This window comes from Pteropus medius, unplaced genomic scaffold (assembly GCF_902729225.1).
Source record: "Pteropus medius unplaced genomic scaffold, Ma_sr-lr_union100, whole genome shotgun sequence".
NCBI lineage: Eukaryota > Metazoa > Chordata > Mammalia > Chiroptera > Pteropodidae > Pteropus > Pteropus medius.
Genome location: NW_024349801.1, coordinates 4053931 through 4125000, shown reverse-complemented (window position 1 = coordinate 4125000; position 71070 = coordinate 4053931). Strand labels below are relative to the sequence as shown.

At 50.1% G+C, this 71070-nt stretch overlaps 1 protein-coding gene and 1 long non-coding RNA gene across 3 annotated transcripts; one reads left to right on the top strand and one right to left on the bottom strand.

Moving 5' to 3' along the window:
* Nucleotides 1-30935: 30935 nt before the first annotated feature.
* LOC120622925 (uncharacterized) lies at nt 30936-63113 on the bottom strand. Of its 2 annotated transcripts, XR_005658596.1 has the most exons (5): nt 62788-63113; nt 44625-44836; nt 39184-40831; nt 37010-37206; nt 30936-36302 (listed from the first exon to the last, which is right to left on the bottom strand). It is a non-coding gene; the product is annotated as an uncharacterized LOC120622925 (long non-coding RNA). The 2 variants fall into 2 exon arrangements; XR_005658595.1 differs by lacking the exon at nt 44625-44836.
* A 1017-nt stretch (nt 63114-64130) lies between these two features.
* Nucleotides 64131-68764, top strand: FOXF1 (forkhead box F1). Its single transcript, XM_039888734.1, has 2 exons — nt 64131-65719; nt 67197-68764. Exons 1-2 carry the CDS (start codon nt 64585-64587, stop codon nt 67355-67357), a joined length of 1296 nt encoding a protein of 431 aa, XP_039744668.1. The 5' UTR covers nt 64131-64584; the 3' UTR covers nt 67358-68764.
* The last annotated feature ends 2306 nt before the right edge of the window (nt 68765-71070 follow it).

The window sequence follows — 71070 nt, the reverse complement described above, 5'->3', positions numbered from 1 at the left end:
CCCATCTCTAATAAGGTCACGTTCTGAGTTACTAGGGGTTAGGACTCCAATGTATCTTTTTTGGGAATACACAGTTCAAACAATAGTATCTTTCATGGGTTCTGTGGTAAGGATCTCTGGAACGGCTCAACTGATGGTTCTGGCTCTTTCATGTGGTTGCAGGCAGATGGTGGGGCAAAGGGGTGTAGCTGGCACAGCTGGCAGCTGGCTGGCCTCCTCTCTTCATGTAATCTCAAGTCCTATGGTGTGGTCTCTCCACCTGAGCGGGTTTGGGCTTCCTCATAGCATGGCCGCCTGGAGCATCAAGAGTGAGCACCTCACTCAGCAACGGGGAAACCACCCTGCCTTCTATGAGCTAGTTTTGGAAGTCTCATAGTGTCACTTGTGCCATCCTCTGGTGGCCAAAACAGTCACCGACACTTGTTGAGCTTCAAGGGATGAGGATATGGACCCCATTTGTTAGTGGGAAGAGTGTCGAAGTCCCATGTGGAATGGGAATTTTGTTGAAGCATCTTTGGAAGGTGCAATTGACCACGGGGATGATGGAACAATGGAAACATGATGTAGCAAGGTAGTGACTGCTATTTTCCAGAAAAGCGTGGGCTGCCGTGGAAACATAGGAATTAGGTACCCAGAACTGTGTGAGGAGTCAGTAGGGCTTCCACAGGAGGCTAAGCTGAGAACTAAAAGGGGGTGAGCAGCAGTTAGCCAGACCAGGGTGGGGTGGGGTGGTCTTAGCAGAAGGACCCATCTATGCCAAGGCCAAGAGGTAGGAGGAAGCATACACATTCTGCAAGAAGTTGGAATTCCACTGGGCAAGAGAGCTCTCCCAGCTCCTCCAACAAGTCCTCAAGGTCCCAATTCCCTGTGAAGGTCCCAACCTCTGCTTCCTCTTCCACAAAATACTCTAGTTTTAGTAGGCGATGCTGTCTCTGTACAACTACAGTAAGTCCCCACTTAACGTCCTTGATAGGTTCTAGAACTGAAAGCGAAACGACAATAATGAAAACAAATTTGCCGTAAGCTAAAAGATGTAAACGAGAGTTCAGTTCCTAAAGAATCTCACTAACATTATGATGAAAACATAGAATAACAATAGATTCTATTTTACACATTTAATCCAGACTAATAAGTGACTACCATGCCACAGTCAGGATCCCTGGTCTGTTCACGTGATTCTATGGCAGTCGTCATTTTGAAATTGACTCTAGATCAGGGGTCAGCAAACTTTTTCCATAAAGGGCCAGATAGTAATATTTTAGCCTTTGTGGAACACATGATTACTGTCACGAAAACTATTCACGTCAGCTGGTATAGCCCAAAAGCAGCCCTAGATGATATGTAAATGACTGGGCACAGCTGTGTTCCAATAAAACTTTATTTACAAAAAAACAGGTGGAGGGCTGGATTGGACCATGCCCCATTGCTTGCTGACCTGTAATCTAGACTAAAGTTTTTCTGGTCAGAATTTGAGTTCTAGCTTCCAGCACTTACTGTGCGTGACTCTGAACACGTCATTCAACTTCTGTGAGGCCGTTTCCTTTTCCATAAAATGTTTCAGTAGATGATACTGTTTCTGTCATCACTACAGTAAGTCCTCACTTAACATCCTTGACAGATTCTGTGACTTAAAGTGAAACGATGATCACAAAACCAAATTTACCATAGGCCAAATGATATAAACAAGAGTTAAGTTCCTATAGCATCTCATCGGCGTTACAATGAAACAACATTAAACAAAATAACACTCAAGGGCCTTGCTGTACTCAATCCTGCCACTCAGAATAGGAGAAAAGGAGACAAAGAGTGTAAATGCACCTGGAAGGTTAGGCAGCATTAGGGCCAGAGACTTGGATGTTGCTATAGCAACCCTTGTATGCACTTCCTAGTTGTGACCTTGAGCTGCCCTGAACCACAGGATCCTCACATGTAAAATAGGAATAAATATGGACCACACTGTGGTAAGGCGAGGACTAAATGAGATTCCCTAAACCCTCACACTTGGGGTAAGAGCAGACATCCCATTTCGGGGAGCCAGCTAAGCAATGGTGATCCCATATTTGCACAGGGACGTCACTCTCAAGGTGACTTCAAGTATGGCCAGTTGGCTGAGGATGGATGCCCCCTAGGCCCATCTCAGCTTCCCCACTCCTGTGGTTGGCTGAAGTCGGGGAGCAGGGACAGATGCTCGCCTTGAAGGGCCTTCACCCCAGACACCCGCTTCCTCCTTGGGGAGGGCGCTTCCTCATTCTCAGCACAGAGACATGCCCCTCCCACGCTAAGGAAAACACGGTGCCAGCCCCCGTGTGGAGAATGTGACATTCCTTTAAAACAAGCCAGTTGTTTTACAGCCCTGCTTTGGAAGACTTCAAAAACATAAAGGCTCTAAAATCAAAGGCTTCCTGTTATAAATTCATTTCTACACCTCAGGTACTTGGAGGCAGGGGGAGGGAAAACACTAAGATTCAATGAAAAGTGCCTGAAAATACTCTAAAAATACTCCGCTTGTGGGAGGAGAACGAACTGCATGGTCTTCAAGGGCGGGTGGAGAACCGCTTCAGGTTTGCCTAGCATTTTAATATTTTCGTCGTTTGTAAATCTTCAGTGCTTTAAAAAAATTTGTTTTTTAATTTCGAGGCTTGTTGAGAACTAAGTGGATAAAAAGAAATTTAAAATGCGGATGGATCTTTGAAATCTGACCTTATCTTAAAGAGGAGAAAACCCAGCTCTGAGACTCTGAGGGATTGGGCGTGGTCACCAGCTGGTAACAGACAAAACAAAGAGAGAACTCAGGCTCGTGGGCACCAAAGCACAGCCTTTCTTATTCTTTAAAAAAAAAAAAAATCCTGACTACAGAAGCAATATGTGTTTATTTGAGAAAATTCAGAAAATTCCTAAATTCCCAAAAAGGAAGCTTGAAATCACCTGCGACTGTAATACCCTCAGACAACCCCTTTGGGGTTGGGCCTCCGCTCTCCTTTCCAGGCCTTGATTATCTACCCGACGATACAGATCTGTAGAAGATACCATGGATGCCCCCCACCGCTGGGTTCACCTGCAGCTGGGGTGCCTGATCTCCACCCAGCTCAGGCCCCAGGCCTCTCTCTTGTCACCTGCAGGCCCTCTGCTGCCCTCGTAGGTATGAGGGAGGCTGGGAGAAAGAATCAGCCTTTCCAGCCTCGATAGCAGAAGCAGGCACAGAAGATAGGGCTTGGGAATGAGTAATAGCTGGGCAGCCAACAGCAAACGCTAGATGCTTTTTAAAAGGGTGGCGATGAGATTAGATCTGGGTTTTCGAAAGACCCGTGGACAGTGAGGATGGAGTCAAGATCTCTGCCTCCCAGGCCTGGCTGAGCCCCACCCCCCATTCATGTTTGGCTGACACCTTCAGGTCTCACTCCAGTCAGGCTCCTTTGGGAACCCCCACCCCCCGCCCCGCAACTCTTGAGTCTGGCACAGTCGCCTTCTTTGCCTTTCCCAACCTGAGTGCCACCTCCCCAATGGCACACTTCGCCCTGCACTAGAATCGTCCTCCGCTCCCCACAAATTGCCGACGGTTGGTATGCGTGTCGACATTTTAAGTTTTAGCCACTCTGGTGAGGGAGCAGCACTGCGTCATTGTGGTTTGAATTTGCACTGCCCAGCACCAGGTAAGCGCTCCATCTTGGTGCACCCCTTATTTAACTCCAGTGACAGACACGAGGAGAACGTTGGGTGGTGCTCTTATTTACAGCACCGTTATTTTAAATCGCTTTCTTGGTTCCCATACTCTTGTGCTCAGCAGAGCATATAGTGCTCTGATGCCCGTGGCTTGAGTAGAGTCCACAGAAGTGCAAGGACCATTACATCAATGAGAATCTCATCATTACACCTAGAAGGTTATGAGGCTATGTTTACCTGATGTCAAATCCAGATTAAACCCGATCATTCCCCTTAACCTTCCCATTTCCAAAGGGCCAGATGTTTGGTGTCAGCTCATCAAAACATCTGCTGGCTGAGCTGAACTTTTTGGTTATCCTTCTCGGATTTCATGTCGAGGAGACATGATCTCCACGGGTGGACACATCACACGTCACATGTCACACAGGGGAGAGCCATCCCCTGAGGAGCAGGGGTCTTACTGAATCAGCAGATGTGTGGAGCCCAGAAGGCATAGCAGGAAGAAACAAGCTTGGTGTGCAAGCATTTCCAGTCACAGCAAACAGCCTTCCGCATATCTTTTAGGGATTTTTTAATAATTAGGGTATTAAACTAAAAGTCCGATATTTGATCAAAATACATAACACTCAATCGGAGCCCATCCACGGCCAGACAAGCAGGCAGCACATACATATGGTTTCAAAATACAGTTGGAGCTGCAGCGAATAAATGGAATTTTGGAATGATTTGCTTTACAGTTCCCTTAAGTAACATTATCTTGTTAAAGACATTAACCTCGGGCCTTTGCTGTTATATATTTGCTTTTATTGTTTTCATCCTGGGAGCAACCTGTAGGAGAGACACTCGTCAGCGAAAGAGGGGTCAAGGGTCGTGAAAACATTGATTTTCAAGGTGGCTGAATGGCCGTCTGGGGAACACTCGCCAATTATGGAAAACAGACATTGCCTTTCAGAACCTCCTTTATAATTTGAAAAAAAATTTATGAACTCCCAAACATTAATAACCATTTCATAGTTTTGCCCAACATGAGATGGCCTCGAGGAAATGCCTCCTCTGATGTTGCTTTTCTTGGAAGAAAACTCTGCAGTTAGGCGTTTTCTCCCAGTCAGGCTGCGGCTGCCCCACGGCCACCTGGGGGGCTCATTCTGCAGTGGAGCAGCTCTCCCACCTGTTCCCCAGGCAAGGCTGCAGCCCCCACTGTCAAAGTTATTGAGAAATGAACCTCCACTTTCTAACATGGGTTTCTGGGGTGGTCTCCCCAGACAGAGCATGGCTGTGGGCTTTCCGATCGCTGTTTAGAACTCTCAGGTCCCCGTTTTCTCTTCTGTAAAACGGGGGATCAGTGAGATTGCTGGGAAGATTCTAGACAATGGGGTAAAGAGCCCCTCACCATAGAAGTCATTTTTACCTGCAGGTGATATTTTGGCTGCTCCAATTGGGGAATCTCTGGACCTCATTCATTTCTTTCTTGATTTTGGATAAAAAAAAAATGGCACAGGTACCATTTCTGAGCATTGTGGTCTGTGTACCAGGCACTGAGAGATCGATTACCTGTCATGCTAACAGCTCTTCAGTATAGGAGTCGTGTTCCCCATAAGGAAGCTGGGAGGTGAGGTGACCCACCTAGGGTTGCAGAGTGGAGTTTCACCCCAAGTTCTTCCCACCCCAAATCTGGGATCTTCCCACCGCAACACACTGTCTTCCACCTGCTCATTCCAACAAGCTGCCAGCTTTTTGGAAATCCTCTTTATTTGGGATCCAAGTCATCAGTAAGCCTCTGGGGGGCCATGTGTGAAAAGTCCAGGGAAGTGTGGCTCATCATGGAACCCTAGGCCCCGCAGAGCCACCAGATCATAGCCAAAAGGCGGACATCCTAATCAACTCCCTCTCCTGCCCTGCTCTGGTTCCATGAGGATATTCCACAAACTCACATCCAGCCATTTCTACACTCCTTGAAATCATCTCCAAAGCTCAAGGCAGATTTTGCAATGTTCTGAGATAGAATTCATTCCCAACCATGCCAGGGCACATTCTTTCCCTTCCCTATAAAGGCCAGCCTCATGCAGGAATAATTTGGAAGACAAAGTAGGCAGCAAAGTAACCCTTGGAAAGGGCCTTTTTCAAGGAGTCTGTGCAGGTTTTAGCTCCCTTGCCCCACTTCCCCTCTCCGTCCTTCCTTTTCAGGCATCAGAGATGGCTGGCCCGACTTCCTAGGTAATTGGAATGGTCCGTCTTGGGACATCATCGGGGTCTTAGTGACTAAGAAAGATTTTTGAAAACCTTGTTGATCCCGCTAAGATATAACTCTTCAAAGTATAAATTGGCTCAGCTTTTCTGTAAGGCGATTCAGCAATATCTACCGAAATTACAAGTGTGAATAAACAGTGACTGGAATTCCGTGCTGCAGAGAGATTTAACTCTGAGATGTTCACTGCGCTGATGTTTCCCTAGCTACGCAGCCCCCTCAAGGGATTCAGTAAAGAGATGGAGACCAAAACGCAGAGGGAATTCTATCCAGTGAAGTCGACATACGTTCCTGCTCTATCACGGCATGAACAATTACCAAAGGTACTTTCAGTTCATCTCTTTATCAGTGTGTGTGTGTGTGTGTGTGTGTGTGTGTACGCAAAAGAGAGATTTGTGTGTCTCTATGGTAAGAATACAGATTCTGCCGTCAGGCTAGCTGAGTTCACATCACAGTTCTATCACTTGCTACCTATGTGACGTTGAGCAGGTTATTCCACTTTAGTTCAGTAAAAGGGGGATGATAATAATGCAAACCTGGAAGACTTGTGTAAGGACAAATGAGATAATTATGTAAAGCTCTAAGGAGAACAAATGCTAAATAAATGCAGCACAGCATGTTTTAAAAACACATCAAAGGCAGGACCAAAGGACATTTAAATATTAAAAATAGTTATCTCTGAATGGTGGAATTATCTGCAATCTTTTATCTTCTCCCTTCTCTGATTTTTCTGCTGTGAACATGTAACATAGATGTGTAGGAATGTGAAAACTTTTATCCTTAAGTACCAGAAAGAATAAACACTCATATCCCTCGGGCACGTCCAGCTCCGTGAGCAGAGCTGGGCTCAACCAGCCAGGATGAGAAGGTAGCTGTCAGCACAGGAGATAAAAATGACAGGTGTAAAGGGCAGGCCAGTAGTGTCTTGAATATGTCACAGTGAAGTCACCTGCTAAAGGCCCCACACTGGGAGGATGGCAATCTGGGGCAGGAAGCCATTAAGTCTGCACACGAGTCAGGCCCAGCAGTGTGACTTCTTACCCTCCATCCTAGCCACTAGGCTGCACTGCCAGCTAACAAAGCACAGGGCTCGGAGCATGGTCTGAGGACTCCAATCTGTCTGAGTTTGGGTCAGGCTCTGCCGCTTCTTAAGCTATGTGATGTTGGGCAAATGTCTTGACTTTTCTGAGCTTTGGTTTAATTATCTGAAAATGGGGGAAATAGTAACAGCAATTTCATGGAGTTGATGAGAAGATTAAATAATCAGGCGCAGCTAAGCAACAGGGAACAAAGTGGGAAGTCCCCACCCTCACGGAGCCCCGACATTAGCAGCAAGGCCAATGGTAATCACAGGATCACTTACATTGATGTAAGATTCAAGGGCTTGTCTGTTTAACAAATAGTAATGAGTGTCTGTCTGTTCCATGCCAGGTATTACTCCTGGCATCAAGCGTACAGCTCTAAATAAGAAGATTAAAAGTCCCTGCCTTATGCTGATGGCTCGTGAAGTTTTCTTTCTGTAGGTTATGCATCAGTTAACGTCTTACTTTAAAGAAATCCCTGCCTTTTAAAATGTTAACAATTTGTGAATTTATATAGAGCACGTGAGAGTTCATTGCTCTAGTCTTTGAACTGAGGGTCTGAAAATTTTCAAGATATACCATAGGGGAAGGTGTGAGATCCCTGCCTTAATTCTAGGGGTGGAAGGGCAGACAATAAAATAAATTAGAAAAATAAACAGGGTGCCAGTTAGTGGTAAGTGGTGTGGAGTAAAATTAAGCCAGGAAGGGAGATGGAGAGAGCCAGAGAGGTGGTTTAATTTTAAACAAAGCAGCCAGTGATGACCCCATGGAGAAGAGTGTGTTTGGGCAAAGGCCTTTGTGTTCTCTCTTGCTCCCCCAGCCCAGTGCTCTGGGACTGGCTGGTGGACTATATCACCCAGGCCCCCTGCCCTCTGGCTTCCTGTTGGGTTCAGCCAACAAGAGGCAGCAGGAGGGGATCAGAAGCAGGGGAGAGAGAGGTCAGTGTGTTTCTTCCCTGCCTCAGCAACGTGTCTCTGCAGGTGGCTATGTCCCCAGCGATGAGAGTCTGTGGCTCTAGTTCTCAGAGACACGGTCTCTTCCCCTTTCTCCACCAGCCTCAGGAGTGGAAATACCTCTCTGCTCTCATCCCAGAGAATCTCACTACCCCTTACCCTCTTCTACCTCTTTCATTCAAACTTCGTGAGTGAATCCCATCTCTTGCTGGGACCCTGAATGGCAGAGACCCGAAGCAAGTGAGGGAGCAGACACAAAAGACATCGGGGAGAATGCATTCCAGGCACATGGCAGCTAGTGCAAAGGCCCTGGGTGGGTACGTGCCTGGCACATTCGAAGAACAGCGGGGAGGCAGGTTCAGGGGGAGTGAGGTACATGGAACTCTGAGTGGGTAATACACAGCTATCGAGTGCAAGTGGTCACGGAAGGCTTCGTAGAAGACAGAAGTCTGAGAAAGAGAGAGACAGGAGGCAGGCAACGCAAGGGAAACCGTGCCAGCCTCATCCAGCTGTCTGAGGATTAAATCAGGTGGGGTGCACGTGCTGAGCGCTCATTAGCAGAGCTGGCATAGTTAGGTAGCAAGGCAGAAAAGGCGGTGGCGTAGGGCCAGGTGAGGGAGGCCTGGGAGGCCAGGCGGAGTGTTCCAAACTGACTGTCACAGAGCAGTGACGTGTGGAAGCGGGGTTAGAGACGAATGGCGGTCTGGGGCAGGGAGCTATCATGAGCAATTAAGCCCGCTCACGGCTGTTGGCCAAACCCAGCTGTGAGGCGATGAAGTCAGGGAAACAGAAGGGAAGGGCCTGACTCGAGACACTTTTTCTCAAGGAAAGAATATGATGACCGAGTGCGTGAGCCTGGGGAGGGTTGGGAGAAGTAGACTGTGTCGTGAGTCAGCAGGGTACCCGGGTTCCAGGTAGACAGACTGGGTTCGAATCCTGGCTCTGCCTGTTTCTAGTTGTGTGACTTCCCGGGGTCTCCCAGGGCTGCCCTAATGAAGTACCAAGTGTGGGGGGTGGGGGAGGGCCTTAAACAAGTTGTAGAGGCCAGAAGTCCAAAGTCAAGGTGTCAGCAGGGCTGGTTCTTTCTGGAGGCAAAGAGGGAAAATCTGCTCATGCCTCTGTCCCAGCTTCTGGTGCTGGCCGGCGATCCTCGGCGTTCCTTGGCTTGTAGCCTCATCCCTCCCATCTCTGCCTCCATCGGCTCCCTCTGTGTCTCTTTGTGGTTGTGAAGATTAGGTGAACTCAGGCCTGGAAGAGGCTTAGCACAGTGCCCAGCTTACAGAATGCCGTCAATAAATGGCATCCCTGGAGGGTATTAGACTTCCTGTGCTCCATGTTTTCTAAATGGGTGTGTGCCAGCATTACCTTCTGTTGGCATTTTCCTCAACTTTAGACAGGTCAACACTGAGACCCGAACCCGCACCCAGCTCAGCGCCTCCTCTGCACAGCTCAGGAATCCTTCTTGCCTTTACCTCCATGGCTGGGGAAAGCAGAGGGGAGGAGAGGAGGCCCACCGTACTGTCAGAGGGTGGGGAGGAGGCAGCCCCCGAGCCGCAGGTGTGGAGGGTGCAGCAGGCTGGGAGGAGAACACTGCAGACATAAAGTCCTTTCCAGCTTCAGGTTTTCCATTCTGGACTCCGAAGGCCTTTTCCTTAGGACACAGAGGAAAGCCAGGTAAACCCTGCTTCTGTGGGCTGGCAGGGAACCTTGGTACCATGTGTGACAGAGCATGGATGGAAAAAGGCTCCCTGCATTCAAACACGCCGCTTCGAATGAATGTCTGGATGAGGCATGATGGGAAGCAGGCTCGGGCGGCCCGGCTCCAGCCTAGTGGACAAAGGACCACAGTTTGGAGCTGAATTGGGCATCAGGACCCGTGGAGCCGAGCCTGCAGTTGGTGGGTGGGGAGACTCAGATCCTGAGAGGAAGGAAGGTGCCCAGAGGCAGGGTAGCACGGATGCCCTTTGACCCCTGCCCGCACAGCCTCTATCGCTCAGCAACTCCTCTGTAACCAGAGACTAGTAACCATCCTTATTGGCAGTCATGAGGTTGAGGGTGAGGGCTTTCTAAAACAGCACTTGACATGTAGAAAGTTCTCCTTAAACATGAGTTATGATTATTTTCCCTAGGTTACTGGAAAAGCTGGAACGGGAACCCGGGTCTCTAGATTCACCTCCCTCTTGTCCCCCACAGTGCTCTTCCAGGGACCTAAGATGCCAGGCCAGTTAATTCACTGCAGCCAGAGGTAGTGGTGAGCTAAGGTTCCTGGACTTTGCCACTCCTCCTTCATAAGCATTTAGAACACAGGTCCGCTTTGTCCTGTGCATCTTGTAAGAGGCTGGGGACACAGCCTAAGGCCTCAATGGCTTCACTGTTTGGCAATAAGGATGCTGGGATAGGGCCCTGCCGAGGGTATGCACAGCCAAAGCACAGTGGAGCAAGTCAGGAGGGCTTCCTGGAGGAAGAGACATCTAAAGCAAATCCCTTAAGGTGCCTGGGAGTCAGCCAGGCGCAGTGTAGGTGTGTGGGGCCTCACAATGCCAAAAGAACAAAGAGTAACCCCAGGACACTCGCTCTGAGACATTTTCTCCATCGTGTTGAAATATACTCTGGTGGGAGGAGAACATTCCAGCCAAAGGACCTCCCCTCATGCCCTGAGTCAAGGTTGCCCACAGCTGGCGCTGGGCAATGATTCATCACCCTCAGTAACAGCTCCAGGGAGGTGATGTCAAGGGCATTACCCCAAATGACAAAAAGTTAGTGGTATTACAAGCCAGGCTAGCAAGGTACAGGGGGTGGGGACAGGGTGACACAGAATTCTAAGCAACAGTGACAGGGAGAAATGCAATGGGGGTCAGAAGACACACTGAGTTCAGGTCTTACTTCCTAGCTGTGCAGCCTCAGGCAAGTGACTTAATATCTCTGAGCTTCAGATTCCACCTCTTTAAAATGAAGACAAATTAGGTACCATGATGATTATGAAAAAGACATTATATTAGTTGAGATAGTGCGTATGATAGAAAAACCCGAAATACTCATGGCGATTCCTCTCTCACACAGTGACCTGAGATAGGTGTCCAGCCCTAGCTTAAATGAGATCGTGCCAAGCTCGCGTCACTCTGACAGGCGGTTATGGAGTGTGCCCTGAATGGCGGCCAGTGCTATTTTTACACCTTCACTGGAAACACCTGTATTGTGTATAACAAACCACCCCAAAACTTTGTGGCTTAAAACAACAAACATGTATTTAGGTCACAGATCAGATTTTTATGCAGAGCTCCACAAGAAGGCTTATCTCTGCTCCACTAGGCATCAACTGGGAAGACTGGACTGGATGCCAAAGGGTTTGATTCCAAGATGGCTCAGCCCAAGGCCGGCTGGGTGGTGCTGGCTGTTAGCTGGGAGTCTAGCCCAGCCGAAGACTGCTGGCCTTGGTTCCTCTCCACATGGAACTCTTAATATGGGCCCCTCGGGCTTCCCCACATCATGGTATCTGAGCTCCAAGAACGAAGGTCTCAACAGGACCACACAGAGCTGGATCTCCAATTTGGGCCTACTCCAGGAAGTCACATAGCTTTACTTCTGCCGTAGTCACAGGCACATCGGGGTCCAAGAGGAGGGGAACAGAGACCCCCACCTAGGGGTAGGACGTTGTAAGAAGAGTGTGTGAGATGGGAGGTTTTGTTGCAGCCATATGGGAAAAATACAATCTATCAAATGCCTAATAGAGAATCTGAAAATGAGAGGGGGATGTCTGGATGCAGCCTAAGACACCATCCTTCCTTCTTCCTGAAATGGCGTGGCCTTAGCTGGAGGTCAAGATCACTCTCAATCCCAAGTCTATGCCCCGATTGGGGAAATAGTGAGGACAGAATGACCCCAGGTGCGGTCGAGCCAGACTTACCAGCCTAGAACTTCTACAAATAATCTCACAGAACATCTAGACATCCAGAGACAAGGGTTGCTGACCTTCTGTTTCTAGAATGGCTTGTCTTATTCAACACAATACACCAAAACCCACAAATGGAAGACTGGACCAGCCTCTGTAAATAAGGCTCCAGTTGTCCACTAAAACTGGCTCCAGTTGTCCACTAAAAGTCACCAAGGATGGTGTAAAGCAGAAAGATAAAAACTGACCAAGGGGTGAGTCCCTCTTGAATTTTTCTTTTTCCCTGCATGGATTTCCTGCTTTCCTACTCACTATAATCAGAATATATACAGGCTCATTTTTAAAGAGAGAAGACACCCAGGATAATTTTGAAATATAAGCCAAGGACAGGCAGCTACCTCAGAGTCCAAGGCTTTTGCTCATCCTAACTTGTGAGGGGTTCAGGGGATGAGGTGTCCCTCAAGTATGGCCTGGTCTGCTAAGCCCCCAGAAGCACCCTCTGCTCTTCCCATCAACCTACCAGTGTGAAGAAGCCTATGTCATCTTGAACTTGGTCATGAGTCAACCTAGGGCTTCATTTTTCCTGATCTCCCTCCATTTGGCCCCCTGGAGCAGGTGTTCTCCGAGCTCAAGGTCTCTCTGCTTACATAACCCTTGTTCCATTTGGAAGGATGAAAAATCTCCCTGGGGTTTCTTGTAAACAGGCTTATGTTCACCCAAACACAGAGAGGAAAGGTCATGGATTATTCATGAGCCTCTCTTCCCCTGCTTGGCTCTCTCCACCCCCCACCAACTGCAGACACATCCCCGCACCCCGATATCTTCGCAGTGGCCTGGACCTGAGCCCAACCTCTCACCAGGCCATCAGGACACAGAACCCAGTGACGGGGGCCGGGGCCCATTTGGCAGCCCTGATGCTTTGGTGGAACCGGTTTTGGGAACCATTTCCACTGGGCCTCAGAGAGGAGGAGAGAGGGAGTGGGGGCAGGGAGCGGGGGAATTTCTTGACAGGCCGCCATGAGTAGAGGCTTGCTCACGGAAAGACAATCTTTTATGATGACAGAAACCAAGCCAGGAACTCATGGTGAGGGGCCAGAATGTTTCATGCAGCAGAAGGAGGTCCTGTTTGCTCAACAGGCCACTGTAATGCCGGCAACATCCAGGCCCTAACTCTACTGCGTATGGTGTTTGGGTGGCATTTTACACAGAACTTCCTTTGAGATAGCATTATCAGGCCCATTTCACGTGTGAGAAGCTGAGGATGGGGCTCAACAAGGAAGACTAACTAGTCTGAGCTCCACTGGGCCTCAGCTGGGGCAGCGTGAGGACCCACTTCCAAGATGGCGTATTGGTGCTGACAGTTGGCCGAGGGCTCAGCCTAGGTGAAGGTCCTCAACCAGGGTGCCCCATTTGGAAATCGTTTCATTTGTCGCAATGATTGGGGTCCCCAGTTAGATATGCTATGTGCCTATAGACAGAATTCTGTGATCCAAATGTCATTAAGGAAGACTGGCAGGCAAATACCTGGCTCTGGCTCCCAGACCTACAGCAACAGCATCACCAGGGAACTTGTTAGGAAATCAAAATCTCAGGCACTACCCAGACCTCATGAAACTCCAAGGGTGAGAGGTGGGGGTCGGGCAGACGCAGCAGCTGTGTTTCAAAGCACTGCTGATGCTGCCGATGTTCCCGATGGAGTTTGAGATGCCCTGCCCGAGGCCAAGGCCTGCCCGCCTCTTCTCTGCAGACACAGTGCAGCAGCTTGAGGGAGGCTTCGGTGGGTTTTTTCCATCAAGTGGCTCCTAATTCAACTGAAGAGAAGAGCCAGATGGATGAGCTCACCCTCTAATCCCCATCCTTGTCCTGTGGGTCTTTGGAATTTAGTGTCCATCCTGCCCAGACACACAGAGGGGTCAGGGCATGCTCTGAGGCTTCCCTCAGGCTAAACCAGAAGGACGTGCTATGGGGCTCAGGATGCCCATGTGTGTACCCTGAAGGCACCTGGCAGACCCCGTGCTAAAGCTTGAAAGCTGGCCCTGGTGGGAGCTGGCCACCATGGGTGGGAGGGTCCAGACAGCTTAGGGGGAGGGTAGGAGTCCAGACCATGAGGATGGCTTGGAGGGTGTGGGAGAGCATAGAGGCAGAATCTGAAGAGAGCTGCAAACTCTCTCCTCACCGCTAGTAGCTCTGAGCAAGTTAGCCAACATCCCTAAGCCACAGTGTCCCCATCATCTATGAAATGGGCGAGCCAGCCCTTCCTTATTGGGCATATGAAGTAATTTATCCGGAGGACATTTTCAATGAACACTTCCGTTGTGCATTATTTACCTTTATTTCTTTGCCTTTTAGTGTGAAGATGCCCTGACTTGCCTCTGGCTTTAAAGGGAAGCACAGAGCAAGGAAGTAACATACCTGGGGGTCTCCAGCATGGTCCAGGCATCACCTTGGTTACCACGGAGACTGGGCCTGGGGAATCCCTACAGCGGGGAGGCCTCAGTGAAGGCAGGGTGGAGGAGGCAGCTAGTTCCTAGGCATCCTGCATCCTCCTGTCCAACCCACATCATTATCACACACACATTGCCCCAGGTAGGGCCTGACCCCAACCAGCACCCTGCTGTGGGCACTCTTCCGGGTCCCTGTGATGCCATGATCTAGGGCCCCAGAGGTCCCTGGCACACCCCAGCCTGGGTGGACACAGCTCACAGGAGGTGGGAGAAGAGAGGTGCTGTCCATGAACTTGGCTAAAGAGGGTACGGGCAGTTGCTTGATTCCATGTTTTATTTTATTTGTTCTTTTGGGAAGATGAAAGGTGCAGAAAGGTTCATCCACATGGATGAACAAGCCCTACTCCTTGTCACCTACTCAGATGGGAGCTGGGTGGGCTGCTTATTCTCCCCAGCCTCAGATTCTCCATCTGTTAATGGGATTTATGAACTTTCATCTGTTAAGCCCTAGCATGTTACCTAACAGGCTAGGTGTCTGCATTCAGATAGCCTCTGGTTGCTGTCCCGGATCCACACCTCACTCCGGCTGCTGCCAAGTGACTAAGGAAAAGTTACTCAGCTCTGCAAGCCTCAGTTTCCCTGTCCGTGCAGGGGTGACGATAGTAACCCCTGTCTCAGAGAGGAACCGTGCCAAGTGCCAGACCTTAGAAGTGACTCACACGACAGTAGCAGCTGCCGTTGTTTCTACTGTAATGATCCCTCGCTCTCGCTACAGAATGCCCAGGCTCTGCGGACTGGACTCCCGCCGGACTCAGCCGTGTCCCAGAGTGAGCTCTCCCCTCCCCTCCCTAAAGGACTGGAGGGTGGCCGCGCTCTTTACCCATCCTCTATCATCTCATTGTCACACAGCCCCCGCGCCCTCCACTCCCACCCTGACTTACTTCCTGGGGTGGCTAGTCTTCTCGGAATGTGCCTGGGCTGGGGTCACCTGAGTCTTTGCTCATCCTCCATAACGGCTTCCATAAACACAGGAAATGCGGTTTTATTCCCCAGACACGACTGCACGAGACTCTGCTGGATGAGACATACTCCTTCCAGGAAAAGGCCCCTGAATCTACTCTCAAAGCTGACTCCCACCTCTCCCCCGAGCAAGGCCAAAACCTGGCTTCCCAGGAGGGAACTCTCCAGTTTGTGGGGTTCTCTAAAAATGTAGGGGGCAATGATGTCATGCTGAGGTCACACTTTGAGGATCGCAGTCCTCTATTCTTGACCGTTTGGAACTGCCAGGTCCCTATGCGGGGAGGACCCAGACAGCCCTAGGCACTGGTATGGAAAGGTCCACAGGCCTGGAGTCAGAAGCTTTGTGACCTTGGACAAGTCACTGTGCCTCAGTTTCCTCATATGTCCTAAAAAGGTAATAATAGTACCTGTCTGGGAGAGTTGTCATGGGGATTAAATGAGGGGCATATGATGACTAGTGATGATGGTCTGGGTAAATGCTTTTTGCCTGGATGGATGAATGGATGAATGGATGAGTGAATGGAGGAATAGATAGACAAATGGTAGATGGATAGATGGTGGAAATAAATACATAGTGAGTGGGTAGATGGATGGATGGATGGATTAGGTGAGTGGATAGATGAATAGATGGATGGGTAGATGGATGGATGGGTGGGAGTGGATAGATGAAGAAATAGATGGATGGGTAGATGGATGGATGGGTGGGGGGGTGGGTGGGCAGATGGGTGAACGCATGGCTAGGCATATGGGTGGATTCATGGTGTCATGAAGGAGAAGAAGAAACGTGCTCAGAAATTTTTAATTTTTGTTTTATTTTTATACTCGAGGAAATGCAGTTTTAATTCTTGGATGAAAGAAGGAGATGGAGATAGAAGCACTGGCAATACCTGGCAGAGCCACTGCCCCGAGTGACTGCCCCACCACCCATGTGTGCATGTGTTTGTGGAAGAGTTGAAACAAGAAGAGCAAGTTGCATTTCTGTAGGGGCTCCACCTTATTAAAACCTTAAACAGAGACATCTTGATAAACTAAGTTGGCCTCAGAGGCAAAGTAATCTGATACCAACATAAAAAATTGAAATAAATTAAAAGTTGATGTATGAGTGGTAGACAGAGGGATGAACAGATGGACAGGTACCAACCAGATCAAGCAAGAACAGTAAGGTATAAACTGAAGAATCTAGGTGAGGGTGGGTATATGGGCTGTTGCTATACACTCCTTTCAACTTTTCTCTATGTCTGAACATTTTCATAATAGAACTGGGGAACACAACGCCCTCCCCCGCCCCCAGGCTGGCTCTTTCACAAAGGCCTTTTGGGCCCAGATTAGTGGAGCCGCTTCTCTACCCTCCACAGCAGCACCCAGGAAGGTACCAAGAACAGCGCACAGAGGAGAGCCTTGCACCTGCCCAGCTGTGGAGCTCTGACAAGCCGGCTTTGTGCCAAACCCTGTGGAGGAGATGGTGGGTGAGGGGCATTCGGCCTCTGCCCTCAACAAGTCCACCCTTTTGTAGGGGCACCTATGCTCCTGCAGCAGCCTCTCCCCAGAGAGGTCCATGGTCCCTCCTTCTCCTTTTTATCTGCCCAGATATTTCTAGATTCTGATTCTGCCGATCAGGTTACCAAGGACCAGTTGCATTTCTGTAGGGGATGCACATGTACATTGTTAAAAATCTTAAACAGAGGCATTTGGGTTATATAATTGGACCCCAGAGGTGAAGTCTGATGTCTGTAAAAAAAATTTTTTTAATTAAAAAAAAAAGAACTATGAACTGAAGCAGTGACAGAGGGATGAATAGATGGACAAATACCTGATAAATTAACTTCTTGAGCACTTACTGTTGCAAGACTGCTCTATGTGGCTTACTAATGTATTTTATATTTAAAGAAGCCTATGTGGCTTTCTGATTATGATTCCCGTTGAACATATGGGGAAACTGAGGCACATTAAGAGTAATGTCCAAGGATTCCCAGCGGATCTGTGTCAGAGCTTGAATTTGAGCCTAGGCAGCTTGCTGTATACTTGATGTGTCTAGTTTCACCCAATATTCAAGGTTAACTCAACTTCTTCCTCCTCAGGCTTGTAGCTGAGCTGAGAGCACAGCCTGGCCCAAGGACCTGCCCGGGTCCAGCCAGAAGCAGTGCCCTGAGTGACTTGAGACTCTCTAGAGCTCCATTACCCCACCCTCCCAGCCAGATCTGAGCAAAGCTCACCGGTGAAGCCAACGCCATGCACCCTACACCAAAGGTCAAGACCCCAGAGGACGATGACAGGTCAGCCCTCCAAGTGGCCTGGGCCCAGGGACCGTGGCCCTGATCCAGCCCATGGGCTCCAACCACCCTGACGAATCTTAGTGGCAACACAGACGTCAGAGAGGTTTTCTTCTCGGGCAGTGAGGGGAATGCTCAAATGTGGGAGGTGAGTCACCATAAAAACCCATAATAATAATAACGCCAGGCATGGACTCTCTTCTCTGCCAAGCAAAACATATGGCGGGGGCTGTTATTTCAATTTATAGATCTCTCAGGCCGTTTATGAGGCTGGTGGTCTGTATCCTAAGTGGGCAGTATGGTCAATTCTATTATATCTGGGCTCATTCCAGGCCTCAGTGGTTTCAAAGAAAAACCAGCCCTACAGAATAACATTGCCATGCCCGATGTCCCCAGATACAATTTTCTTCGATGACTCTAAATCTACCCGCTGTTTAGAGGGCCATTGGCCCAAAGGCAGTTCTTCAGCTACAGCCCGGCCATCCTTCCCTTAGGTAGTCCTGCGTAAGCTCAATTCAGCAGTTCATTTCTCTTAAAGGTGCTGGCGAGGTGTTGGGTGGGGGCCTCTGCTCAGGGAAAACCTTCTAGCTCAAACTTTCTCTTTCCTGGCTGTACATTAGAATCTTCCAGGGAATTTTACGACCTAGAGATGCCTAAGGTTACTCTCAAATTTTTGGATTCAGATGGTCCAAGGTTGGTTGCAGGAAGTGGTATTTACAAATAATCCTCTCCCAAGTATTGAAAAGGGGGCGGGGAGTGAGGAGAATCCTGGCTGGTTCTAACTCTTGGGCACAGAGTCACCTGGGAAAGGGTCAAAGATGAACATCCTCACTCTCTGGCCAACATCTGACTCAGTAGGTCTGGGGCGGGGCCCGGGAATCCATATTTTTAAAAAGCAGCTTCTTATGCAGGTAGCAGGAAGCAATATTCAGGAAACAATGTTTGACTGGGGTGCCCCTCCCTGGCCTTGGAAGTGTTCCCTGCAAAGGAGGGGGACATAGGCTGGTACCAGTTTCCCTGCTCTCATCCTAGCCATCTCTCCTCCAAGTCCCTCTCCTTAATCATCCTTAAGAGAGTGTTTCCAAGTGAGGTCCTTGACTACAGCACTAGTATCACCTTAGAACTCATTAGAAAGGCAAATTCTTGGGCCCTGCCCCAGACCCACCAAATCAGAAACTTTGGGGTGGGAAGCAGCAATCTGTTTTAACAAGCCCTGTGGCATATCCTGAGGCAGGCTGCAATCGGGGAACCCCTAAAGGAGAAGGAGGTGAAGACCAAGACCCAGGACTTTCTGAAGACCCACCCCCCACTCACTAGCTGTGTGATCTTTGATAAGATGCTTACTGTTTCTGACCCCATTTCTGTGAGAGTACATTGATTCTTGATCTATGTATAGCCCTTTAGAACTGGGGTACCTTCACCAATTTGACTTCAGATTTTTAAGAAGCTCAAATCAAGGGACCTAGGCAGGGCAAGTTTTGTTATCACCCCCTGAGTTCGGATGAGGAAACTGAGGATCAAGGAGCAGTAATGGGGCCTGTCCAGATCCACAGAGCTGATGATGAGTGGCCTTGGTCTGCTGCCCAACAGGTCTGAGACACCCTCGCCCACCTTGTGGGGTCAACCCAGGTCATTCTCAAGTCCATTGCTTGCTTTCTAGGATCCTGCCAGTGGCACAACATGACTCCCAAGGCTGAGGACTGTGAGTGGAAATGTTGAAGGTCCCCTAAAGCCAGCAGCTAAAGGACAGATTGCTTGGAGCCCCCAAGCTGCACCTGGGATAGGGTGGGGTTGTAGGGGCATTGCCTTCAATGGTTTTCACTCTAAAATGATGGCGGTGAATCAGACACGGGGCAGGGGAGTGAGTAGAGGGGGTTGGATGGGTGGGGGTTAATCTTTGGGATGGGACCCCAGGTTCTCCTGGAGAGTGCACGTGTCCTTTGGTGTTGTAGCACATGCTTTGTGCTCACTCGTGGGGACCCAAGAGGCACAAAATTTAAATGGATTCCCAAAACCTCAAAATTAATATAAAAAAAATCACCAATGAACAAAATTTCAAAGTACAGACAGATTCTGATCCTGAACTTGCATAATCCCGCCTCACTTGCCACACCTTAACCTTGGCCCTGGTTCCAATAAAACTTTATTTACAATACAGGCCAAGCAGCAGATAGTAGTTTCCCAGTTTGTTTTTTAATATTATACTAAAATATTAACTTATCTTGATTACCAAGAATTTTGGAGCACCCTTAAATTTTGCATCCAGTCCTGTCACTGCCCTGCCAGACGAAAGCCATGAGGAGCTTGGTGTCCCAGTAGCTCCTACGGGTCCTTCTGTCCGAGGTGGCTCCCCATCCTTTCTTCACTCAGGAAGACTGTATATTTGCAGTGAACATTCCCGAGCACATTGCTGCTGACGGGGCAAAGCCTTTGCCAGGAGTATTCGCATCAAAGTCTTTTCAACTTTAATGGTGTATGACATTTTTGAGACAAAATATGGTTCAGCTAATCATATTTTAATGGCTCTACCTTTATAAGTGGCCTGACTTGGAGTATATACAGTAATATTTTAATTTCTTAGCTCTGATGAGCATCATTCTAACAAGGTATTCAGTTTCTCCATTTATAAATTTTGCTCCCAGATGTTGGATGCCAGGGAACTCTACAGAACAACTATACAAATATAATATTTAATATTGGATGTCAGTTTGGGTGTTCCACTCAATTTCCTGGAAAGAGCTCGAAACTCCTCTTATTTGGGGCAGAATATCCAATCAGTTCCATACTCTGAGGCCCAGCCCGGATGGCCATGTAATACCACATAACTAAGTTCTCTAATTTCTGAAATGCAAATTTGGAGCAGATGTAGGAAAAGTGTGTCATTTATTTCCAAATGCAGCAGTTATCAAACTGAGTAACCAGGAGGGATAGTTAGCAAGGGGCCAAGTTCACAAGCCAGCCCTCCCCAAACAGGAGACTTGCTGGGCGACGCACCCTGTCCCTTGCCGTAGGGCAAGGGCTGTGTGCTTGGTGCCTCGTATCAGCTGCTGTTGAAAGCAGGGCGGGGAAGGCTAAACCAGACTTGCTGACCTGGGACGTCTTTTGCATTTGACTTTGAACTTAAAAAAAAAAAATAATGAGATGCCATGGCAGGAAGGTGGACAGCAGACAATCCCACCCCTATTTTAAACATAAGTCCTTCAAAGCACAGAGAGTGTCTCTAGTTACCCAGTCACCCACCCTGCCTAGAACCCAGGCTCATTAATTTCCTCAGTCCAGCTCACTCTCAATTTTGCGACAAATTGTCTCTGTGCGACTCAAAGGAGTTTCTCTTATTGGAGATGCTTTCTTAGTGACTTTGATGTAGGCAGTCAGCTGAGAAGCATCCCTTGGGGTGCAGAAGCCGCCATGCAAAATCGGTGCTGGAGGAAGCTTTGGGACCTGCACGAGCCTTAGTGTCATGGCCAAGGGAAGGACATCCCTGAGTTAGAGGGCATCTTTCCAGGAATATCACTCATCATCTCATCTGTCCTTTGGTTTCCACATCCACAGAAGGGATGCATGTTACCAGGAGGACTCCCTCTAATGATGCAAACGGGGTAGAGGGACTTACGAAATCAGGTACTTTGAGGGAAATGAGGGTAAATTCCTGACATCCGGTACTACACGCTGTTCTTGGTCCAGGGATAATTGAAGCAAGATGACAAGTGGAGCAAAGCAGGCTCTTCTGAGGGACCTAATAAGGACACCAGTGACTAGGAAGACAGGAGGTCTTGGGTCCAGTCCCAACTCTCGTGGGACCTTGGGTGACCCATGCCCCTCTCTGAGCCTCAACTGGACGCTATAGCTGCAAAGTACCTTCCAACTCTAAGGAAATTTCTCTCTCGCCTAACCTGGATGAGCATAGAGGATGCAGACAAAAGCCCCTGATCTTTTTCTCACCAGGAGAGAAAAGAACGTGAGTTCTGTGCGTGTTTGGCCCCAAGTAGAGCTTAAGGAGTCACAGCTGTGATGCGATAGGGGGGAAGTGTGTGGGTGGTTCTGGCTTTTCCTGCCTCTTTCATTCTTGGTCAAGCCAAGTTCAGGAGCATCCTCCCTCTCCCCTTGCCAGAGTATTGAGTCACCTCCCTCCTTTCCCTCCCATCCCTTTGTCCCCTTCTTTCCAGACACCAAGAAGACTAACCTCTGCTGCAGGGTGCCTCACTATGGGAAGCGAACCCCTCAAGTCTCCTTTTGTCTGGGGGAGTCGGCTGTTAATTGGATTGTAAAAGATGATCCCGCTGCACAGCTGTCTGCGAAGCTGGGCCCCAGTTACACAGGATAAATGAAATGCAGACAGTGGGGCAAGGTTACCTGCTGAAACTCTGCGCAAGGCCCAGAGCCCAGAAGTCAGAGAGGAGCAGAGAGGCAGTAAGGGACCTTACCCGAAGTCAGTCCCCCAGTCGGCTGATGAGACCGTTCCTCCCCCGCAGGTCTCCTCACTCCCATCATGCCCAGGGCGTCTATGAAATCAAAGCTGCCAGAGCCTCTTTCCCACTCTCTCTAGTTAGAACACTTCTATGCTCCCTGGGGCCTCTCAGCAGCTGAGCCAAGGGCACCCTGCACCTTTGATCCCATAAGGCCCTGCCAGATTTGAGCCTTATGTTCCAATCCTGTTTCCAGCCATTGGTTTATTCACTTAGTTACTCATCTGAGCATTGCTTATGTACTGAGGATCTCCGACAATCTTGGCTCTAATCTGAGCACTAGGAATAAACAGGTGGTGTGGACAAGACAGCAGCTCTCTCCCACGTTTGCCATTCCCCTTCATGATGATAGAACCCTGTGTTTAGTTGGGAGCTTAACCAGAATTAAAGTTACATTTCCCTGCCTCCCTTGCAGCTAGATGCATCCATGTGATTACATCCTGGCCAATCAGATTAAGCAGAGTGTGGCAGATTTCCAAAGTCACTCACCCAAGCCCCTTGCCTTTTTCTCTCAGAGGTCTTCTTTCCTGCTGCCTTGAATGCAGATGCGATGGCTGGAGCTGAAGTGGCCATATTTTTGAGCAAAGGTGACTTTGGGCAGAGAGACCCCACTGGTTGATTAATAAGACAGAAAATGTTGTGTCCTTGAGGACATTACTGAGTATAGGTGCCACACCAGCACTGGGCTGCCTTCCTCCAGACTTTGGTATGAAAGAAAAATAAAATGCCTTCTTTAAGCAACTGTTACTTTGGGTTTCTATTGTTTCTAGCTGAAGATAATCAAAACCTGTAATATAATAATAATATTATATACCAGGTAATGGTGTATACCATAATATACACTAGGTAGTGACAAACTCATCAGGGGTATGCAGCATTGGCTACTCAGAGGAGCCCTCTGGCCCAGTCTTGGGGACCAGAGGAAGCTTTTCTGAGGAAGTTGTACATGGCTGCGACTTCCAGGGTGTCTTGGCCTGGGGAAGGCAGGTGCCAGGGCATTTCAGGGAGAAGGGAGGCTAGAGGAAGCTCAGTATGGGTCCTTCAGGGATGTGGGGACCCCCTGCTCTGAATCTATGAAATGCAAGTGCAGCCTTAAATATGTTATTGATTTAAAGGGAGTGGCTCATTACTTACAACAAAATGCAAGGTCATTTTGCTGTCAGGGTTGAAATGATACCTCTGATTATAAGTCTAGTAAAAACCTGATAATAGGCTCATGCAAAAATTCGTAACTGTTGATCTTAGCCTCAGGAATAGCTTCTCAGGTCAGTTCAGACCTTGATGACCTTCATTCTGTCTCCTTAGCCTTGGGCTCCACATGTTCCTCAGCCAAACGGTCAGCACCCTCCTCTCCTTATGTTCAGACGGTCCCCTTCTCTCCTGAATGCCAATAAGTCCCCAGTGCACTAGTGAAGAGAGGAGCCAGAATAAAGCCACCCCACTGCCAGGCTCAGTGAGACTGATGGAGTCCTTGGCCCTCGGAGAAGTGACACCTGATATGCCGATAGGCCAGCTATGGAACAAAAGCAGGCTTTCTAAATCTTGTGGTCATCCCTGTGTCCAGCTCTGTCTTGGGACACTCCAAGGCATTCTGGGAAAAGAGAGCCCAAAACAGCCTGGAATGAGGGCACAGGAAAGAAACTCGAGAGGAGAGGCAGAGGTCAGATGGATAGTAACACTGACTTTCCGAGCTATGAGCACTCTCCAAGAAGTAGCCTGTATTGTTCCATGTCAGCCGCTGTGGTCCATTCATTTGAGCAAGTTTCCTCTCCTTCTAAGTCTGTGCTGTGCGGTCAACATGAAAAACCTGAGCTGGGTGCTGCCACCGCTGGGGGCAGAGGCAGGCACTATTCATCGTTTTACAGATGAGTAACTGTCCCACATCTACTGAGCATCAGAGCTGGATGCAGCCCACACTGACTCTAAAGCCCATGCTGCTGCCCACTGTGCCAGAGTTCTGCATAGCTCTGTGCATTTGAAAATGAAAATGAGAATGGCCAGTGCGTATTGAGAACTCAGTATGTGTTCAACCACTGACCCTCAGGACCAGTGAGGATGCGCACCTGGGGCCTCTCCAACAGGTCTGTGGAATGCATCAGACATAATGACAAGTCAGCTGCTATACTAGAAGTGGCAGCAAATGAGTATCTGGCAGAAACTTTCAGTCTAGGTTGGCTATGTGATACTGCCCAGAATCTGGGTACCAGTCCATCCAGTGGCATCATCAGCTGCTGGCATGCTTTTAGTCACTCAGACGGAATAGAAGTTTGCTAGTATTGTCCACTCTCCCATCCCTTGTTCTGGCTGGCTATTGCCAGGTAAAGTTCACTATGTGTGGGACCATTATAGACAATCACTCATCTGAAGAGATTTAAAGAAGCACCAAGGAGTCAACATGATCACCCCATCCTGCTGCCCCCCGAGGGTCATGCAGTGCAGCAGAGGGTGGCCAAGTGCACACTGAGCCTCGCCAAACTGGGGATTGCAAGAGGACTCAAGATGACAACTGCCCTCAAAACTTCTCAGGCCAGAGGGCAGCCAGCCACGTCCAAAGTCGCACTCAGTGCCACGTGGTACGAGCTGTCTGCAGGACCTCCAAGGGCCACCACCTGATGCTCTTCGCACAGATAGGTTCAACACTGTCGAGAAGCAAGCATGCATGGCCGGGCTCAGCCACCTCAAATGAGTTTTCCTCTTGTGAGTTATTACATTACCTGCGGATTTAACCAAAAACGATGATCTCCTCACTGGTTTCGGAGGATGTATTTAAAGGAGGTATTTCCATTCTGTTGTCATTTAAAACTAAAAATCAAGCCATCATTTTTGATGTTCAGGTTGTTTCTTCTGCAGAAATACACACTGGTGTATTACAATCATTTTTCCACCATTTGTAGGTATGTTTATTTGGTTTTTGAGTGTGCTTTTCGCTTAAAAATCAGGATCACATGTCTAATCTCAAAGGGTAGGCTAATCCCAGCTGGGATGCGAATTTGGCAAACATTCCGATTGGTTTCACATCAACAAATGGCTTCCACGGCGGGAGGGAGGGTGATTTGCAATTTTATACATTACAAAAGATAGCTTTATGTTGCATCCCCCATATTGTTAGGAACAAACTATTTTCTTATTTAAAAAAAAAGAAAAGAAAAAAACGACAACCCTGCCCTTTCATGGGAAAACGAGTTGGGCTCTGTGCATATTATTCCACATGAAAGCAGTTTTGCCTTCATTTGTGGCTGCCTGATTACAAAGACAAGATCTTTAATTAAAATTGGTTTGGTTATGTGTATTTCTTTCAAAGAAAACCATCAAAATAGCATTTGTGACTCATTACCTTCTTAACAGGGATGTTATCCTATTTGTCTCCTTATTTCGCCCATTTCGATGGAGACATTGACCTTGAATAACAGGAATGATGTGCCAACAAAGAGACTTGTCTGCACCCTGATGATGGCTTTCTGGCTCTATGACTTTGACCTGGGGAGTGGGTTTTGGTCTGACGCTATTTTGAGGGTATGCAAACCTCCAGGTCTTCACTGAGTTCAGCAGGGCAGAGCTGAGGCTCTTGCAGACCAGCCGTCGTCTTTTGGGTGGGCCCTGGACTGAATGAAGCGAGAGGGAATGCCTCCACTCAGCTTGGCTGGAAGGCGAAGGAAAGCAGGGGCTGATTTTCTCATTAGCCCCCACATGCCCAGGGTGGATTTGGGATCACATGGCTTTCGGGAACTGTTTCCAGCCGAGGAACAAGATTGCCTAGATCCGAAAGGCTGTCTGACATGTTAGCAAAATTAGTGCTTAGCAATATTTTTGAGAATTCTGTGGTTTGGGTGTTTTGTGTTTTTTCCCCTGCCAAAACAAGCTTGCTAACTTCTTTGCTTCTCTGTTTGTTGCAAAGAAAAGCAAAGGGACTCCAAATGATTTGCACATTTCCTGCTGACAGCGTCCTGCACTAGCACGATCCTGGAGACACATGGACAGGAGGTGAAGCTCCAAGTTGTCTTTTAGTAACATGGTGACTCTGGCTCACCTAATCCCCGGTGCTTCCCACCTGATCCCAGTGGCAGCTGCTCCCCCACGCCTCCTCTCCCATGGCCAAGTGCATTTAAAAATTGTATGGGGTGACTTTGAATCTGTGCATGGTATCTTCCAGTCCTCTCTCCTTTCCACCTAAGGGATACTAGCCATATTCCAATTCCTCGGGCAAGTAATGATGACAAAAGCTAATATCCAATGAGCATATACTATGTACCAGGTCCTTGTCGAAATGCTTTGTGTTCACTGATGTGTTTAACCCTCACGACAACCTGGAGCCATATTGCTGGAATCGAATTCTAGCCCTGCTGAGCTGTGTGACCTTGAGCAAGTTACTTAACCTCTCCATGCCTCAGAAAGACTTGACCTTATGATGTGACTGGCCTTATAATGTTGTCAAGTAAATGGGATTAAACATGTAATACTCTTAAAGGGAGCAATAAATACATAATAAGCACCACTCTGACATGTTAGTAATTACTATCCCAAGTGTCCTAAAGCAGAGTAATAGCCCAAAGGCACACAGTAAATTAGTAGCAGAGCTGGGAGCCCAGGCTTTTGATCATGACTGTAGTGCTGTATATAGAAATGGTAGCTGAAAAATACCATTACTGTTTTCAAGGTATTTGCATAAAACGACTCCTTACACAAACATTGTTCATTGGCTGCTAGGAAAGAGCTGTGTGCAAGGCTAGCAAATACTAAGTGTCCTGGAGGGCAAGACCCATGTCTACCTGTGAGAGGAGGCAAATATTAACCAAGGAGTGTTTACCTGCCCTACCTTCTAAAAGAGAAGCTTTATTTGCCTGGCTAGTTCCTGAGCTGGTGTGTGAAGAGTGGGCAAGGGAAGAAAGAAAAACTAGCTGGACAGAAAAAGGCAGCATTGTGTGACAGCCAATGGATATAACCAGCCAAATGTCCCTCGGTTGGGGGTGGTGACATAAACTGGAATACTATGCAACTCTCAAAAGGAAGCCTGTCATGTCCTGACATGAAAAGAGTGCCAAGATGTATTGTTATGGGAAAAAGTCAAATTGCAAAAGAGTAACTTTTATGAAGGGGGAATAATATCACATATATTTGCATTTTCTTTTATGTACATGAAGAAACTCTGGAAAAATAAAAATGGTTACCTATGAAGGGGGTGGGGACATAAGGTGCTAAAAACTGGACAGATGGGGCACAGAGTTGGGAATGAGTCATATATACATACCATCTAAATATACATTTACGGTGAAAATATTTGTATATACAGTGTATATATGTTATATGTGTGTATATTATATATTGTATGTATTATAATGAATAACTACATGTATTTAACTATATATAGGCAAATGTGTATATACCTAATAATAGAGCTTCAAAATATCATGAAGCAAATTTTATAGTTAAAAAAAGGAGAAACAAAACACTCCACAGTCATAATTGGAGATTTAGAATCCTACTCCCAATAACTGATAAAATGAGTAGACAAAAGAAATCGGTAAAAATATAAAAGATTTGAACAACACTGTCAGACACATAGGCCTAATTGAATTTACAGAATACTCACTCAACAACTGAAGAATGCTGACTCTTTTTGAGTGCACGTGAAATATTCACCAAGACAAGACTACATGCTGGATCATGAAAAAAGTCTCAATACATCATAAAAGACTGAACATGCAAAATATCTTCTCTGACCATGATGGAATTAAATTAGAAATAAACAACAATAAGATAACTGGGAAAATCTCAAAATACTTGGAAATTAGGGAATGCTCTTCTAAATAACCCATGGGTCACAGAAGAAATCATAAAATATTTTATAATGAATGACGATGAAAGCAAAGCATATTAAAATTTGCAGTATGCAGCCAAAGTGATCTTTAGAGATTTATAGTTTTGATGCTTATGTTTGTGGGTAAAGAAGAAAAGTTTGAAGTTAACGATCCAAACGTTTATGTTAGATAGCTGGAAAAATAAGAATAAGTTAAGCACAAAGTAGAAGAATGAACTAATAAAGATAGGGGCAGAAATTAAGGAAATAAAAAAACAAGTCACAGGAAAAATTAAAACCCAAAAGTGTTTCTTTGAAAAGATTAATACAACTGATAAGCCTCTAACTCAAATGATCAAGCAAAAAATAAAGAAAACACAAGTTATCTGTATCAATTGAATAACAATATTATTATTAATTCAGGGAGGGGGGAAGGATCATGTTTTAAACCAATGCTGCCTGAACAACTGGATAGCCTTAGGGAGAAAACAATGAAACCTGACACCTATCTGACATCGTACACAAAAATTATTGGAGATGGATTACATATCTAAATGTAGGCAAGATGTGTATACAAGTCATGATTTCTTAGAGAAGACACGAAAAGCACTAACAATTAAATTAAAATTGCTAAATTGTAGTTCATCACAATTAAAAACGTTTACTCTTCAAGAGATACAATTAAGAAAACGAAAAGGCAAACTACAGTTTGTGAGAAAATATTTGCAAAACGTGTATCTAACAAAGCGCTCAGATCCAGAATACAGAAACTCCTAAAATAATAATAATAAAAAGACAACTCGATTTTTAAATTGGGTAAGCTATTTATACAGACCCTTTATAAAAGATAGACAAATAGCCATTTATCACATGGAACGGTGCTCAACATAATTGGTCATCAGAAACGCAAATTAATACCATAATGAAATAGCACTACACACATTAGAATAGCTAAAGTTAAAATGACTGACAACATAAAGTACAACCACTTTGGAAACCAGTCTCATCAAGTCAAACGTATGCCTACCCTCCAACCCAGCAACTCCACTCCCGGGCATTTACCCAAAGAACTGAAAACAGATGTCTCTAAAAAGGCTAGTACAAGAATGTGCATAGCAGCTTTATCCAAGCGGCCAAAGGACAAGCCAACTGTCCTCAACAGGTGAATGGACATGCACATTATATTTAAATAATGGAATGAGAGTCAATTTAAAAAAAAAAAAAAGACTTCTGATGCAAACTGACGCTCAAAAGCATGTTGGCCCAAAGTAGCCAGACACAGAGTACATGCTCTGTGATTCCACTACATGGAGTTCAAGGACAGATAAAACTAAACCACGGTGATAGGAATCAGAACACTGATTGCCTTTGTGGGGCCTGAGTGGGGAGCTGACTGCAAAGAGGCACAAATGAGCTTTCTGGGATGATGGAAATGTTCTCTTTCTTGGTTGCAGAGGTAATATGGCTATATAATTCATCAAACTCATTGAACTGTACATGTAAAATCTGTATATTGCATTGTATATTAAGTATTCAATAGAAAACTTGGCCAAAACCCTTTGTCCCCGGTTGTCAGAGGTTAAGGACCAGAGAAGAGGGTGGGAGGAAGGTGGATGGGTTATGAAAGGGTAACGCAGGAGATCCTTATGGTGGTAGAACTGCTCTGTGTCTCGACTGTGCTAGTGGATACACATATGTACACAGATGACGAAACACACACACACACAGATACCAGAATTAGACTGGTGGGTTATGTCAATGTCAATATCCTGTCGTAATATTGTACTATTATTTTTCAAGGTGTTACCTCCGAGGGGAAACCGGTTGAAGGGTACGCAGCATCTCACTACTACTTCTTACAACTGCATGTGAATCTACAAAACATTTAAGTTTCAAAAACAACTGTTTCGCCCCTCTTCATCCCTTTCTCTTCTGCTAGCTGGAACATAGATGAGATGGCTGGAGTCGAAGCAACCATTCTTGGCCATCAACTAGACCTTTCTTGCAACAAGATGGGAGGGGGCAAGTCTCTGAGCACTTCACAGAGCAAAGCATACCAGGACCAGACTATCTCTCACTGTTTTCATCAAAGAGAAACCTTTAACTCATTTAAGCGCTTGCTACTCAAAGTGTGGTCTATAGACCAACAGCTTTGACATCACTTGGCAATTGGTTAAAATACTATCTCAGTCTCCACTCCAGACCTACTGAATCAGAATCTGCATTTTTAGCAAGATCCCTGGCTGATCCATGTGCAGATTAAAATTGAGAAGCACTGATTTTAAAAGTAATTGCTATTATATACTTGTTAATTTTCAACCAATCGTAATTCTATTATAAATAACTTATTACTAATTTTAATAATAATACTTCTTAGAGGTTTAGCAGCACTTTTATTCACTGAGAGCTATTTCTTGGAGAAGGAGGCAACAGGAGAGAAGGTTTGCAAAGGAGCAGCATCTTTTATGTACGAGGAAAGGGGTGATCGATGCTTCTGCCCACATCCCCTTGGCCTAGCTGAGTTTACCTGCAGCTGCAGATGCACTTCCCAGCTTGCTGACAGCATCCCGCCTCAAGCACCTGTGCCTCATCCTCCCTATGGGGGGGTGGACCACTGGAGAGTTAGAGTCATGGATAACTGCCCCAGCCCTCCCGACTCCCAAAGGGCGACTCCACCAGGCCTCTCAGAGAGTCTCCAGTGGGATCGTGCTCATCATGCGTTTGTATGTCCTTCATTTTCTTACCTTCCTCTGTCAAGACATTTTCTTACCTTCCTCTGTCCTCACTCCCTCATTCCTACTTGCCAGAATCTCCCCCCAAGTAAACCGTCCACACCCAAGTTCTTCACAGGCTCTGCTTCTCAGGGACCCAAATTTAGACACCTTGAGACAACGAGTCATGAATCCCAGCTCGTGAACACAAGGGAGTTGGCTCATCTCACCCAGGGCACCCACAAAGACCTGAGACCTCGCCTGTCTTAACGATGGATGAGTGGCTTCAGCTTAGAGCAGGGGTTGCCAACCCCCGGGCCACGGACCAGTACTGGTCCGTGGCCTGTTAGGAACCAGGTCGCACAGCAGGAGGTGAGCAGTGGACAACCAAATGAAGCTTCATCTGTATTTGTAGCCGCTCCCCAGCGCTAGCATCACTGCCTCAGCTCCACCTCAGATCATCAGGCCTTAGATTCTCATAGGAGCACCCATCCCTGGTGCCAAAAAGGTTGGGGACTGCTGGCTTAGAGAACAGGCCGCCCTTTGGGAGATTACACCAGGAAATCACACAAATTCCTGACATACGCTGGAGAGCTGGCATTTCTCAGAGGGCTCTGTCTTCATCAGAACTGCCGCCCAGCACATCCGGGAGCCTCCTTCCTGTCCAGCACTCCTTTACTTACATTTTGGGTCATGTCGGTTGTTTTTAATGGGGCTAGGTAGACCAAAGAGCAAGGACCCCTGAGTCTCCAGCAATAAAATATTGACTTTGACAAGTGTGTTTCCTCGAATGACAACGGACACGCTGGCCCAGTCAGCTCAGATCAACATGAGGTTCACATTGTCACTCTGGCTAAGATGGTGGCAGGAGTCCTCAGTCTTCGCCTCATCCTTGACCTCCCTTCTGACCGCCATGCGGGACTGCCAGCCCCATTGAGGTGGCAGGGAATGTGGCCCCCTCGTCCTGTGCTGGGACCCATTTTATACGGCGAAAAGAGCAGCAGCACTTTCATCCGAGGAGAGCCGCGTAATCACCAAATGCACATGAAATCACTTAAGCTCTGGGAGCCCGCAGCCCCCTCAGCTTAATTACATAGTGGGGCCGTGTTCTGCTGAAAGCAATTACGTCTCAGATCTCCCCCCACTGCAGGCACACGCGCACACCCTGCCCGGCCAGGCTCTCCAGGAGCCGCCAGGCCAAACTTCTCCCCGCCCACCTACCCGCCCTCTCTGATATGCCTTTTGCAGGCTGGAGATATTTTCGAATTAGCTATGCGTTCAGGTGGTTCCATATTCCAAGTGTCCAGAAGAACAGAGCGTGGAGTTTCTTTCCCTCCCATCCTTCCTCCGAGCCACTGAGCTCCCTGAATGCAACCAAGGCTGTGCATCTCTTTCATATCCTTCCGAAGCCTCTGACACCATAAATCCATCACCCACATGTTGTCTTTCTTCCCAAAGGAAGTAGCTTTGCCAACAGAAGCGTGTTGTGAGCCTTCTATATCATCTCAGTTGGAGTAAATAGCCAACGCTTTCCTCTCTGACAAACAAGTTTGCTGTCATCAGGAGAGCTCCCTGCTGGAAATCAAATAAAGGGTTTGTCCAGACAACCACGGCCACCGTGTGTGAATGTACCCAGAGCTGGCTAATGAGCAGGCCGTGCGGTCCCCACCCTCCCAGATCAGCAGCCCTGAAAGGCCCCCTTTGTGATAGGGGAGGGATCAGACACGAGTCACAATGCTCTCTTGTCAGAAGGGCCTCCTGGACCTGCCGTGAGGAGGCCAGCCCGGTGGAGCGCTGCAGAGGAAGGGAGCAATTTTGCGGTGGTTTCCATGGCCCAGTGGACCTGGTGGAGGCTCTCATGTTTCCGGGCCTGAGCTGGAGCCTGGGCTCCTTCCTCAAGCAGATGCAGTCTCAGCCTCAAGGAGGCCAGGAGTGCAAGGCGCAGGGACATCGCCTCCCTGGGACGTGCCAGCCCTGAGGTGGGGGGACACTGGGAGGCTGGATGGGGCTGTGCCTGCCACTCTGCACTGGCCAGAGAAAGCAAGGATCCCCAGGAGGACGAAATTCAAATCTGCAGTTACAGGCGATTCCCTTCTTCCTGTTATTCTAAAACTAAGTGCTTCACACATTTGAGAAGTATTATTAAATACAGGCCTGCAGGATGGTCTGTGGTTGGGGCTAATTTCTTGCAGTTTGCGGAGCGTCTAGTTATCAGACCCTTCAAGAAGACCTGTCAGAATTGCTTTGACTGCGCAAATGCCACGTGCAAACATTCAGCCGGTTCTCCTGGTCTGTGGCTCTGCACGGGAAATGTGCAATGTTCATTTCTTTAGAATTTCTCCCAAGGTCTCGGTTCTCCCCTTGATGGCATCTGAATGTGAAATCCAAAGCAAGAGCATGACCACTGAAAAGCCAACTGCATGATTATTGTTGTTCACTCCAGTGGGATGAAAGTTGGAGATTTTAAGTTGTCTTAAGGCTACCCAACAGGCGAATCTATAATTGATTAAAAGAAAAAAAGTCTTGGCATTTAAAAAAATTCTTTTCATGTTTCTCCAAAGCATTTGACAGACACAAATTCTCGAAACATTCCAGAGGAGAGAGAGGAGGGATTTTGGATAAGGAGATGCATCCTCAAGGGTGAATGGTTTAAATTTGTCAAAAGAGGAACTTTGGGTTGGCGCTAAGGCTCCCGGGTGTGTGTCCCACCCCCAGCTGTCACCCCAAGTCTGACAGAGAGACAGAGAGTGACATTCTATGATGACATGTACTATATAGGCTCAAGGGAATGGATTCTGGAGCCAAATGGTCTGGGTTTGAATCCTGGTCCTCCATGTACTAGCCACCTGACCCCGAGCAAGGCACTGAACTTTGGGGACCTCAGTTTCCTCATCTGTAAAATGGGAGCAGTAATAGTATCTAGCTGTGTGATTAAAGGAGTTAATATGTATAAAGTGGTTAAAGGCTCCTGGTGCATAATAAATGCTCAGTAAGTGTCGCTATAATTATCCTCTCTCCTGAGTGGGTGTGATAGCCTTGCCATCAGCCCATGGGCATGGTCCAGCTCTAATAAGTCAGTCCACATGTCGATTTTTCCAGTAGCAGAAAAGCCAACAAATGGTCACGGCTCTGATTTTTTTTTGTCAAACTGACAAACTCAGACACGAAGAATGATCAGTTAAAACTTTGATTTGTCAGCCAATCTCTTAAGGTAATTCTTAAGAGAAGGATAGACTGAGCGGACAGCTCCAACAGAAGACACCAGCATAGTGGCTTGCAGGCCTGCCCGGTCCCCATATCCCTGAAGGAAGGAGGGACACAGCCAGGCACAGTGTGATCGGCTCTGCGGTTTCAGGTTTATGCGTGGATATAAACAGGCTGCAGCACCCAGTTGTTCAATCACTCATCTAAGTGTTGTTTTGAAGGTATCTACTAGATGTGGTTAGCATCCGCAGTCACTTGGCTTTAAGTAAAGGAGATGACCCTCTGGAATACAGGTGGGTCTCATCTAATCAGGTGAAGGCCTTAAGAGCAAAACCGAGGCTTCCTGGTGAAGAAGAAATCCTGTCTCGAGACTGTGAGGTCAGCTCTTGCCTGATTTTCCTGCCTGCTCTACAGATTTCAGACTTTCCAGCCCCTACAATGGTGTGAGCCAATTCCTTGAAGTAAATCTTTTATACACGTGCAGTTTCTCTCTTGTTTAGGTGCATGTCATTCTGGACCTTTATGGCAGCAGCCACGCCCATACCCTGCTGACACATCTTCCATCCTCGCCTTCCCGCTTCACTCTCTCATTCTGCTTTCCAGGCGTATGAAGTGAAATAGTTTTCAACTACAATTTCTAACACCTAACTGCAGATGAGGGTCTTTGAATGGCTATTGCTGGTTGAATAGTGGCCCCCAAAAGATATGTCCATGTCTAACCCCTGAAACCTGGGAATGTGACCTTACTTGGAAAGAAAGTCTTAGCAGGTGTAAATTAACAATCTTGAAATGAGGTCATCCTGGATCAGGGTAGCCCCTAAATTCCATGACAATGACCTTCTAAGACGTAGACAAGAAGACACAGAGAAAGAAGAGGAGAGGGCCATGTGAAGACAGAGGCAAATTGGAATGATGCGGCCACAAGCCAAGGGACACCTGGAGCCACCAAGAGCTGGAAAAAGCAGGAAGGATCCTCCCCTAGAGCTTCTAGAAGAGACACAGCTCTTCTGAGACCTTGACTTTGGACTTTTGGCCCCTGAGAGAAAGATTTCTGTTGTTTTAAGTCAATCTGTTTGTAGTTATTTGTTTCAGTGGCCACCGGACACCCATGCACTGGGGTTAATGTCTTCTCTTCCGCCTGAGAGACCTTTGTCTCCTATCTGCTGAGGAGTACAGTTCCATGTAAAAAGCATGGGACAAGTGGCTTAGGGTATTGGTACCAGCCTCAAAGTTCTCAGATCCCCACGTTTCTCTGAATGCACCGCCCACCCATTGGGGTCACCCTGAGGACACTGGTCCACATCCCAGGTGACCTCCTCACCCCTCTCAGGCGTCCCTTCTCAATGCCTGGGGCCTGGGTGTGAGCAGCGACTCCCTCCACCTGGGGCTTAGGTGACGCTCCATGCCTGCCTCTTGGTACATGAGGGTGGGTGGTTAGGATGGACGAAGCATTCTTGCCTCCTCAAAGCCTCCGGACCATCAATGTGCCACAAACTCAGAGGGCCCATTCTGAAAGTCAAAAGCTTTCGCTTTGCTTTCTTACCGTAGCATCCTAATCCTTCTTATGGTGAACTGCCGCCTCAAGGAAATGCAGAAGAGGCCAGACGTTAACGCACGTTCCGTTATAAGTCACGTGAGACTGCTGCAATGGAGACCTAAACACAGAGCTTCAACACACAGAGCTTCGATGTCTCGTGCTCGCATACTCAGAAGAGAAGTCCAAGCGAGATGGGGATGGGATGGAGTGGAAGGGCCACCGGGCTCTCAGACCTGGGCCCTTGACCCGTCTGCTCCACTCCCCTTTGCACACCAATCTTTATGTCACAAGATGGCTGATGAAGCTGAGGACAGCAGTGGCAGCTTTTCCTGTGCCAAACAATTCACTTAGCCTGGCCCATTCAATCCTCATAGCCCTCCAGAGTTGGCCCTGTTTCACAGAAAGAAAACAGACATGGTGGGTGGTGTGACTTGCCCAGTCACACAACTAGTAAGTGGTGGAGCAGGGGTTTTAACCCAATCTATCTCCAGAACCAGAGCTCACCACAACTACGCAAAGTCATGAGAACCCTCCTGTGTGTCTTGGCTGGGCTTCTCAGAAAGCTGCTCTTCCCTAATGAAAGAAAAGTGTTTCTTCCACATCCCCCCTTCTTTCTTGCTTGGAATGTGGGAGGAAGGGCATGATGTAGGATCCTCAGCTTGCTCCTCCTAAGCTGTGTGACTTGGAGTAAGTTATTCATTTTTCTGAGCCTCAGTTTCTTCTCAAATAAAATGAAGATGAATGAAACACCTTTCTGACATGTAAAGCTCTTAGCGCAGTGCTAGCTACACAGTGACAGCGCAATAAAAACAGCGACTGCTTCTGTTTGTTTGGGGCCTGACAGACCCAGCTATCCAGAACAGCTTGTCCAGACTGGCCATTAGAGGTATTGTGAGACTAAAGATTCAATGTCACAGAAATGAGGTGGACTCCCAAGATGGGCAGTTGGCTGCCATCAAAAGATTATGAGAACCACATTATAGTGTGTCTTTTCAGGGACCTCTGCTCCAGGACCAACGGGTGCAGGCTGTGGGCAAAGAAAAGACAGCAGTTGTTTTCACAGCTACCTCATTACAATACCTAATTTTTTTAAATGTCAGCCAAAGCCCAACTGAAACACAGCTCTGATGAAATATATATCTAACCTTTACCTCGTATATACTTATATATTCATTTTAGGAGCTGATGCCTTAACGTAAAAATAAACCTGATACCTCAATCTGGATGGAATGATCGCAGACCAAATTTACCATGATATGGAACTAATTTTTAAAACACGTCTCTTAACGTGGGGTCCATCAGATTCAGAGAGAAGAAAAAACCCACTAAATTACAGACGTGTTTCCAGGTGGAATACCCTCTGCCCCAAGCACTCAGTCTTTCTCTTTCTCCTTCAGTTATTGCTAAGCACAGAAGTTAAATGCTCTTTCTCTTTTCATGTTAAGATATATTTGTGGGTCTCAACCTTCCAGACAGGAACCTTCCAGCCTCTATCCCTCCACCACTTGTGAGAATGCACTGAGGAGCAGAGTGCCACAGGAGTCAGAGAGGGGCTGTGGAAAGGCCATGGGCTTCTGTATAACAAACCACCCTGAAATACAGTGGCTTGAAACAACAGTCATGTATTTCATTCACAAATGGGCAAGGCTCAGCAGGAGAGGTCATTGTCTCTGCTGCCTCAACTGGGAGGATGCCCTGGATTTGGAGGATGCACTTATAAGACTGTGCACTCACATGGCCGGCAGGTTGGCTGAGAGCACAGCCGGGGCTGTGGGCCGGGGCTGGGTGTCATCTCCATATGGGCCTCTCCCCAGGCTGCTTGGGCTTCCTTGCAGCATGGTGGCTAGGGTTCAAGAATGAGTGTCCCAAAGTCTCAGAAATCATATCCCGTCACTTCCGTTGTCCACTCTGGTGAGGGAAATCACAAGAGCCTGCCCAGAGTTAAAGGGAGAGCATAAGTCAGGTGACTTGTCCTCACCACACCCCAACTGTTGAATTTTCATTGAGGGTTCAATTAAGAGCCGCATGAAAAGTGCCTGGCACTTAGTAGATGCCACACAAGAGTCAGAGCTTGTTGGAGCTTCCTTTGCACACATTCTCTCCAGATTCCTGAGGTCGGGGCCCGATCTGTCCCTGTGTGCCCATCAGCATCCCACAGCAGGGGCGTTCCTTCCATGAGGAGACAGGACCAGGACACTGGAGCCAGACATTGAGTACTGAGAAAGTGACCTCCGAGGGAACAAGACAGAACATTTGCTGCCCTCAGGACATCAGACTCCAAACAAATAGCATAACTGTAGACAGCGACAAGTGAGTGAAGAAAACAAAATAGGCTGTGTGTCGGTGAGCCTTGTAGACGAGGTGGCCGCCTTACACATGCAACGCTTCAGCTGAAATCTGCTGGGAAGCAACTGGGCCTGAGGGCACCTGGAGGCAGAGCCAAAGATGAATCTACTGGGCTACTTGCTCCCTCTAAGCAGCTCTGGGTCCCTCTCACCCCCTCCCCACCTTTCCTCGGGCTTCGAGAAGGCCTGGAGCGAAGGGCCGAAGAGTGAGTGCGGTGAGAGCTCTGGCAGTCCAGTCTCACAAGGGCCGCTGTGGGAAAGTGACTCACCCTCTCTGCGCCTCAGTTTCTCATCTGTAGGATAGAGATGGTGAAGATAATAATTTTCTGGCCTCCTAGAATTGCCCAAAGACATGGGTGCTGTCTGCTCCACACAGAGGACCAGCCTCTGGAGGTTCTGACTGGCGCGTCCTGAGACTCAGGGACAGATGGGGTCACAGAGATGGAATTCTATTCCCGATGCTGGAGGCTCCCGCCTGCAACTGGGCCCCAAGAGACCTCAGCAGGCAAAGCCACCTTCGCACCAGACTCGAACCCTGAGTCAGTCAGGGAGCAGCTGATGTTGCCGCCCAGGCTGAGCTCGCTGGTGAGCGTTTCTCGGAACAGGCTCCCGCTCCCTTCCCTCAGAATTAGCAAAACCCAAACCCTACAGTTACTGACACACAGGCTTTACACAATACATGGCACACACATAACGCATAATATTACACACACACACACACACACACGCACACCATACCACATATACATAATACAATGCGTACATACACGCATAATACACACACATTACCACACACACACACCATACCATTATACACACAACAGTTGTTATTGGGAAGCTACAGATAATAACATGCCACATGCATAATGCAGAACACATACACACACGACACACACAGCTGCACACACACATGCCATAATTACATACATTGACAAATAATAGACATACACATCATATACTATATATAAGGCTATAACGTAAGGCCACACGGCATGTACCGCCAATGGGACACACAATACACACACACACAATACACACACAAATACAAAACTCTGGTTTTTCAAGCCCTGTTTCCATGCCGGTGAGTCGGCTTTATCCATCGGTAAATCAAATAACAGTCTCTCTCTGCTGGTTTCGCTTAAAAAAATTCTTCTGGGTTTGGTTTGTTTTCAATAAGGTGTGTTTGGAAAAAGGAACAGCCACTGAAAACAGATAGAATCATATGGGATGGATTATTGAGAGAATATACAAGAATGGAGCAGAGAGGCAAGACGATTTCACCAGAACCCAACCACAATTTAATGAATGGAGAATGACTGTTTAACATTTATTATTATGAGAGAGAGAGAGGATACTGCATTCTTGAGATGAAGAATAGAATAAGAGATGAGGGTAGTATATGCATGCATAATATTATATATGATATTACACATATAGTATATGAGCATGTTATGATATATATATATAAATAATATAAATCTATATTAGTTTCCTAGGGGTGCCATAACAAAGTCCCACGAACTAGTGGGAGATGCTTAAAACAACAGAAATTTATTCTCTCACATTTCCAGAGGCCAGAAATCCAGAATCAGGGTGTCTGTCAGATGGGTTGGTTCCTTCTGGAGGCTCCGGGGAAGAATCCATCTCATGCTTCTCTCTCGCTTCTGATGTTGCTGGCACTCTCGGCATTCCTTGGCACGTAGAGGCTGCTGATCTCTGCCTCCGTCATCACGTGGCCTCTCCCCGTGTCTCTCTGTGTCCTCGCGTGGTGTTCTCCTCTCTATGTGTCTGTTTTTATCTTTTGTAAAACTACTTTCTTTGCTCATCTTTGTCTAAGCTGGATCAAAAGCCAGGACACGGGCATGAATCTGTTCCGTCCCAGGACGTGTGGTCACCTGGCAATGCTGTCTCCACCAGGTTCCTGTAGTTTATCATGAACCAGTGGCTTGCCATACTCCTGGCCAGCACTCCGCATTCTATTTGTGCCCCTCTCTCCCCCTCCTGTTTTTGGGGACTGCACTTGGGGAAGGCAAGTAGCAGCCATCTACGCAGTGAGCCCACTTTCCTGCCCGCATATTTTTGAGAATGTAAACTTGCAGAGAGGCTAAGTAATTTACCCAAGGTCATGGCCAGTAGGGGAGAGGGGATTTGAACCCTCATGTTACAACTCCAGAGTCTGGGCTCACACTTGGTGCTACACTCCCTCTACCCTGGTTCTAAATGTCGTATGTCTACAATCTGTTCATGTTACTGTGAGTATCTTCGTTCAGTTTTCGCTGCTGCATAGTATTGCACCATGAGCATATACCGCAGTGTTCCTATCTTTTCCTCTAGAGAAGAACACCAAAGTGGCCCCCGTTCTATGCTCCCCTAAGTCTCATGTTGATGAATATCCTCTCAGCTTCATGCTGGACAAACATGAGTGTTAGCACTAAACCACTCACATCGGCATTGAACTGCAGGATCTGTGTTTGGGGTAAAGTGTGAACTATTTTTCTGGAGCAACCACACTCTGGTTTGTGGAGGAGAGTGTGCTCGCGGGAACCCAAGCCAGGGGCAGGAGCTGGGGATCAAATCTAAGCAAACTTCCCTGGCCTGTCCACCCAGATGCAGGCTGCGGGGGGCCTGAGTCTCACTCACTCAATGCTCGGGGGCCCCAAGAGGGCAGATCTTTAATGCAGCGGTTGAGGTCAAGGTGAGGAGGGCCCTGGGTTGTTCTTAAGTCCTGGTGGACTCTGAGCAAACAAGCCACTCTCCACAGCCACTAGAGTGGTCTTGCTCAAGTGGAAATCAATGTCCTACGCTCCAAAGATGTCCCAATAGTGCCACCCTCCCCGAGGCACATGCCAGCTTTCTCGCCCAGAGATGGAGGGAACTTCCCTTCCTCAAGTCCAGATGGGCCCTCTCACTGCTCTGGCAATAGAATAATGGTTGGGACGTCTGAACCTAGGTTTTAAGAAGGCTAGAAGCTTCTACTTCTTTCGTCTTGGAGACCAGGCCCCCTATTACCAGATGCTGGAGCCCCATGGTGAGGTCACAGGGAGGAGAACTGAGTGCTCTGATCAAAAGTCTCAGCTAAGTTCCCAGAAAAGGCCAGCACCAACTGTCAGCCAGGAGAGCAAGCAGCTAGGACAGGTAGCCCAGTTGATGTAGTCAAGCATCGCGTAGAGCAGAAGCACAGCCCAGCTGAGCCCAGTCCATCCACAGAATCCTGAGAAAGAAGAAAGGATTATTGTTTTAAGCTACTAAATTTTAGGGTGGTCTCTTACATGCTAGGAGATACAGAAATAATATGCAACAGAAATGCATACATATATTCAACAAAAGACATACTAGAATATTCATAACAGCACTATTGATGACAGTCTCAAACTGGAAACAAGCGTACGTCCCACATAGCGATGGAGAAGAAAAAACTACGGCTTCCTGCAACAACCCGAGTGAGCCGCGTACACACAGTTCAGAGTGCAGGACGCCAGGTCAAAAGAGCACATTCTGTGGGATCCCATTTATACCATGTTCAAAATGAAGCAGAAATCTGCGGCACCAAGTGAGGAGAATGATCACCTTTGGGTGTGTCTCAGTCAGCTCAGGCCGCTATAACAAAAATGCCGGACTGCGGGTTTCGCCAACAAATGTTTATGTCTCGTGGTTCTGGAGGCTGAAAATCCAAGATCAAGAGTCCAGCAGATTCAGTGTCCGGTGATTCAGTGTCTGGCGAGAGCCAGCTTCCTGGTTCACAGACGGCACCTTCTCTCTGAGCCCTCACATGGCAGAAGGGACGAGGGAGCTCTCTCGGCGTTCTCTTTTATAAGGTCACCAATTCCATTCACGGGGGATCCACCCTCATGACCTAGTCACCTCCTGAAGACTCCACCTCCAAATACCATCCCACTGGGGGTTAGGATTTCAACATATGAATTTTGGGGAGACACAGACACTCAGTCCATTTCAAGGTGGCAGTGACTGGAAGGGGACATGAGGAGCTTCTGGGGAAGGGGGCGGTGTGTCTTGATTTGCATGCTGCTCATAGAGTGCATAGCCTTTGAGAAAACTCATCAAGCTAATTTGTATATAAGTTATATACGACTTAAATGATAAGTTGACTTCTCTGTATATAAGCTGTATTTCGATAAAAAGTTTACTTTAAAATGTAAATGGGGTTTTTTTCTGGTTATCTATTGCTGCAAAACAAATTGTGCCAAAATGTCCTGGCTCTATTCTTTCTCACAATCACTGTGGGTCAGGAATTCAAGAGAGGCTGAGCTGGGTGGCTCTGGTGTGGGGTCTCTCATGTGGTCACAGTCACGTGGGGGCTGGGTCATCGGAAGGCTTCTTCACTCACACATCTGGCACCTGGGCTGGGAAGACTTGAACAGCGAGGGCTGGAGCCGGGGCTCCCAGGCCCTTCTCTTATCTTTATGTGGCCTCTCCATGTGGTGTCTCCAGCATGGAGGCTTCTGAGTAGCCTAACTCCTTACAAGGTTGTCTGAGGTTCCAAAAGCATGTGTCCCGAGAGAGGCAGACAGAAGCAGCCCCCTTTTTCTACCTGGTCCTGGCAGTCACATGGTGTCACTTCTGACACAATCTATTTGTCAAGGCAGTCTCAAAGGCCTGCCCAAGTTCAAGGGAGGGACGCATAGACCTTACAGCCCTTCTGAAAGAAAGAGCATCAAAGAATTTGCAGACATGTTTTAAAACCACCAACAGATCATGTCATTCTTCTCGCCAGAAATCTTCAATGGTTGACCATCACCCTTAGAATAAAATCCACACTTTATCTGGCCCACCAGACCAGCAGGATCACCCTGGGCCCTCCCTGCCGACCTTTTCCACCTCCTCTGCTACTTTCTCCACCTCCTCTGCTCTCTACTCCCCTCACCCCAGCCACACTGGCCTCCTCTGGATCCTGGAAGGCCACCTCAGGGCCTTTGCATGTGCTGTTCCTTCTTGGTAGAAAGCTCTTCTTCCTGATTGTTCCGCTCCTTGTCATCCAGGCTTTGGTTCAAATGGAACCACTTCAGATGAGTCCTCCTTTCTATCGCGTTCTGTCTCACTACCTGGTTTTACTTTCTTCACTGCCCTTCATTCTGTCCGAAATGAGATTTCCTGTCAATTTGCTCTTTCTTGCTGCTAATCGTCTGTCTCTCTCAACCAGAATGGAAGCTCCTTGTTAACCACCTTGTGTTAGTGAATACGCGTTGAATGAATAGATGGGTAGATAGTGGATGGACTGATGAAACTAAATACAAAACTAATATGTTCCTTTTGAGTATGCACTTGGCACTGAGCTAGATGCTAGGGACAGCGTGGATGAATGAGGTATAGAGAGACAGAGGCTGACACCTCCAGCTAATCACAGGCAGCTGGACAAGTGCTGGCCAAAGTTATGAACGGAACCTTCTCTGGACACAGAGGAAGGCACCTGTGTTGTGTAGTGTCGTATATGATGGGCTCCAGCGACCACCTCCCTTTTCTCATGTGTCTTCCTGACCTGGCAAGTAAAAAACTACATTTCCCAGACTCCCTTATAGCCCACGTGCTGGACATGAATGAGAGGCAGAAGAGATGCAGCCTGGAGCGGAGCCCAGCTGGCCTCTGTAGGTGCACACAGTCGTAGAGACTCAGGTTTTCTGCAGCAACGTTCCAGTGTCCAATCACCTGCCTTGGGAAGTCAAGAGGCAAGTGGGTGGTGACTTCACAATCCTGGATTGCAGGCATAGCTGTGTTCTTGAACACAGTAGATCTAGTGGCAATCTCCTGCTTCCTGTTTGAGATAAACACATAGCTCTCTTGGCAGGTCGGTTCTGTGTTGTTCCAGAGGCCCAGCTAGAACACACTGCTCTAGCCTGTCTGGTGATTTTGGAAGTTTCTCACTGTTCCCCCCACCCTGCCCTGCCCTGTATTAAGTCCATTCTATGTAAAATGCTTCAAGGGTATCATATCACCTGCCACAATGGAACCATCTGATGAGGTGAAGAGGGTGGGATTGTGCAGTGTTCAGTCACTGCATTCATAGATATTTCAGCAGGTCCCAAAACATCATGGAAAAAAAAAAAACAAAAAAAAAAAAAACAGGAGACTCCAGCCCACCACCTCGAAGCTCTGGCCACAAAACCAAAAAGCATCCAGATATCTGAATGGTCCAGGTGACTCACTGCATTGCTCATCTTTTTACCCAGGTGGTGAATATAAGATTTGGTTGACTGACTGCTTCAATGATTTTACAGAACAGCAAATACTAAATTCTTTTCATCTGCTTCATGATACGTTAAAAAAAAAAGGACCAGAAGTCAATGTCATTATGCAATCTAGTCCTGGCACTATAACTAACAATGCTGTGCCAAATTGGATAAGCCACTTAGCCTTTCTGGTCTTCCTATTTCTCACTGTAAAATGAGAGAATGAAACAAAACCATCTCAAGTTTCCTTCTACCTTTAAATGCCTGGATTCCTTTCTGTTCGTGTGTGTGTGTGTGTGTGTGTGTGAATTTTTTTTTAATTTACCATGGGAAAAAATTGAGCATACAAAAGTAAAGAAAACTCTATAACCAACTCCCATCTGCCCATTGCTAGCATCGACAATTTACCAACTCACATGCAATCTTGTTTCTTCTCTACCCCTTCCCATATCCCTTCACCCAGGGGTTATTTCAAAGGAAATCTCATCTGTACACATTTCACTTAGTATCTTTAAAAGACAAGGACAGAGCTGGTTTTGATGGTGATGCAATTGCCGGTCAAATGAAACGTTTTGCATCCCAAAGTTGTTTTCAAATTTGAGTCACCTCTTTACAAATCCTTTCTGAAAACGTGCCCTTCTCAAGAACAGATGCTCCAGATGCCTTATAAACACTAAAACACAAATAAGAACATCCCCCCACACACTTATTAGAAAGCAATTTTTAGAACTTTGGGAGTGAATCTAGAGTGATCCAAAGGCAATCTTTTTCAGAAAACTATAAACTCGATATGGAAATTAGGCAACTTATTTTAACACCTACCTGGGCGAGGCCCCACACTCGGGCACTATCACCTACAGCTCCTTCGTAATGCACGTGCAGAATTCCCCACCCCGTGTCTATGTTCAAATGTCAGTGGCGGAAATGTGTGGACAAACCAGGTCCCCTAAGGATGAAGGGTCTGGAGCCAGATGCGGTGTCAGAGCCCTGTCCGCTTGGAGATATGTGACTGCTCTGGGCCTCCATGACCTCATCTGCAGAATGGAAAACATAATTTCAAAGTCTCCCTCATAACACTGATTTGGGGATTAAATGAGATAGAAAGTGCTCTATAAACACCACCATCCTAGTGCCATCGTCCTGTTTTCCAAGTTGAGATGAGGGCTCCCTGTGGATGGACACCAACTGCACTCAACGCCAGTCTCCCTGTGGGCCAGTTGTAGAAATCGTTAAACCCAGAGAACAGACCCAAATATGATCCCCAAAGGAAAAATGTTGTCTACGTTAGCCTAATCCTTCTGGATTTTCTGTGATTTCCTCCACCACTAGTACAAGCCTGACACAAGGAAGGCATTCGATCTCATTTTCACAGGGGAAGAAAGCACAGAAAAAAAAAAAAATTAACAGAAAGAACGTAGTTTTTGCCAGAATTACAATTTCAGGGCCCCGAAGGACACAATTGGAGTGTTGTAGTTTGGGCTCCTCACTGGAGCAGTCGGCTCGCTGGACAGTAAATATGGTTCTAACGTAACAACAGTTTTGGGCAGCAGATTCTCTCGCTATGAGTAACAGGCAGTGTGCTTCCAAGAGTCTGTCAGGCTAAATGCATTTGTCATCTTGATGGGAGACCCTCCCAGCAACAAAACAACCTGAACAGTAGCAAGGACGCCAGCCCTGAGCAGTGAATCCATCTCTGATTCAATCCACAGTTTGTCTAAGGAGGTGCTTTTGGACTCACCTGAGGCAAACGAATCTGAGTGGAATCATCAGCAACTTGTTTATGCCTTTGCTGCCTGCATCATTCTTTCCTGCCTTCACCCCTGGGAGTTATTGGGAGATACATGTGCAGCTCAAAGAAACTTAATGCACGTCGTCTTAGAGCAATAAACCACACACACACTCATATTAATCAACCAACAAAAATGACATCTTGCAACATCATTTAATGGAAACTCCATTTGATTAAATCTGTTGAATTGCTCCCTGTGCCCCCATCCTAGATGCTGAGCCATCAGAGAGGCCTGGATCCCTGGATCCCAGAGTCCCGCCCGAGTGTGGGATCAAATGCCTGTGAAGCAGCTGGTGTGTGCTTCGTGAAGGTGGTGGGAGTGGTCATGGAGGTGGAGAGACCAGGTGATCAAACTAAGAAGGAGAGTCACCCATGAATGTCAGAAGGCATGGCCTCTAGAGAGTAACACAGAATCCCCATTTCCCAGAAGAAGAAACAGAAGCTTGAAGATGGGTGGGACCTGGCCGAGGTCACGCAGCTGTGAGCGACGGCACAGCATCATCATGCCATCCAGTGCTGCAAACACCTCCAGAAATGGCCATTATGTGTGTAGATGAAGGAAGAGTGTTGGCCCCCCTTCCCTGGTTGGGACCTACGTCCAGAAGGATCCCAGGACCCCCTGCAATCTGTTTTCAGACGGGCAATGTGGAAGAAGGGAATGCATAAGCTGTAAGGACAGCATCCAGGACAGTGGGAGCCTGTCCTAATCAGTCCGTGTTGGGAACCTGGTTGTGTGCCCGTGTTTGCAACAGGGGTGTGGGGATCTGCTCTTGCACCAACACAACCCACATCTATCTGGCAGAAGCTCCCACAATCTCTGGGCAAAACATGCATAGGGAAGGGATGAAGGTTTTGATGTCCTGCCCAGCCTGGGAACCAGGGAAGTTGGGCCTTGGCCAGCAGAGTAGGGGCCAAAACCTCTTTCCTCTAGGACAGGGGTCCCCAACCGCCGGGCTGCGGACCAGTACCGGTCTGTGGTCTGTTAGGAACCAGGACGCATAGCAGGAGGTGAGCAGCAGGCAGGCTAGCAAGCAAAGCTTCATCTGTATTTGCAGCCGCTCCCCAGCACCAGCATCACCGCCTCAGCTCCACCTCAGACCGTCAGGCATTAGATTCTCATAGGAGCACCAGTCTCTGGTGCCAAAAAGGTTGGGGACAGCTGCTCTAGGAGAGACCTGCTCTGCCTGGGAGGGGGGCATTAGCCTTGTGATTAATCTACTCCCTCAGAGGACTTGGACAAACATTTAGACTGGGGACTCCCTGCTCTCATTTGTCCAAATATTTGTAGCTTGTGGGTCACCCGGTCACTTCCTGAGGGGCTAAATTTGGGGTGGTTCAAGCCCACACAGTCTCCACCCCCCCAGAACTACCAGGGCCAAATTGAGCATCGCCACTGTATCTGAAAGCTTCTGGCTCCAACTCGGGCCACGCTGACATCCAGGATGTTGGGAGAGGATAAGGCATGGAGTACGATCCCATTTAAGCATCTTCTCTTATGTGGACTTCCGCACTGGACATCACGCAGCAGCATCTCAGCTGCTCCTGGCAACTCTGGGTCAGGTACTGCTCGGAGATGAGGACACTGAGGCTTGGACAAGGAAAATAAGTTACCCAAGTTGGTGGGCATAAATGGTGGTGATCTGGGCCTCCTTCAAACTTGGGGGTGTCCAACACTGGATTCCAAATCTTAATACAGCTCTATACTGATGGAGCCGACTTTATTTATCTACTTCGTAATCGAGAAGTTCTTCTTCCTTCCTTCTTCCTTCCTTCTTCTTTCCTTTTCTTTTTTCCTTCTTTTTCCTTCTTTTCCTTCTTCTTCTTCCTTCTCTCCTCCTCCTCCTCTTCCTCCTCCTCCTTCTCCTTTTCTTCTTCTTACTTTCTTTCTTTCTCTTCTATTTCAGACAACTTATGATTTTTCCTTTGGCCGCCATTTACTGAACTCCCCTCCTGGATCAGGAGCTAGGCTACAGCTTTCACATTAATATCTGATTTAATTCTCTGGAGCCTCCCAGAGGAGGTATGACTTCTCCCCCATTTTGTAGATGAGGCTACTGAGGTACAAAGAGGTTAGGTAACCCACCCAAGACTGCACAGCAGAAACAGAACCACCCTACGGGCTAGATGTGTTGACCCCACCAAGCTCCAGACCACTCCAGTACATGGCTTCCTTACAACCCTACCAAAGGCTTTCTCACTACAAACCAGACTCCGAAATCTGGGAGCTGAAACCAGGGGGTGGATGTGAGCGACCTCCTGCCGCTTAGTGATGTTGCTCCTTGGCGGCCCAGGATACTCTGAGGCAGTGCCTTTGGGGCTTCAGGAAGTAGCAGGGAGGCCTGCCCCCGCCCCCCATGCCAGGCCTGGGGTCGGGGCACAAGCAAAGCAGGAAAGCACCTGGAAGCTGCTCGTCCTGCCTGGGGTCGCCTGGAAGCCGGAGCCTGTACTTAGTTCTCCTTGGTAAATAACAGCTCTGGTTTCTGCTAAAAGGATTCATTCCCAGAGCACAATAATTTTCCTCTCCTCCTCGCTACAACCCATAGTTTACGGCTAAATATATGCCATAATGAGCCACCGGCCTGATAGCGTCGTTAAGGAGATATTTGACCTCGGGTTTAATTGCAGGATGGAATAAATGGCTGGGACAGGCAGAGGGCCTCTGCCAGCTCGAAGGCGGTTCAGGGCTCTGCTCTGACATCCTCCAGCCCCGGAGAAAGTGGTGCCGGTAAAGAAAGTGTCTCCCGCGGAGCCCAAGTCGTGAAGATGTGAAGATGGGCAAAGGCTCAAGAGCCAAGTGCGGCTGATGAAGTCCTTGGCCGGGGCTGCCTCTGGAACCCGTCCCTGTGGGCGGATAAGGACGACTGTGAACCCTGGAGATTGCCCTCCTCAGACTCGCTCCTCTCTTTGCCTTTCCAAAACCCTCCAGATAAAGCCGCCCCCACCCCCACAGGCAGAACGCAAGTCCCAATAACTTGGGCACTCGGCTGGCTCAGAAGGCGCCTCACCACCAATCGCGACAGACTAAACACCGGCTTGAAGTGTTTCCAACACAAACCTCCTGTATCAGTCCAACTGGTGAGGCCACAAGAGAGGGGAGCCAGGGAGGAGGATGGCCAGGCACCTGCTGAAGCCTATTGAGAGAATAAAACGCCGTGCTGGCAGACAAATTGGCAATGGGGAGCGGAGAGGGGCGGCAAGTGAGGACAGACTCTGCGAGGCACTGCTGCAGTCTCCCACCCGAGCCTGTGACTCCAGCACTTCTGCATGAAAAACATGGCCCAGATGCAGCCTGTGACCCCGAAGGCCTGGAGGAGTGGTGGGGGGGGGGCGGGTCAGGCCTGCAGCAGCGCAAGATGCTGCACAAGCCCACGCCCCATCTCTCCTCTTGGATTTTTCTCTCCGCTGCTCAATGTCAAGGCTACAAAACCCGTCAGGGTAATGTCAGCTCAGCGCACGGGTTTGACAAATGGCAGCTCTTTGAAAAAAAGGGGATGCTGAAAACACAACTTAAGCCCAATTTATTGCATCTTGGTGGTTCTTATTTGGGGCAGGAGTGTTAGGGACTTTGAGCTATGGCTCTGCTTCTCCGCCAAATGCACCCACATATCTAGTTGTACCTCCCACCTCAAGATCCTTATATCTCAAGTTAAGAACACCCCCCATCCTCACCCCACACAGAACAGCTCCACTGACTCCATCACCTAAGTCCCAGGAGGCATACAATCCAACCTCCCGACCCCAACACGGGTCCCACTTCAGCCTTCCAGGAGTTGGCACAGAGCCCCGAGTTGGCAGAGGAGAGAGGGGGACAGTCTTTAAATCGATACTCTCTCCCTGTGTAACTCCTTTGTGAGCCCTCCACCAAAACCCGGGGGTTGGAATGGATGGTCCTAAGTACCAAGCTCCTTCCCTCCCTGGGAGAGAAAGGCCACATGCAGAGTCCTCATGCTGCCAGGTCGTTCTCTCCTGCTTTTCCTCTTCCTTAAGAGGTTGTTGTTTCTGTGGTTCCCTAGACTTCTTCACTGCTGGGGTGCCAGGTGGGTAAGGCGGTCAGGGTGCGCTGGGCCTTCGAAGACGTTTTGAGTAATGAGTCTGCTTTGTACTGAGGAAGGAAGCTGAGATTCAAAATCCAGGAAGGTGGGGCCCCAGCGTTGCTGGTGGACTCGTCTGGCCAGGTTGGAAGCCCCGCGGGGGTGTTCTCTAGGCCGCTGCCTTCCGTCTGCAGCAGCCGGGCACCCTGGGGACCTAAACGGGAGCTGAACTGATCGAAAAGGGTGGGATCGGCCGTCTGCACGAGCAGCGCATGGTGAAGAGCTGCCGCATTGTATCGGGAAAACCGAAATCTCCCCAGTCCGATGTCCGCCAGGAAGAGATTAGACAAGGCCCTGAATTCTCCACTGGGCCAGCCACCCTCTTGTCCCTCTCTGTCTCACGTTGCCTGTGGAGAAGCGAACGCACAGCGTTTGAAAGGGGCCAAGGTGCGTTTTCAAAAGGAAGTGCGGCCGTAAGCCCCGAGGGGCTTAGTGCCCGCCTGGGCCCCGCTGTCCTGGCCTAAACGACACCCCTCCTTCGCCGCCACCGCCACCGCCCGCCCGCCCGCCTCCCGCGCGAGGTCGGCCTCTCTCCCGCCTGCTGCGTTTGGCCCTCTGTCCTGCGGGATCCCGCTTTTCCTTCTCCCGGTTCTCAGTCAACTAAAGAGAAGGAGGCAAGAGCCGGCTCGCGCCGCTGCGGTCGCTTCCAATGAACGGAGGAAAAGAGGGCGGTGGGTGTGGAGAAAGTGAACAAGGTTTTTCTCTGGGGATGGGGGAATTAGAATGGTCTGTGGGAAGCCAACTGCTTTTCCCTAATGGGTGGCGGGGAGTCCGGCGGGCCAGGAAGCAAATGTCATAGCCAAGGAGAGCTGTATTATTTTACAAAGAAAGGAGGAAAGTGAAAGGCGGGCGGCGAAGGAGAGGAGGGAGGCTGATTCTACCCCCTCGAATGTCCTCGGAGAGTTTATCCGGGTGCTCTTTTAAAAAAGCGCTGGAGGACTTAAATTAGTTTTTTTTTTTTTCTTAACCAGAAATCTGATTGTGCTACTGCGGGTTGCTAAGGATGCGGAGGAGGGATGATTGCGAACAGAGAGGTCCTGATTTGTGGGGGGTTGGAGGGAGGAGACGCAATTTCACACAGACGAAGCGGGGGTTCTGCTAAAGGTCCAAAGCGGGCCCAACCTGTACTCCCTTTGATTGGGCCTGGGACGTGAGTCTCTGGTGGCCACAGCGCGATCGGCGGGCTGTTTGTAATTCCATCCTTTTTTCATTAACATAAACACCACTTGAACAAAAATATACACGGCCACCTACTTCGCCAGGAAAGGCGGCCCAGCGCCCACCGGCCCGCGCTCGCCCGCCGGCCGGGCCCCTGGCCCTCGTGGCGCGCACCGAAACGCCCTGGCCCACGGGGCGCTCCGCGCCCAGGCCGAGGTCGCCTTTGGGTGGCTTTGAAGTTTCAGGCCTCCGGGCTCTCAGGCCGCCCTCCCCTCCCCCCCCACCCCCCAAACACACACTCAGAGTTCAGCTTGTCATCCCAGCTGGCTGCCGCTGGAGCTCCGACGGAGGTGCTGAGTTGTCAACCTAAATTCCTAGTTAAGCCACTTGTTGATAAAGCCTTGGGGCAAATTGGTTCCTCTTTACCTGCGCGCCCCCGGCCCCGCCCTCGCCGGCGCGGCCCTAATTGCGGGAGGAGCCCGTAGCCCGCGGCGGCCTCGGCAGCGAGCTAATTGACTTGGAACCTGCCTGGTCTCCTCTAAAGCTGGACGGCAGTCGGTGGTGGAAGAAGGAGCTGGGGGGCGGGGGTACACGCCGCCTGAGATCTCCGGCTTGGGGTTGGAGGCCCAGGTATGCTGGGGTGGGTGTTTGGTGGAAGAGCAAGGATGGGGTGGGTCTCTGCGATCAGCGTAAGTGGACGCAGTGACCGCCTGGCGGCTCTCGGTGCGCCGGCCTCCCGCGGCCGCCTTAACACAGTCCTGGTCCCTGGTTCTCACGCTCTCACACGGCACGTGTGCCTGTTCCTAGGGCCCAGAAGGGATCAGAGCTCACCAGAGTCATCCAGAAATCCTGAGTCTGAGCCTCGCCCTCTTCCGGCCCCCTCTGTCCTCCCATTTCGTCTCCCCGTTCCCGCCCGAATTAAAAATCGGGCTTCAGAGACTGCAATGAGAAATCAGCCCGACTCATCTAGTAACCCGGCTCCAGGCTTTGTCTATACAGGCACAGGCAGGTGGAGAACAGCTAGTTTCCCGTGTAATTCGGGCTCCAAACAACGTAGCGGGAATAGCACAAGCGGCAGACTTCGATGTGCCTTTTTCCGCCTAACGTTACTGCATAGCCTTTGGTATCCGCTATTTCCCATTACCCATGTGGACGCGTCTCAAACAGTCTTGCACCCTTCAATGAATATCCCGGTTTTGCAGGGGGAAAAACAAAACAAAACCGTTGGTCGAGACTCCCCAGCTTCATGGGCCTTAGATTCCGATCTAGGCATCACCCTCTAGCGGCAACCTAGGTCGCATCCAGAGTCCAGACCCTATGCTCCTCTTCCCTCCGTGCGTCCGCGCGGCAGCGGTGTCTGAAACTGGACAGTCCCGCCACAATCCAAGCGGGGATGTGGGGCCGGCGACACGCGCGGACTTTGTTTTCAGAAGGCACCTCCGCACGAGCGCGAGTCCCAGGTGCTCCTGGGTGGCCCGAGTCCCCCACCCCCACCCCAACCTCTCTGTTCAGACACTCTCGGGAGGCTGAATCTGCCCCTTCAGCTCCCACCGAGGCCCGGCCAAGCGACTGAGAAAGGGGCACTCACTGCCCCCACCTCTCAAGACCCTTCCCCAGACCGAGAGTTCTCGGATTTGCAGCACGAGCGTCCCCAGCCCCGGAGCCTAGGGGCGTGCCCCCTCGTCTGGGATGGTCGAGGTAAAATAAAGACCGCGTTCACCCCAGCAGAACCCATCATTAGCCCAAACCGCGGTTTAAATAATTGTTTCGTCGCAGAATGAGAGCAGCTGTAACCAGCAGGGGCTGCCCGGGACCCTCCCGCCGCCGCTGCCTCCAGGGCTTCGGTGAATGCGGAGCCACATCGCAGCCAGGGTCCAGCCCTGACCCCCAAGGGTGGCGCACACAGAGCCCCGCGGGTGCCTGGTTCGCGCAGAAAGAAACGTGTCCTGTGCTTCCTGCGAAAGTCAGATGCACCGTCTCGGCCGAACGCAAGCCCCTCGCCAGTTCTTTTCTGGGAGGCAACGTAAGGAATGCTCGAATCAGACTCTAAAAACCAGTGAGTCTCAGCTGCTTTTGAAAGAGAGAAAGAGAGAAAGAAAGTGAGGGGCAGGTAGGGGTGGTGAAGGGCAACTACCCTGAAGCAAAGTCCTTCAGAAAATGCTGCTTTGCAACAATGCGAAGAAAAATGTGGGCGCGGTGGCAAAGGGGCTGTTTGGACATCTACCACTGGGCGCTTTAAAGAGCAAATTTGACTTCTAACTGAGATAGTTTTCATGGCGAATGAAAAGGGTCTTAGCCAAATTTGGGCGGTGGGGGTGGGGGGAGTGACCCCGTGGAAGTGCTGCCTGCAGCTGCCTTGTGGACTCAAATCATTCTCAAACGTTAACAGCGAAAAGGGAGGTGGGAGGAGAAGCAAGATAAAAGGGACCTTGGGAATATAACAAAACGCTTAAAATATTATGCTTCTTAAAAGAGCGGGTCTTACACATCTTCTCATGTCAGGGATAGAATGTTGCAGGTAATTAATTGCTATTTGTTAAGAATAATACCCAGGATAAGAATTCATCAGTGCTGGGGTACGGAAATGCAATGCATGGATGAAAACGAAATGCCCCAAAGAAATTTTTAAAAACGAACCCATGCTAGGATCTGTGTGTCATCAAATTGTTCAAAGATCGGGTGTATCTCCGGCGCTGAGAAAATATTTCTCAAAATAAAAGGACTAGAAAGTTTGAGTGACGACATTATGTTTTTACCTTCGTTTGATTTTTAAATTCTGCAGAGCGGAAAGCCGCTCATGGGTAACAAGGTGAACACCGAGCGAGAGGAAAAATAATAGTAAAAAAAGGACAGAGCGCTTATTAACGCGCAAGGAGTTCTCTAAGCCTCAGGTGTGGGAGCAGGAGCAGGGTGGGGACTTTGTAATCGCCCCAGGTAGAGACCTAGTGTCTGGGCAGGTCAGGGACCGCCATCTGAAGAATTGCCCCTGGAGGCCCGCTCCTGGGGGACAGGGCCCCGGGGGACTCCAAGGGTCTAAGCCAGGGGCTGCGCCAATGCCTGCGTTGCCACAAGTCCTCCTGCCCCAAGGTTGCGCCACAAAAAGAGTGACAGTCAAGACTGTCCCTGAACACCCAGGGAGGAGGCAGTCCCGGGACCGCAGGAACCCAAACCTCAGCAAGTGGTAGCCTCGTGCGGAGAGGGGTCCAGGCCACCACCCACCCTTCCTGGCATTTCTCAGAAAGTGGACTGTTGGGGAACAGTACTGGGAATCAGGGGTGCGAGTTGATGGGGCTTCCCACCCTCACCCCGTGGTGGGGGGGTATAAGGCAGGACCCACCACAGGCTGGAGGCTGTTATTTTCCCATTACTCCTGGGTGAAAGGTGGGGTGTACTAAGCAGAATCTCTAAATTTAGGTGTGTGTTGGGGGTGGGAGGGTGACAGTCTCTCCTCTTCTTTCTGGATTTATCAATAACAGCCCAGAGCTGGGACCCCACTGCACCCTCGCCCTCGGGAGGAGGGAGGCAAGTGTTCTACAATTGATCCCACATTTATGAGCCCTCACGTCGTGCCCGTGCTGTGCCATGCTCTCCCGTCTGTGAAATGGCCCAGCAACAGCAGAGCACTGGCTCACAGATGATGCTCAGTAGTTCTCTCTGACGATAACGCTGTTCTTATCGAGTCTTTATGCAGCTCTAGAGCGCAGAGACGCCTATATTTTCACCATCATGCAAATGAGAAAGGGGGTTCAGAGAGGTTAAGAAACTGTGCAGAGGTCACACAGCAGATGGGTCAGGGAGGTGGGATTTTAACCCAGGTCTTCGGCAGGCTGGGCCCTGGTCCAGAGGGCCACCCCACAAAGGTAGGCAGGGAGCCCTTGAGGGGTTCTATTGACTCAGGGACCAAGCCTGGCCTGACTGGAGTGTATGTATGTGGACGGAGCACACCTGAGACTTCATCAACCTTCTGTGCGTCAGGAAGTCCATGCTGAATAACCAAACGACTCAAGGAAGCCCCCCTCCAACCCGAGAGGAGAGTCTGCTCCCTGAAGTCAGTGGCAGGATTTTGAGCTACTTTTCTCCGTCCACACTGGGGAGGGAGGATTCACTGGTGGCAAAAACTGAGCCCACAGGGGAAGAGACTTTTCCAAAGACCCTGTGGACTGATTCCCCTATTTTTGTTCACTCTACCAAATCCTTGGTCCTGTCAGGCCAAGTCCATAGGCCAGGCCCCCACAAGCTTTCAGGGACTGCAGGGAGAAAGGCATAAGGAAACTCATCCCCCGGCACCCCAAACACTGTTATGAAGCACCCCCACTTATAACAACCAGGCCAACAATTATTCATCTAATCCTCTCGACTACCCAGAAGGAGGGACCGTCACTATTCTTGGTCGGAAGACGAGAAAAGCAAGGCACAGAGAGGTAAGCCTATCAGCCCCTGGTCACACAGCAGTGGACCCAAGTCTCAATCAGGCAGGTCTCAGGCTCCTAATCGCTCTCAGGTTTGTTTGTTGTTTAACAATTCTGCCATGATTCACATTAATGGTCCCCCTCACCGGCCCCCCAACACACACACACACACCATCCCCTCAACCAGACTCTACACAGGGCACTTCTACCGTTTCTTCTCTGGTGCTCAGGCCAGCTCTGTGGATGAGTACTGAACTTATCCTCATTTTAAGTTAAGGAAACTGAGGTACCTAGAGGTTAAATCACACTGGCCACCCTCCCCGTGGCTTCCCAGGGCTTTACTCAGAAACACTGAAAAGGGCTCCCACAAAGACCCTTCCAAACTCTTCTGGGAAAACGCCACACCGGGGCTAAATGGAAGCAGGTCTGGGACCCACTCCCAGGAGAACTGGACGGTGAGAAACCTCAGTGTCAGCAGCCACTGCCTGCCCAGTGCCTAGAGCCCGGGAAGAAGTCTGTCTCCCTCCCCCTCTCTGTCTCTCTCTTCCTCTCCTTCTCTCCCTCTGTCTCTCTTGGTCTCTCTTCCTCATTTTCTTTCTCTCCTCTCTGTCTCTCCCTCTCTCTCCTTCCCTATGGCACACAGTCCTCATTCCAGTCTGGGGCTCCCAGCCGTCACCAACCACTATCTTCTAGGTGCTGCCCCGCCCAGCGCTCCAAGAGACTCTGTCCATCACTGAGTCCTCTCCGCTGCCCATCCCCAACTTTTCTCTCTTCCTCTCTCTCTCTCTCTCTCCCACTTTCCCTTGGCTTTGCTCTCAGTCTATTCGTGTCTCTCTCACCTTGATGTGCAAACTTCTGACTCTCTCACCATCTGTGTGTATCTCTCTCAGGGACTCGCTTTCCATGACTCTGACTCTAGGTGTCTCTGGATTCTGATGACCCAATGTTGGGTCTCTCTCTGGGGAGGGGGAGCGTCTCCGTGTCTCCAGGCCACCCGTGCCTCTCTATTCTAGTGCACAGGGCACACTGCCCAGTACCCTACCCAGCTCTGTGTCACCTCCACCCATATCGCATACACACAAGAGCCGGCTCTCCAATAAATTGTGCAGAAACAGGCCTGGCAAAACTGTGCAAATCCACACATGTCCAAGTGCAGATCTTTCCAGGGGTTTCTGGGGCAACCCAGCTGGGACAAAAGGACTCAATCAGATTTGAGAGAAAGGCATGGGAGGGGATGTCACCTCAGGCAAGTAAAGCCCCTTCTTCCCTCCATCCCTTCCAGAGCCTTGCAGTGGCTGAGCAGATTTTGTTTTTTTTTTCTCCTAAAAATAATACACGTTTTCATTTTCAACACACTCTACATGGGAACAGACAGAGCATTACCAGCTCTGAAGAGAAACCGACGGGCTCATTTTGAGTGTGCGCACTGGCAGGTTTAGGAGAGCAAATTGCTGCTTTCGATTAAGCCACAAATCTGAGCACGTCCCCCCTTTACATCTCCGCTTTGTTTGGCCCTCATTTCCCCGATCTCACTCTGTTCCTACTTCCTCTTCTTCGTGGTTGAGTGCGTGTCTGTCTTATTTTATCTCTCTGTCAAATCTGAGAAATAGAAAATACCTGGCCCTTGAAATTGAATTTGTATTTTCCTTTTTTTTTTTTTTTGAAACTCAGAATTCTTTTTCATTTTCTCTCTCTATACTGCCCCCCATCCCAGAGGGCTTCTTTCCCCTGGGAGCCCCACCCTCTGAGGAAGCGCTGAGCAACCACAGTCCCTTTCTGCTACATCTTTTAGGCATCACTCCCTCTCCTTCCGTGTGGATCCTTTGCTCAGAAACAAAATCTGGCGCCACACGCACCCCCTCACACACAGCCCCATGCTGGAAGGAACATCTTCTTGCCATCTTTCTGAGCACAGCTGTCCAGGCAGCGGGGATAAAAATATCAGATGCTTCAGAGCCTCTGCCTCTGTGGGAAGAAGGGGCCAGGCATCCGGACTGGAAGCTCCAGGACGCTCCATGGCCCCGGAGCAGTCTCTGTTTCTTCGAGCAGCATGCACTGCTAATGCCAGAAAACTCCCAAAAATCTCACAGGGGAAGAGGGCTGTAAATTCCTGGGCTGCAATGTTGTCAAATATTTCATTGAAGAACGTCATGGAAAATTCGTGCTTTTGGGTAAAAGGGCCAAATGAGGGAACAAGCTCGAGCTGCAGCAGCGTGAGCATGAGTTTTTCTTGTTTTTTTTTTTTTTTCTTGACCAAAATATGAACCTCTTCCTAATGTACAGCTGACAGGGAGATGGACTGCCAGGGCCCCGTGCAGGAACAACCTCCTCCCCCGCTGCTCCCCAGGTGTGGCCCTGGCGGTCTGAACAGGTGGGTTTCCCAGCCCCGTGTGTGCCAACGGGGTGTGGCAGGGCTGGGCAAGGCCAGGGGGTGCTGCCTCTCTTTCCTCTTCACCTGAAGGTACCCCCGTGAAGAGTCTCAGAGGGCCCCAGAATCCAGTTTGCTACTGACAAGAAGGAACAACGGGACTGCCGTGGTTTGGAGTTTAGTTGGGCAGCAATGGGCACAAGAGAGGCAGCACTCCAAAACTTGGGTGTGTGGCTCTGACCAGGAGCATTCCCAATGGCCCTGATACACGCAAGCACTGGGGCTCCCCAGGATTCAGGGTTCCTTCTAGTGCTCATTCTACACACATCTCTTGTCACTGCATCTTTTCTGCGCCTGCTGCAGATAGAAGATCGCAGAGCCTCGTGCTCACAGCCTCTCAAGACCCACAGAGAAGGCGCGTCGGCCCATGTCTCCACACCACTTCAAGAACTGCCCACCCCTGAGCACAGCACAAGGAACGCAGTTAGCATTAATATGATGCCTAAATGGAGGGACAGGGGAGGGAGGGAGCAGTTGGGGGGATCGTTTTTATGAACAGGATAGATGTCTAACCTATGTACTGTATATTTGAAACTACTCTAAATAAATAACATAAAAAAAAAAAAAAAAAGAACTGCCCACCCCTGCCAGCATGACAAGGTATGTGAAAGCTTTTCTGATGCTACAAAGATAAAGTAGGAGAGTCACTTGGCTTCCCTGGGACCTGAGATCAAAACAGAGCCTGCCTCCCAGGGTTATGGTCAGGGTTTCCTGAGCTAGCGATTACCTTGAGGAGTCTCAGAAGGACACACAGTCAGACCTCAGTTACCGTTAGCTGTGTGGTCTTGGCATTTTTATTATTGCGTGTTAGATTGCATGCAAACCTGACAGCCTTCCATTCATGTAACCATAGTCTACTGTAAACCCACTGCCTGAAGCTTGGGTGGAGAGAGTGTCCTGGTGTAGACCCCTCTCCTTGCAACATGCTGTACCCAGAATGCACACTGCATTATCAACACATTTCCTGTGATGTCCTGTGCCCACGGACACCGAATTGTACATATTTTACAATGTTCATATACATTCATTATGTCATGTATGATATAACCTATTATCTTCTACACACACCGCACAACAGTCCATGTAATTCTATATTACATGGCCCTCAGAGCCTACGATATTCTGTGTCTGGATTCCATTATGTTGTACACACCCCCAGACCATTCCATGTGCGTAACCTGTTATACTATACATAGCTATAATGTTCCGGGTATGGAACACCTCATATTGCACTCGAATATTCTGCATACATAATACGTTACATTGTTTATGTCTTAAAATATTAATTACACATGAAGCACCACGCCGTACCTATGGCCTATAATGTTCAGCTCAAGAAATGCGTCTTATTTGCACACCTCATGCTATTCTGTGCACAATCCTTACCCTGTACACCCACCTGACGGTATCATGCCTGCCAGGCACAACTCAGTGTCTCTTTAGTTCCACAGTTCTCGCCCTTCTGCCAGCTGGCACACTTGATACGTGTGCATATCTAGAGTTTGCAGAGAAACACCTCCCTCTTTTGTACACAGATCATTTTATGACCAGGGGAGGGAAAATACCGTCTCTCCTCCTGACCATGACATTTTTGCCCACAATCCCCTATCCCCAGGGCGCATTTCCACCCACACATTTCATCCCAGTTCCTCCTGGCCTCCCTACTGATGCCTCCAAGCCAGGTGGCTTCCCCTACTGCCCAGCTCCGACCATCCTCTGGTCTGGGGCCCAGCCCACACTACCTTGCGTCGCCTTTGGACATCGTCTGAAAGGGGTTCAAGGGAGCAGAGCAAGGGAGGCGCTGGCTCCGTGCTAATGCAGAGCTGGGACAGCGGCGCGGGCAGGGCGGCTGCCCTCGAGGTGGGTGGTCGGCGGCTGCCTCTGCCCCCACCCACGAGGCCGGCCGGCACAATCCGAGCTGGATCTGGTTCCCTGCTCGGGTTACCACGCACTCTCAGCCCGGGCGGCTTCACTTAAGCAATTAGCCAGTAAAAATACCTTGGGCTTGGGGAGTGGGAGACATGGCAGGCCTGTCTGTTTTTACACCCGCCCCCCCACCCGCATTTTGGGATTCCTGGGGCTGGCGATGGGGCGCAGATTTGATTTGGGGTGGGGGGATTCTTTACGGATTTTTACGCTGAGCAAAAAGCTGCCACATCCCAGTCTGCATTTTCTCCAACTGCCCCTCAAGCTGGGCCCCAGGGGTTTTGTTTGTTTCTGTCTGTTTGGATAGCCTAAGTCTCTCTCTGTACAGTCTTGTCCAATGCTCACAACAGCTCTAAGTAAAAGAGCTGATCCATTATTTGTTCCATTTTTTTAGATAAAGAAACGAAGTTACAATATGGGGATTATAGCTAATAATACCGTATCATATCCTTGAATGTTGCTAAGAGAGAAGGTCTTTAATGCTTTCACCACACACACGTACACAAATGGTAACTGCGTGGAGGAATGAGGTGGCAGCTAACTACAGTGATAATCATTTTGCAACATACAAATTTATCAAATCAACACATTATGTACCTTAAACTTACTCAATGTTATGTTTCAATTATATCTCAATAAAGCTGGGGGAAAATAAACCAATTGACAGCCCTTACTCCCAAAAAAGATGAAATTAAGGCACAAACAGCTCATGCAACACTCGTCCCTACATGGTGGAGGCTGGATTCAAATCCTGACCACAATTCCAAATCTGCAGGCACAGGGTCTCTGTACTGTCCTCTGCCCACACTTACCCTATGGCTGGGGCTTAACCCCTGGTCCTGCAGTTAGACCTGGGTTTGTATTCTGTCTCTGCAGGGTGACCTAAGACATGGGGTAACCTCGCTGAGCCCCATCTGTAAAAGGGAGGGATAGTACTGACCTGGTAGGGGCTTATGTAAAGATTCAAACAAGTATCTTTGGGGTGTTTAAACTAGGGTCCTGGGTTCATAGATGGGAGGTCGTGGGTTCGCGCATGGGCTCCCACTGATGGTAGGTTCAAGGTGTTTGGTGAAACCTTGAAAATCATTCTACAAATGTCCCAAGTATATATGCCTTCTGAGGGGAGGGAGTAGGATGTAGTTTTCAACAGTTTGTCAAAGGGATTCACAGCCCAGAAAAAAGTTAAGAATATCTAAAGGGGTGTTAATAAGGTGATGATCAGCACCTGGACAAAGTCAACAATTGCTAAGTCCTAGTAACATTGTGTTTGTGGTCTCTCTATGCCCTTGGGCCTGGGAAGCCAGGGGCATGCCAGGCAGCAGAGCATTTCTAAAGCCCCCTCTCCACTCCCAGCCTGCAATGAGGCATCTGGGAGAGTAAAATGCAGTGATAGGCTGTCCTTGTGGGTAGAGAGGAAAGATAAAGAGGTGTTTCCTTAACATCATTGACTGACCCAGGCCAGGTCCTCACTGGGCCGGTTTCCCCACCTCAAAAATGTTAAGGTCAGGGTTGGACCTCTCGGGGCATCTGAAAAGCTGAGAGCTTAGTCCTTGGGCACATGGAGAAGCACCCTTGCTATGGCTGCAGTTTTTCCCGGAATTGAAGGAGGTTCCCCCCAAAATACGGAGCTGGGAACTCATTCCTCCTCCCTTTCCTCTCACACTCCCACCTTTATCTCCTGCCTGGGTGGAGATGAGGGGCTGGGGGAGAGCCTCCATCTGCCACATTCCTGAGGCTCGAAGGCCAACTGGGCTCCCTTTCCATGGGCAAGGTAACTTACTGCTGTCCTTCAAATGGAAAGTGCTATTCGCTCTCAGAACCTGAGAGGTAAGTGGAGGCCAAGTGGGGGCTGACTCCACACTCCTTGCCCAGAAGGCAGAAGCTCCTTCACCCCAAAACACACATGGCCCCCAAGGGAACCAGTGAGAGACAAGGATGTGCAGGAGGGAGGAAGCACGGTTTGGGGGTTAGCCAAGATAAAATCTGCAGCCCCTCGGAACTGGAGAGGACTTCAGAGGGAAGAGGGCTACTGGATAAAGCCTCCCGCCCTCCCCCCACACACAACATCATGCTCTATAGAGACCCTTCACTCTGGAGGTGCCCTGTCAGCGAAGGAAGACCGAGAGAAAGGAAAGCGTTCCTATCACTTTCTGGTATCCGTGGAGAGTGCCGCACCCCTGGCTGGCTTGCGAGCGGGCAACCTCCCCCACTCTCTTCTCTAAAGGCCAGATGTGCTCCCAGCAGCTGGCGGTAGCGACCCCTTCTCGGGAACTTCCCTCCCGGCGCTGCCGGGGCCTCCTTGCCTGCAGCTGCCGTTTGGCGGGCAAGTGGGGGGGGGGGCGGGGATGGATGAAGAGAATGTGAGAACGCGGGTGTGCGTGGACGTGCACGCGCGCGTGGAGTGGCCGTGAGTGCGATTGCGTGTACATGTGCTGCTGGCTGTGCGTGGGCGAATGCGCACTGCACAAGTGTATGCACGTAACCGAAAGTGTGTCATCAGCGGTGGGCAGGCCTGTGGGTCGGTGAGAGGGCGGGGGGCACCTGAGCTGTGCGCGGGGGTGTTCGCTTCGGGGACGATGTATTAGAGGCGATGCACAGTGCTCAAGGCGTCTGTGGTCTGTGGACGCTGGCTAGGCTGTGTGAAGTAAGGATGGGTCTGCCAGTGCGAGTCTACCTGTGCGAAGACACAACCACACACAACGCAGTCACGTCCCACACTCACCCTTTCCCTAGGCGGGCTGGGCCGGGAAGCCAGGCGGAAGCGCAGCGCAGGGAAGGTGACTATGGTCTCCGCGAGCGCGGCTCCGCCGAAGGCAGCGATAGCCGAGCAGACAACGCCCGCCAGCCGGCAAGCCCCCCAGCTCCTCGCAAGGACGTGCCAGGCGCCCCAGTGGCGACGAGGTGTCTACCACCGAGGCTGGCGGCTAGTGAACGAGGAAGGAGATCAGCAGGAGACAAGGAAGCCAGAGAAACGCAAGATGCCTGTGAGCTTTGAAAAGCGCTGCGGGCCTCTCTCCGAGCCCGGCACGCACCTCTCAACCAAGCTCGCGCCTGGGCAAGGTGTCTTGGCTTCTCACGATGACCCGCAAAAACACTCTTCGCCTCCCTTCAGCCTACCCAAAGCCCTAGCGGGGGGGCGCGGCCAGGCTTGGTGCCCCGCAGCCTGCGCGCAAACAGCACTCACCTGGGTCCCTGCTTGCCGCGTTGCGCCCAGCTCCTGCACGGTCCTGCGCTCGGTGCCATCCCACCCCAGTCCTAGTCCACTCCCCAGTGCTATGAGGTTGGTGGGGGGAGGGGGAGCGTGCGTGTGAGCCCTCCGCTGCGGGCGGCTAGGCACGTGAGGGCCGCCGGAGACCGCGCTCCCCACCCGCGCAGACTGCTTTCCGGAACCTGGCCTGGCGCGCAGAGTCAGAGGCGGCGGCAGGCCGAGCCCACAGGGGCATTAGGCCAACACCACCAACCCCCCACCCCCGCCCGCGCACGCGGCATTCTCTATTATTATTATTAAAGAATCCCTCAGAACATGTTTACATTGAGCCGTATAAACTTCCTGCCAGGGCCTTTACCATCTAGAAGAAATCGGAACCTGCTCTTGGAAAATGGGGACACCGGCGCTGCAGGGCCAAATAGGCGGGTTTTCAGTGAGTGTGTGTGTGTGTGTGCGCGCGCGGGAGGGGGGTGGTCAACTGAGCTAAGTGTGGGTTCAGATCTGAGCTTAGCTAATGTACACGTAAGTGAGAGCTGGTGCAAATTTAAGCTCCTATGCGTCTATTGTGTGTGCGTGAGTGAGCGCACGAGTGGGCGCGCACATATATGAGCACCGTGGGCGTGCGTGGAAACGCACTCATGGGTGTGAGTTTGCATGTCTGAGTCTAGTAACTTCGCAGGTTTGCATGTGCATCACTGGATGCATACGTGTGCATGAGTGCACGAGTTCATGAGTGAGTGAATGAGCGGGGCCGCTTGTCCCAGGACCTGTACGGTTTTGGTTCCCCAGGGCCAGCCCTCCTCACTCGCTCCCGCTCGGCCCGCGGCGCCGCAGACAAAGCTGCAGCGACCTGCCCTGCGCTTTCGTTTTTCGCCCGCGCTCGGCTCCGGCAGCTGCCCGCTCGCTCGCGAGCTGCTGGGCGAGTCCGAAAAGTCCCGAGCGCGGCGTAGTTCTTCCCGGGGCGGGGAGAGTGGGGAGGCGGTCCCTCGCGGGAACTTACGCCCGCTGGCCGGGGGGACCCGTGGCCGAGCCGGGTGTGCCCGCGATGGACACGACCTGGCGGCCGTTGCCGCCGCTGCAGTTGCGATTTGCCACTGGTCTGCATTCGTCGGGGAAGGCCCGGGACCCGGGGTGCGTTTCCCGCCGCGCGGCCGGGGCTGGAAAGGCGGGGGCCTGCGCACAGCGGGGCTGAACCGTGGGCCGAGGGCGCATTAACACTTGCTCGCCAGGTTGGTGGAGGCGGGGCGGGTTCTGCCAGCGGCCGCTGGGCGGGGAGGGTGGGGGCCCTTTAAGCGCCCACCAACGCGGAGGCCCGAGGGGGGCAGGGAGGGGAGGGAACTCCTGGAGGGTCTTACGCCGGCCGAGGAGACGCCGCCGAGAGAAGATGCAGTGAGGGCGGCCTCCGCAGGACTCGTGGAGCCAAGCACTGCGGGTGGTGGGGACCAAGCGCTGCTCCCCATAGGGGCTCACTGCTGCAGGCCCTGGAGGTGGTGCCTCTCCCATCCCAAAAAGCAGTGTGTAGCGGGGTGGTGAGGGGGCTTCCTCGCAGCCTCCGCCCAGGCTGCAAAGGGGCTGCCCTCAGCCTTAGCTCGGCTCCTTCCCTTGTGGGAGGGCGAGAGGGAAAGAGGGAGGAGAGAGAGGTGGGGGAGGAGGGAGCTGGAGAGAGAGGGGGGCTCTGCGCCAACCGCCGGCGGATCCAGCAGCTCCTCCGGGAGGACTGGCGGGCAGGCGGGGGAGGGCGCGCCGAGGCTCGCTCGGGAGAAGTGGCCGCGGATGACGGCAGAGGTGCAGCCAGCCCCGCGCGCGCAGCCCCCTCCCCCTCGCCCTCCTCCCCCCCCTCCTCCTCCTCCTCTTCCTCCTCCTCCTCCTCCTCCCCGCTCGTCCGCGGCGCAGAGCAGCGGCGGCAGCGGCGGCGGCAGCAGCCACCCGATGTCTTCAGCGTCCGAGAAACAGCAGCCACCGCACGGCGGCGGCGTTGGCGGCGGCGGCGGGGGAGGCGGCGCGGCCATGGACCCCGCGTCCTCTGGCCCGTCCAAGGCCAAGAAGACGAACGCCGGCATCCGGCGCCCCGAGAAGCCGCCCTACTCGTACATCGCGCTCATCGTCATGGCCATCCAGAGCTCGCCCACCAAGCGCCTGACGCTCAGCGAGATCTACCAGTTCCTACAGAGCCGCTTCCCCTTCTTCCGCGGCTCCTACCAGGGCTGGAAGAACTCGGTGCGCCACAACCTCTCGCTCAACGAGTGCTTCATCAAGCTGCCCAAGGGCCTCGGGCGGCCGGGCAAGGGCCACTACTGGACAATCGACCCGGCCAGCGAGTTCATGTTCGAGGAGGGCTCCTTTCGGCGGCGGCCGCGCGGCTTCCGAAGGAAATGCCAGGCGCTCAAGCCCATGTACAGCATGATGAACGGGCTGGGCTTCAACCATCTCCCGGACACCTACGGCTTCCAGAGCTCGGCCGGCGGCCTCTCGTGCCCGCCCAACAGCCTAGCGCTCGAGGGCGGCCTGGGCATGATGAATGGCCACTTGCCTGGCAACGTGGACGGCATGGCTTTGCCCAGCCACTCGGTGCCCCACCTGCCCGCCAACGGCGGCCACTCGTACATGGGTAGCTGCGGCAGCGCGGCGGCCGGCGAGTACCCGCACCACGACAGCTCGGTGCCCGCCTCCCCGCTGCTGCCCGCTGCGGGTGGGGTCATGGAGCCGCATGCCGTCTACTCGGGCTCCGCAGCCGCCTGGCCTCCCTCGGCCTCCGCTGCCCTCAACAGCGGCGCCTCCTACATCAAGCAGCAGCCCCTGTCCCCTTGCAACCCCACGGCCAACCCCCTGTCGGGCAGCCTCTCCACGCACTCCCTGGACCAGCCCTATCTGCACCAGAACAGTCACAACACCCCAGCTGAGCTGCAAGGTGAGTGGGGAGGCTGGGCGGTTCTAGTCCTGGGGAGGTTGGACATCTGTGTGTACACTGCGTGGAACCAACCCCCCAAATTGACTCAGTCCCCCAAATTGCTGACCGCCCCCGACGGAGAGCCTGCAGACACTTCTGTGGGGTGCCAACCCCAATACTGCAGTGCTTCTCAGTCCCACCTCCTAGTTTGAAGGTCGACTGATTTGGGCCCCCTGATTTGGGCTGAGATTTTCGTTTTTCTTTTTCTGTTCCAACTCCAGTCTTCTGGCAGTCCAGAGCCCAGCCAGGTAGGCCCCGTCCCCATCAAAAAAGACTCAGACCCCAATATTCTAAGTCCTTTCTGGTTTCTTAGGCCCCCTCACACCTCAGCAAGTTCCCAGGATTAAGCTGAGGCCCAAACTGGGCCAACTGGCTCACCATCCTGGGGTGGTTGCTCAGAAAGCTACCGGCGGGGAGAGCCGCCTCTGCTCCTTGCCTGGGCAGAACGGAAGAGTTAGGCCCAAGGCTGCCTGGGCCTGGTGCTCAGAGAGTCAGTGTCCAGCCTTTCAGGGAACCAGGTCTGGCCCTGCAAATGTCGACTTGGGGGTATGTTGTGGTGGCAGAGGTAGAGAGGAGCTGCGGCCAGGCCCAGAGTGAGCCGCAGAGTCACAGGCCTCACAGACTCTTTGTTTCTCAGGATCCAGGTTTTCGGGTCCCCAGGTGTCCTCTCCCCAAGCCTCTAAGAAGATGCAGAACCATTTCCCCTCCTGAATTCCCATCTCAGCACCCACCAGCAGCCTTCTGGGCCTAGTTCTGGAAAGGGCATGGAGTGAACTAAGCAGGGTCCTGACAGGGGTCAGCTGTCAGCAGCCTGCAGGAGGCAGGAGCCTGGCCTGGGGGCTGGAAGGCCACTTCTCCGCGGGGGGCGGGAGTCACTCTGCTTGGGCTGCTTCAAACTCTTGGGCTCCAGCTGCCCTGTTCTCCAAGGGGCACGTCCTTTGAAGAAGCTACTCTTCACCCCGTGATGGCTCTGGGCTTCCCCGCTCCCAGTGCCTGCCTCTCGCTGCTCTGAGGCCTCCACAGCCTTGGGGCTGGGAAGTGGCTTCCTCGGCGCCAGGCCTCAGGCTGACCAGGAGGTGGAGGCCTTCAGGACCCTCCCTGGCGTCTCCAGGCCCGTCTCAGCCGCTCTCACCCCTTCCTCTTCAGCTTCCAGAAGCCCCCGGTCAGGTGTTCAGTGGCCAAGGCTGGAGAGGCCCAGGAAGCAGTGGGAGCAGGAACGGTCGCTGGTGTCCCGGGATCTTTCCCTGGGGCATACAGCTCGGGGCCAGGAGGGACTGAGGGTCGGGAACTTGGGGAGTCTGTCTGCGGGCAGGCGGAGCGTGGTGGGGGGGAGGGCCTGCGCCCCGTGGGAGGTGGGCAGCGCTGCTTCTCCTCCTTGAACTCTGGCCTCTGGCACTTACTCTTTACTTTCCCTCCTCTCTTGTCACCTCCCTCGCAGGCATCCCGCGGTATCACTCGCAGTCACCCAGCATGTGTGACCGAAAGGAGTTTGTCTTCTCTTTCAACACCATGGCGTCCTCGTCGATGCACTCCGCCAGCAGCGGCTCCTACTACCACCAGCAGGTCACCTACCAAGACATCAAGCCTTGCGTGATGTGAGGCTGAATCCCGAGGGGCCCTCTGGGCATGGGCCGCCCCGGCACAGGGACCCGGGAACCCACTGCAAGAAACTGCTTTATTCTCGAGGTATAACCGTCGGCAGAAGACAAGGGTTTGACCCCTCTCCAATCGGATTATTTGGAAAGGAATCCCCAGGGCAAAGACTTGGCGCAGTGGTCGGCACCTCCTCCCCTTCTCCCTCGAAAATTTAAAAAAATGGTGGCAGTAGGGCCTGATCTGACTGCAGCTGTTGGTAGAGAAATATCTATTTTTGATCCGATTGAAACCGGCTGAGAAGGTGCTGTGTTGGGGGAAAACCCTCGACATCTAAACAAAAATTCTGCTGAGGTCTCTCTTTTCCCTCTTCTCTTACTATGGAAAAGGTGAGGGGAGATTTTTTTTTTAGAAGAAAGGCAAACGTATGAGACCATCATTATCAAATACTTTTATTTTTTGGTTGAGTATTTATCTTTTTATTTTTAACTTTTTTGGAAAGAATGTCCTGGAGTGCGCAAGTCTCTTTTTAAAGCCGTCTTTTGCAGGGAAGAGGAGGAAGAAGCGGCATTCTCCCTCCCCACCTCAGAAGTCTTCCATCAGCCACAGGTGGATCTTTGTGCCGACAACTTGCATTTCTGAAGCCACTGTTCGTCTTTAAAAAAGAAACTAGATGGAGCTCAGAAGCGAGCGGCAACCCGGGCCTCTGCCCTTCCCCTCCGCCTTCTTCTTCTTCTTCTTCTTCCTTCTTCTTCTTCCTTCTCTTCAGTCTTTTTGGTTTTGTTTCCAGTTTTATTTGGACTTTTTCGGTGGGTGTTTTTCTCACGAGACCTGGCCGTCTCCCGACCTCTACTGTAACTTTCCGGTGCGAGAGGGAGGCGAACGCAGCGCGGCGCGGGGACGGGGCAGGCCCGGCGAGTGCGCCAATTCAGGATTGCGGTGACGCAGAAAGGTTAAGGCACTTTTTAAAACTATAGCAAGGCTCATCCTGTTATTTATTCTTTCTTTCCCTAATAATCGAAACACCGCATAGGCTCCTCCGTTTATCAGTATTAATGGTGTATCTTTGTTGGCAATATTTGCCGCGTAGAATTTTTTTTTTTTTTTTAGCTATCCATTGTAAATTTGAAACAAAGTCCGATTTGTGTAAAAACAAATTTTCATATGTTTTATATAAATATATATAAAATGAAGGACTACCCCGCCTTTTTTTCTAGTATTTTGGCTGCTGGGGTGCAGCGTTTGTGACACGTATTTTAAATTTCCTTCTGCACTGTATAAAATGACAATTTGAGGATGTTTTGCCTTTTGTGTATTTTTTCCTAAAAAAAAAGAACAAAAATAAAAATGTATAACATTTGTACATGGCCTTAACATTGTATCAACTAGAAATAAAATCGCATGAGCATTTTATTGGGATTGCAGCATATCTTCCAAACCTCCAAATGCGGACAGAAACTGGCTTGGGATAGTTAGTCTTTTTTTTTTTTTTGTATTTAAAATATGGGTGATTCTGAATACTTCCTTTTCCTTTTTTTTTATTTTATAGCTAATCCTCTTTTCACTCTTCATTTCACATTGGAGTGAAATCTGGACATGAATAACTATTTTTCTTGGCTTCTGTTTTTTAAGAAGAGCCCTCTGCCCCTCTGTCGTTTCTCTTTTTAAAGAAATAATTGAATGTTTAAAGAACTATAATCTTCCTTCTTCCTTCTCTGGGAATCATTCTCTCTCTCTCTCTCTCTCTCTCTCTCTCTCTCTCTCTCTCTCCTCTCTCTCTCTCTCTCTCTTTCTATACACACACACACACACACATATGTATATATATATGTCATGTATGTATAGATAGTATACATATATACATATATATACATTACTTTTGTCACTCCAAGACCAGTTTGAGTTTTACTTTCAGACTTTACCGTTCCAATATTCTAGCTGTTATAAATCATGAAAGAACTCTAAGTTTTCTGTAGTTTATTGGGGGGGGGGGTGCCCTACACTTGGTTTTCCCCAATCCAGAAGCAATTAAAATTTATGCCAAAAAGGGTGGTTGGTGGGAGAGCAAGGTGATAGGTAACATTTCCCCCTAAATCATTAGAAGCGAAAAATATTTTTAAAAGCCTGTGTCTCCTGCTGATCACCGTCTTTCTATTCCCATTCTCGATATTTGGGAAAACAAACAATAAAGTCGCAGTGTTGTTGCGGGCAGTTCAGGACCCACCGCAGTTTCTCTGAAACTGTTTCTTCTCAAATTTGACGTTTTGGACGTGAGGGTAATTTCTTCGGTGCTCTGTTACATCAAAATTATCAATAAACTCTCCAGGGCAATTAATGCCCCAAACTAACAGCTGTCTATAAAACCGAGATAAAGGGGACAGGAAAAGACCAGTGACTCCGTCCCTGGGGTCTTGGGCGGGCGGGCGGGCGAAAGCATCAGGGCCGCGGCTCCTGGGCGCAGCACGCTGCGCTCCGAGAGTAGGTTCTGAGCGGACGGAGAAGGTACTGTGTCCTCTCTAGGCGAGGCCACCTCTCCACATCCCCTGCCTCTCACCGGTGCCCAGGAAAACACCGCTAGAGAAAGCCTCCAGCGCGGGAATATCGCGCGCGTTCTTCTCACCCAGGCAACCTCCGCAGGGAGCAGCGGCCCTCCTCCTCCCTCCGTCCCAGACTGCGCCCCAATTAGGTCAGAGGCTCCGGGGAAATGGGGCTGATTAGGAAAAACTCAATGCCAGCCCAGCCGGCGCGCTCCCGGGTCTTCTGCAGCGTCTCCAGCCCTTTTGCCCACGCGCTTGGCCCCTTGGCGCGCCAGAGGCCTCAGTGCGCCCGGGTCGTGCGTGGCTTTGGCGCCGCTGCTGTACCAGAGTCCGGGGCGGCGGCGAACCCCGGCTTCCTGTTCTTTTGCCCGGTGGCGCCTGCGTTTCAGCGGGATCTTCCAGCGCACCCAGGTTCAGGGCTCAGAAAACCAGCCCGCGGAGCCCTGGGATGGGCCTGGCCACTTTCTCCGGGCTTGACATGGGGTCTGGGGATGATAGAAAAGTTCAGCCTTCCCCACGAGGACAGCTTGGCTCCAGGCAAAGCTGAATGGGCCAGATTTCTCAGGCAAAATTGCCTACACACCCACGTCCGATATTTCACACTGCCGCCGCGGCTGCTGCTGCTCGCTGTGCGGAGACCGAACTCGCTTGGGTTTGTCTTTCCCAGGGCCCATTTGCGCCCGGGCTCGTACAGGGGCCACCGAGCGAAGCTCCCACCGCCCCGTGCCGCGATGAAAGCGTGCCCATCACGTGCAAGTTACGAGGTAAAAATGTAAAGGCCCTTTGGAGTCTGGTGCTAAGCCGCTCGCCCTAGATGCATAAATGGAAATCGTTCTAGCATAGGGGCATCCTCCATAGAATTCATTCAAAATTTCTGCGCATAACTTTAGGAGGTTTGTCTTGGAATAATGCAGTCCATTAAACTCCCTAAATATATGTAATCCCCCAAATAATACAAGGCCCAGAGGCGGAAAAGTGGCAAGTACGTGCGCGACAGGGTTTCTGTTCAGGGATCACATATCCCGAAGATGTCGCGGTTCTCCCCGCAGTACCGACGCCCCGCGGGGAACAGGGGCCTCAGCCGCTCGCCCATTGCACCCCTGGCAGCAGAAGTGCCTGGGCACAGGCTCTCCGGCTCTGAGAGAGCAGGAACTGAAGTCCAGGAGGCCCTCAGGGCCTAGA

What these genes read in the sequence shown, in the direction of transcription:
- FOXF1 (XM_039888734.1), top strand. Translation starts at nt 64,585, where the DNA reads ATGACGGCAGAGGTGCAGCCAGCCCCGCGCGCGCAGCCCCCTCCCCCT. An exon ending in CACCCCAGCTGAGCTGCAAG is followed by an intron (nt 65,720 to 67,196) that starts GTGAGTGGGGAG and finishes CCTCCCTCGCAG; the next exon opens with GCATCCCGCGGTATCACTCG.